The following is a 59,000-nucleotide window of genomic DNA, read 5'->3' on the forward strand; positions in this document are numbered from 1 at the left end:
GGGTTCAGTAGCCTGAGTTCATTGACGTGAAATCCACCCTAAAATATTTTCTTCCTCATTACTTCCTCAATATTGGCCTTCTGTTAATGGGACAACAGAAACGTGCACCATGAGATCAGTTCTACCCAAAAACTGACCCAAAATCACACTCACACCAGACACCATGGGACCTGCCCGGACACAGCGTTACAGTAGAGATTTTGTGTTTTCATCTGATTAAAAAAAAAAAAACTTTCTCTGTGTTTTTAAAGTTCATGCACTAAACTTGTTACGCTACAGATGCCTGCGTTTGTTTGTGTCTTGCTCAAGGACATAACATCCGCCTGCACTGGTCGCCGCTGGGATCAAAAGCCTGAATAAATCTGCCTTTTGGACTTTTAAATACTTAAAATATAATTAAAGTGCATCTCAACCCCTCTTCAGGAACTTTTTTCTGGTTAAAGAGGAGCCACATTAATGCGCTATCAATCAAAGGGTTGGACACACGTTTCCATGTATGTTCTTCTTTATTTCTATGATTATTTACATTGTAGTTTCTCACTAAAGGCATCAAAACTATAAACGGACAAATATGGAATGTAGTAACTCAGAATAACTCAGAATTTTTTAAATAATATCCACCCTTTGCTTTGAACTCGGTTTGCACTTTTGGTATTCCTTGACCCTGAAGCACAGCTGTGAAGTGAAAACCATTTCAGGAGACTTTATCATGAAGCTCACTGAGAGAAGGTCAGGGGTTTGCAGCTGTCGGATTAAACCAGGACTGAACCAGAAATAAACCAGGACTGAACCAGGAACTAAACCAGGTCTAAACCAGGACTGAACCAGGACTGAACCAGGTCTAAACCAGGTCTAAACCAGGTCTAAACCAGGACTGAACCAGGACTGAACCAGGACTGAACCAGGACTAAACCAGGTCTAAACTCAGGACTGAACCAGGTCTAAATCAGGACTGAACCAGGTAAACCAGGACTAAACCAGATCTAAACCAGGACTGAACCAGGACTGAACCAGGTCTAAACCAGGACTCAACCAGGTCTAAACCAGGACTGAACTAAGACTGAACCAGGTCTAAACCAGGACCAAAGGAAAACGTAAAAAATACATTTAAAAAAAATGTTGTTTAGTGACCTAATTTTTTTCCTTTTCTACTTCATTCCATATATCTTGCATCATATCTTTCTATAATATAAAAAGTAAAATAAAAAACATGAGATGGTGTGTCCAAACCTTTGACTGGTAGTGTGTCCTTGTAGTTTGAGCATCAGATCTGAGTTTGATTTTGATACTTTTGTACAAATGTTTTTAATGTTTACAATAAAAATCAGAATCTCTGTCTGAGCTTCCTTCTGGAAACACAAAAACAGGACGTGACCTTTAAGTGGAGAATGTGAGGTCAAAGGGACGGTTTTCTGAGCGGAAACGTGGAATTTGACCTGCATTTTTTATAGGCTTTTTCTGTTGTACTTTTCATGTTACAATGTTGTTACCTCACCACAAACACTTTTGTTTCATTCACACATGTTTGAGTAATCCTTTATTATTATTTACACCTCCAAAGTTCAAAATGCTCTGTTCCACCTTGTGATGTCATGAAGCGGTAGTTGTGAAGTTAACAGTTACCTTTTATCTTAAGTTCAGTAGAGATCAGCAGTTCCAAATCTGAAATGATCTGAATGATTCTAGTGAAGGTGTATGGAGTTTAAAAACAGTAGTGCAATGACACATGACATCACAAGGTAGAGCAGAGTATTTTCAGTGAAAAAATCAGCCTAAATATGCAGGATTTGGTTGTTAAATGTGTGAATGAAACAAAACTCAACTCCAGGTCTGTTTGTGACAAGGAAACATTACAGAAAAGTGTATTATTGCCTTTATTGTTTAATTAATGTTATTCCAATGAACTAAACTAAAGTAACTCAAGTGTGGCAGTGCTGCTCTCTGCTTTTCCAGTCAGAGAATAAAAACATTTCAAACTCGATTTCAATATTAAAAGTGCGTTGCGCAACTTTTTTGGTGGAGGACCCGTCAAATGCTTTTCTCCACAGTTTCACAGTATGGGCTTAAACCTTTCTATCTTTAAGGAGACCAAACCAGAACAAGTTACAGGTCAGAGCTGTGGAGAAGTGACCCCGCTCACAGTCAGACTACTGTATTTTCCACACTATTGGGCGCGCTCATAAGCCTCCAACCCCATCAAAAAACGACCCCACAATCCAGAGCGCCCTATACACGAATCCACTTGGGTGTCCCAGCACGACTTCAGTAACAGACAGCGACCGCGCAACGGCAAACACCCGCAGCCACACTCATCACTACTCCATGCGGACGAGGAACGGAACGGAGGAACGAACTGAAAAAGCGAGTGCAACGTGCCACTTCTAGACGCAACTGAACAACTGAGTCACTGCGAACACGCCGACAATCCAGAGGTCCCAGACAGCACCCTCCCTACACGCCACAACGGAACAAACACGAGCATCACCGTGAACGCGCCAAACAAAGTCCCACTGACCCATCCAACTGTTGTGTTTTGTTTAAAGTTCGGTGCGGTTTATTTGTGAAAAAAGTTTGAAAATAGACCATTTAATGACAGTGCGCCTTATAGTGCAGAAAATACGGTACCTGTTTTTCTATTTATTTTTGAGCTATAAAACCACCTGTAATTGAACAAATGTAAGGTAGAGCTGTTTAATGTCACACTGTGGAACATTCCAGGCAGAGCAATGACATCTCCATGGAAACAAGCAGGTGACAGACCCCCAACCAAAAAGTTACATAGTGCACCTTTAAGAAATAGACTCGATACTGAATACGATTAAATACAAAATACGAAAATAAAATACTAATACTAGTACTAATATCAGACTTTTGGAGCTAAAAGTTTATGAAAATGAAATGTAAAAGGCATCTAAGTCATCTGTTTTGCTCTCCTTCTTTTAATTTCTCTTCTCTCTTTCTCTTTATCCTCTCATCTCCCTTTTCTTCCCCTTCACACTTCTCCCTCTATCTCTCCCATCTTTTTCTCTCCATTCTTTTTCTCTCGTCTCTCTCCTGAGGCAGATTCCTGGTTTTACTCCTCTCTTTCTCCCCCGACTACTCGACCTGTCACTCTCACCTATGACCTGCGCACTCACTCCTCACTCAGAGGTCAGGGGTCAAAGGTCAGAGTGGAGCAGAGCGTATTATTATGTCATAAATATTTGCTTTTAGTGATGAAGAATGAAGCAATGACGTGTTTTTGTTTTTTTTTTTCGTTTTTTGTACGGTTGGGTTGCCAAAAATTTGGTACTCAGACATTGATACTAAAACTAGCATCAAAACGAGAGAAGTAGGTCAGTCACGAAAAGGAACATTTGGACTTCTCCTGAATAGTTTTACAATCGTGTTTTTGATCTCAGTCAGAGGAATTTTAAAGCAGACCTATAGTGCTTGTGTCTGCTAAAACTACTTCGGTGCATTATGTAACTTTTCAGTTGGGGCTCGTCACCTGCTTGTTTCTATGGATATGTCATTGCTCAGCTTTGAGTGTTCCAGGGTGACATTAAACAGCTCTACACTGCAAATTTCTGTGGTCTGGCCAAGATTTTGAAAACTTATATCAGTTTATTCATCTTGTTTTCAGATTTATTATTTACTTACTAGTTCTGAGACTGCTTCATTCTAGTTTAGAGGTCGTTTATTTTAAGATAACTTGTGAAGTAAAATTATCTTGCTGCATGGACAGATAATGTCACTACTTTTAAGTCATTTTCTGATAGATTTAAATGTTTATATCTTAAATTAACTTAAATTAAGCTTTTTGCAGTTTACTTTACATTTATTCAGTTACAGGTGATTTTATAGCTTGCTTCAATACCTAAAAAAAAACATTCTGACTGTGAGCGGGGTCGCCTCTGCACAGATCTGACCTGTAACTTGGTCTGGATTTGTCTCCATGATGATAGAAAGGTTTAACTCACACTGTGAAAAAAATTGATAAAGCAGTAACATCTCTATAAAGAAACGCACTGACGCACCCTCCACAAGAAAAGTTACACAATACACTTTTTTTTTTTTTAAATTTCATTTGCAACATGCAACATGCAACATGCACACTGACATTAGACAGGGCAATATGGAACAATACAAATGCATACACCGCCACAGCAGACAAGGTGTAAAGTGTGTGCATGTGCATAAGAGTGTGAAATATTATATTCATCAGTAAATATAAATAAATAATTAAAGTCAATTAAAGTCAGTCAATTCAACAAATAAAAACAATTATATATATAATATATATAATATATATATATATATATATATATATATATATATATATGTGTATTTGTATATATATATATATGTGTATTTATATATATATATATATATATATATATATATATATATATATATATTTAATAAAGCTGGGGCCTTCCATTGATCTGAATCTCAGGTTTATTTTTTGGCCCCTGACTCTGCTCTCTCCAAGGGCCCCCAAACAAAATGTCCTCAGTGTTTCTCCATCGTCTCTGTGTTTATGTTCAGCGTGAGTCACTGTTCTCATGACCTCTCTTACTCCCGCTACCCACTATCCTCTCTTTCGTCCTTCACTTTCTTTCTTTGCTCTCTCGCTCTTTCCTCCTCATTTCTCTCCTCTCTTTCTTTTCATCCTCTCCTCTCCCTTTTTCTTCCCCCTCCTCTCTTTTTCCCTTTCTCTCTTCTCCCTTCTCCATCTCTTTCCCTTTCTCTCTCCTCTCTCCTCGTCTCTCGAATCCCTCTTTCTTCCCCCTCCTCTTTTTTTCTCTTTTGCTCTTTCTATGTCTCCCCTTTCTATCCATCCTCTCTCTTTCTCTCTCCTCTCTCAAAAACAAAACTAAAACCAAATTAATGAAAAAAATTAAATTTAAAATTAAAAAAAAAGGAAATATCACAAAACTTAAGAAAAAAGCTGCTGACAGAAACGTGAGTGAGGGAGGAAACGAAGGAAACAGAGACACAAATTCATTAAGTTTGGGCCAAGACACAGGAAGTGGAGAGACAGATAGAGGAGAGAGAGAGAAAGAGAGGTGGAGGAGAGAGTGGAGAGAGAAAGGAGAGAGTGGAGCAGAAAAAGAGGAGGGAGAGAGAGCAAAGAAACAGATAGAAAAAGAAAGAGAGAGTAGCCATGGGGGGTCTGAAAGAGAGAGATGGGGGAGAGATGGAGGAGGAGAGGGGGCAGAGGCAGAGGTCTGGACACTGGACACAGGAAGTGGACAGTGAATTACTCGTCTCGTGGGACACTTCCTCCAAAAATAGAAACTCAAACTTTAACTGTTTACTCACAAGACAAACGGGGCGATGTCTGACCAGCAGAGGGCGCACGGACAACAGCTGAGGAGGGGGCAGTTCAAATCGGGCTCGGACGGTAGCTGGAGGTCAGAGACGGTTAGATGTGTTAAGATGTTATGCCTTTGCGTGGGTGGTTTCGCAGTATGGCATTAATTTCATCCAAGAAAGAAAAAATAATAATAATAATCAAAACAGAACAAAAGACAAACAAAACACAAAGACAACATTCACACTGTACAATCCAGGATCCTAAGATATACATGTCTCTGATTTTATCATCACCACACCTATATTTGTAAATTTGTGAAGAAAAAAAGCAACTCTATGTACGAGAGAAAGTACATAGAACAAAAATTAATTTTTATGGAAAACAGGAGCAGGTTGTTTGTAAGTATCTGAAGACTGACTCCTTAAAATGGTGGATCGATGTGATTGATCGGGTTGAGGAGGGGAAGTTGTTCCATTTATTTGGAGCTTTGAAATTAAATGCTCTGCGGCCAATTTCTTTTTTTAATTTAGGAACATTCAAAAATAGTTGTTCAGTGTGACGTAAATTATATGATGGTCTAAATGCAGTGTTGAGAAGGTTACTTTTAAAATGTATTCCCCTACAGATTACATAAATATTGTCATGCTTTTTAAAACTACATGAATGTACCAACCACATCCTGAAAATTCTTGTTTGTTCTTTTCAAATTGTCTGTTGAGCCCAAGTCTCCATGAACAGGTAACTGTTTGTTTTATCTGCTAAAAGATGACTAAAATATTATTGATAGAGAAATGATTTCTATATGAGATCACTGCTGCTTGAAATTATGTCCACCTACTGTTAGTGTCATATTGTTTAGACCTGGTTTAGTCCTGGTTTAGTCCTAGTTTAGTCCTGGTTTAGTCCTAGTTTAGTCCTGGTTTAGTCCTGGTTTAGTCCTAGTTTAGTCCTGGTTTAGTCCTAGTTTAGTCCTGGTTTAGTCCTGGTTTTAGTCCTGGTTTAGTCCTAGTTAAGTCCTGGTTTAGTCCTAGTTTAGTCCTGGTTTAGTCCTGGTTTTAGTCCTGGTTTAGTCCTAGTTAAGTCCTGGTTTAGTCCTGGTTTAGTCCTACTTAAGTCCTAGTTTAGTCCTGGTTTTAGTCCTGGTTTAGTCCTAGTTAAGTCCTGGTTTAGTCCTAGTTAAGTCCTGGTTTAGTCCTAGTTTAGTCCTGGTTTTAGTCCTGGTTTTAGTCCTGGTTTAGCCCAAAATGTGAAAACAGGAAAATACCACCGTGTATTTCAACAAAGTAACTGTAATCCAATTACCTCTCATTGAACCAGTAACTGTAACTGAATACAGTTACTCATAATTTGTACTCTGATTACGTAACTCCGGTACATGTAATCTGTTACTCCCCAACACTGTCTAAATGGAATCAAAAACTCTTTTAGGTAGTGTGGAAACTTTGAGTAACAACATTTAAACACAAATATGCAAGATAGTTACATCTAATGCCATACTGTGCAACATTCCAGACAAAGCAATCACACAAGTATTTCAGATAACTACTGCTGCAAATAAGAGGAATCCGACCAATCACATCGATCCATCATTTTAAGGCGTCAGTTTCACTTTTGAATAGGCATGTAATTACCATATTTTTTCCACTATAAGTCGCCCATTTTTCTTGGTTTGGTTGGTCCTGCGACTTATACTCCCTTGCGACTTATATATTAAAATTTTCAGACTGACAGCCACAAGAGGGCGCTCTAAGCTTGTGTATTAGTTTTCTACACACATCTCCTGCAGAAAAAGCATTGTCCTGATGCAAATAATGAAATATGCTGCAGAAAACGGTAATCGAACAGCAGAGAGAAAGTTTGGAGTGAGCGAGAAACTTGTGAGGGACTGGCAGAAAGCAGGGATGGAGAACACAACTTCACGGTAACAGGAAGGGTGCACCATGCAACTTTCCTGGAAGTCACTGATGACAAAGCCTGGACTTCAGTGACAACTGAAGTTATGCGGAGTTGTTCAGAAGTGAAACTGAGGATGAAGAATTCAACGGATTCAATGGATCTGGTGATTTAGAGTGAGATTGTGAGTTTGGTAAATTTATGTTCTGTTGTTTATGCTATAATTATCTGAATAACTGTTCATATGTTATGTTAACATATTGACACCTATTCAGCCTGTTGTTCTATTGTTATTACTAAAACTTGCCTTTCAAGATAAAATGTCAGTTCCTGGTTCCTGATTTTATCAAATAAATTTACACATTTTTTGGCTGGTGCGACTTATACTCCAGAGCGACTTATAGTCTGAAAAATACGGTAACCACTTTTTTGTTATTCAGCACGATGGTGTATAATTCAGAAATCCCTTGGCGAGCTACTTGGAAGGGGGTGGAGAGTTACTGGTAGCTCCTAAGCTACAGGTAGAGACCCCTGCTTTAGACTTACTCCCAGTGGGATGAGGGACCACCAGAGTACTGTTACTTCAATATTACTTCAAAATATCACTAAAGTAGGAGTAAAAGTAACAGACTGTATAAAGAAATGGACTAAGGTCACTGAGGTGAGAAGTTATAGGGGAGAATTTGGAGTTGACTGTTGCTGGTGAGACTGTTACTACACTGGAGCCTTTACACTACTGCCCTCTGCCTGTTACAACCTGACACTGCACATGGCTATTAATCACAACATATTGAACGATATGAATAAAAATACAAATAGTATGGTCAAAATGATAGTTTTTTAGATAATCTCCTGACTCTCAATCACCATGTATGCCAGATGCCCTCTCTGTGTCTCCATAGGTTCTTATTTTGTGTTAAAGCTGCTATAACCCTGTAGAGTAGACATCTATTAACATGTTCTGAAATGTGCTGTGTGCCAGATGCCCTCCCTGTATGCAAGATGCCCTCCTCGTGTTCCAGATGCTCTCCTCGTGGTCCAGATGCCCTCCCCGTGTTCCAGATGCCCTCCCCGTCTGCACACCTGACACTATTACACTATTATAAGTCTGATTTATCCCGGCTTAAAGTCCAGTGTGTGATTGGCTGTGGTTTAATGGGAGCTGACAGCGGAGCTCAGTGGAATAACTATAAGCTCAGTGTCCTGCTACAGTGAAGCCTTTTAGTTTTAACTCGTCATATTTAATTCTAACAAGTCTGCGTGATTTGGTCCAAAAGATGTGAGCTGGAGGGACTGCTCTGTCTGATCCTGATGAGGTAAGAGGACACTGGACTATTATTCCAAAATTAATTTCTTTGTGACAGTGGTGGAACAAAGTACTGTAACTGTATCTGTTTCAGTATCTGTACGTTTTTGAAGTGGATACTTTTTATTTTTGTTTCACGACATCTGAGAGCAGGTATCTGTACTTGCTACTCCACTGCATTTTTGAACAGGACTGAAAAGCAAATAGATTTTTTATTCTTGTTTAAGACCTGCTGAAAAGGCTGTGTATACAAAACATAAAAAATAATAGACTCAATTGTTTCTATTCTACAAAATTCAGCACAAATCTTTATCAAAAGTCTCTACATACTTTTACTTTTTACTCTTGAAGTACATTTTTAAACAGGTACTTTAATACTTTTACTTGAAGATTTTTTCAAAACATTTTCAAATCCAGCACAATTGTCCTTAATTTCTGTCTTTTTGAACTGCACAAGCTGTTCTCAGTTAGTATTAAATCCCCAGATATTTAGTTAAAAATAAGATAAAAATGTTAAACGTTTAATTCAGTTTTTCAATTCTATTCAATTCTTTTATTGTCATTGTCATATAAAATCACAACAAAATGATGATAGAGCATCCCCACAACTGTATAGTATAATAAAAGTGCATAATAGTGTAAAATACCCACCCTATAACACCCACTACTTAAAAACTGCTCAGCGTGCAAGCTAGTCAGCCACAAGAGCAGCCAACCACAACCATGGCAAACTGTACAGTCATTTTAACAACATTAATTTTAGCTCCTCCCATCTGTAGTGAATTATTTTGACTTATAGAATGTTGTGATGTCATCTGAAATCCACCAACAGGACCCCATGACGTTTGGACCATGTCGTTCTGAGCGTGTGTGCGGGACATGGAGATGCGCCCCCTGCTGGTCCTGCCCCTGCCTCTGCTCGCCTCTGTGCTGTGTCTGGCCCGTCCAGCAGAGGGCGCAGGGTTCCGGGTGGGCGTGGTGGGACCGTGGAGCTGCGACCCGCTGTTCGCCAAAGCTCTGCCTCACGTGGCCGCCCAGCTCGCCATCAACCGCGTCAACAGAGACCCCGCCCTCTCCCACGCACACACCTTTGAGTTCACCGTACTGCAGGTGAACAAAGACCTGGTTTAGATCTGGTTTAGCTCTGGTTTAGTCCTGGCTTAGACTGGGTTTAGTTCTGATTTAGTCCTGGTTAGTCCTACTTTAGTCCTGGTTTAGATTTAGACAAACTTTGTTCCACAAGGGAAATTATTTGGGTCTGTTTAGGCTAGGGTTAGTCCGAGTTTAGTTCTGATTTACTTCTGGTTTAGACCTGGTTTAAACCTGGTTCAGTCCGGGTTTATTCTTGCTGTAGTCCTGGTTTAGTTGACCAGCTTTAGTCCTGGATCAGTCTTAGTTCAGCACTGGTTCAGCACAGGTTCAGTCCTGGTTCAGTCCTGGTTTAGTCCTGGTTTAGTCCTGGTTTAGTCCTGGTTTAGTCCTGGTTCAATCCTGGCTCAGTCCTGGTTTAGTCCTGGTTCAGTCCTGGTTTAGTCCTGGTCAGTCCTGGTTTTAGTCCTGGTTTAGTCCTGGTTCTAGTCCTGGTTTAGTCCTGGTTTAGTCCTGGTTTAGTCCTGGTTTAAGTCCTGAGTCCAGTCCTGGTTTAGTCCTGGTTCAGTTCAGTCCTGGTTTCCTAGTCCTGTAGTCCTGGTTTAGTCCTGGTTCAGTCCTGGTTCAGTCCTGGTTCAGTCCTGGCTCAGTCCTGGTTTAGTCCTGGTTTAGTCCTGGTTCAGTCCTGGTTCAGTCCTGGTTTAGTCCTGGTTTAGTCCTGGTTTAGTCAGTCCTGGTTCAGTCCTGGTTTAGTCCTGGTTTAGTCCTGGTTCAGTCCTGGTTCAGTCCTGGTTTAGTCCTGGTTCAGTCCTGGTTCAGTCCTTCAGTCCTGGCTCAGTCCTGGTTTAGTCCTGGTTTCCTGGCTCAGTCCTGGTTTAGTCCTGGTTTAGTCCTGGTTCAGTCCTGGCTCAGTCCTGGTTTAGTCCTGGTTTAGTCCTGGTTCAGTCCTGGTTTAGTCCTGGTTCAGTCCTGGTTCAGTCCTGGTTTAGTCCTGGTTTAGTCCTGGTTTAGTCCTGGTTTCAGTCCTGGTTCAGTCCTGGTTCAGTACTGGTTTAGTCCTGGTTTAGTCCTGGTTCAGTCCTGGTTCCTGGTTCAGTCCTGGTTCAGTCCTGGTTCAGTCCTGGTTTAGTCCTGGTTCAGTCCTTTCAGTCCTGGTTTAGTCCTGGTTTAGTCCTGGTTCAGTCCTGGTTCAGTCCTGACTCAGTCCTGGTTTAGTCCTGGTTTAGTCCTGGTTTCAGTCCTGGTTTAGTCCTGGTTCAGTCAGTCCTGGTTTAGTCCTGGTTTAGTCCTGGTTTAGTCCTGGTTCAGTCCTGGTTTAGCCCTGGTCTGTGGTCTTTTTCAGGAGCCGTGTGAGTCTTCTCGGGGTCTCGAGACGTTCCTGGGGTTCCACACTAAAGCTTCAGCGTTCACTGGACCAGCCAACCCCGGAGTCTGTGACAGCGCGTCCATGATCAGCAAAGGGTGGAACAAGGTCGGGACACGAAGAGCTTCACAATCAAATTTGCAGTGGCATCATGCTGGGGGTGCTCTGCTTGTATCTCTACAGTGTTGGTGGTTGTTCAGCAGTTACCATGGTGACACACATTAGCAACCACTGACCAAAAAGTCTGAAGTCTAAAAACTAGGGATACCGTGCCACAAAATCTCATGAGACAAATTTACCACAAGATCGTGCACACAAGAGAAAAATGATCCTGTGAGACTTTTTTTCCCCCAAGTGTTTATGTTTGGACTGGACAAAAAGAACTACGTACTGGTGAGTTACATCTCTTAAAGTTCCAAAAAGCAGGACTAGAATGGAAACAAAACTATGAAAACAAATAAATAAAAAAATTGTGAGGCCAAAATTGGAAACTGAACTGTGAAATCTATATATTAAGACTTATCAGATCTTTGGCATTTTTTCCCCAAAGAACATGAAACTTTGCAGAGGAGACACCTGTACCTTTAGGATGACACCCTCCAAATTTGAGATCAGTCGGACGAGTGGTTTGAGCGTTTATGCGTGTAGAACAGACAAACAAACTTATAAACAAACCAACAAACCAACAGGAGGAGACACAAACAGATGTTCCTTGCATTAATCTCATTCTCATGGACCCAATCTCGTATCTCTTCTTGTCTTGGGGAAATTCTATCCCACTCCATCCCTACTGAAAGCCCAAGTAAAGAATAGTAAATTGATTGAAACAACACATGCTACCTTATGAGCTTAATGTTATTTAAGAGGGACTTGACAGCAAAATAGCCCCCTCTGTCCTTTGTGTTAAACTGTGAGTTGACTCTAGCCCCCTCTGTATTTTGTCTTTTTTAGACTATACTAAAACATTTTTAACAGCCATGGTAACGGCTGAACATTCCCCCAATAGAGATACATGTGGAACATCCTGAGCGTGATGTCACTGTAAAGTATCAGTAGCGTTCCCCTCTGTCTTGTATTAAACTGTGAGGTTTCTCTCAGGCGCTGTTCCCATGGGGCTGTGTGGGAGATGATCTGGATGATCTCCGGAACCACCCCACCCTCGCCCGCTCCATGCCCCGCCCCACGTGGGTGCTTCTACGGGTGCTGTCCTACTTCAGATGGGCCCACGTCGCCGTACTGTCCTCCTCTGAAGACATCTGGATTGAGACTGCCACAAAGGTTCAACATTTTTACACTTTGTTATTTTATTTGTTTCTTTGGATACTTAATGTTACTTGAAGTACAGTCTCGCTTGAATATTGTCACAATATTCAGAAAAAAATATCTGTTGATACGACAGTGACATCGCACTGGGGGGGTTCTATGCATATCTCCATTGGCGGAATGATGCTTACCACGGTGTCACATTGGCAATCATAGATCAAAGTTTTTAAGATTGTCTGAAAATGCAAAATAGATTGTCTCAAAAATAGAACAAAATAAAATATAAAATACAAAAAAGTGTGTGTGAATAATAAAAAATGTTGGCTAATGCTCGTAACTGTAATTTTATGCATGAGGGACTTGTTTATCAGCACAAATCAGCTCTCCTGTTGTAGTTCGAGCTAAGTCAGCACTTTCTGGTCAGATTGTGTTAAAACAAATCTCAGATTAAAGTCTAATTTTAGTAACAGAGCTTCAGACAGAGCAGTGTCTACAGTTAGCATCACACCCTCAGGAAATGTTGTAAAACATCAGCTGTAAAGTATCAATAAGCCATTATTTGGACACAATAAGGTATACTTTATATTTAAAACCATGCACTTCTCTGATTGGTTAATAAGCCTGTCAATCATGCCCAAAAGTGGCGAGGTCTTTGTAAAGTTTTGTAAAGTTTGATACGAGCACTGCTGTACTGCTGCAGGTGGCGGACTCCCTGAGGGGCCATGGGCTGCCCGTCAGACTGGTCAGTTTTATGGAGGACACTCCTCACAGCATCAGGAGAACTCTGGGAAAAATCAGGAAGATGAAAGAGATCCGAGGTTAGTCCAAACATGTCAGGGTTGAATTATAGTTATATTACTTCAATAGTGTTATGCTACTGTAAACCTGTTGTGAGTTTGGACTCGTGGCTACTCCACAGTACTGCAGCAAAAATGCCTCTGCAGCTCAGAAAGCATTTTTCCCATAGAGTTAACACACTCTGCATAAACACAAACTGCTGATTTCAGTCCTGACAGAGAGGACTCTGAACTTTGTGATAGAACAGACTGAACTTTGTGTTTGTTTTTGTTTCATATGGATAGGCCAAGTATTTATATATGTCAAAATGACAGGTGAAAGGTTAGACTACTGATTTTATTTTATTTTAGAATATTTCTCCCTTTGTTTACTTATTTACTTACTATTTACTTACTTACTAATCAGAAATGTCCTCTATACTTAAAGGTGACGTAATTTTTCTGGTGGAGGTTCTGTCACCTGTTTGACATTCTGACTGTGAGGGGCGCCACTTCACTGATCTGACCTGTAACTTGGCCTGGTTTGGTCTCCTTGGAGATAGAAAGGTTTAATACCATACTGTGAAAGTTACACAATGCACCTTTAAATCCTTACAATGGATCGTAAGAAAAAGGATTGGTTGAAAATCGTGACATCACACTGGGAAATGCCATAACTGTTACCTAGCAACCATATATTACACTGGGTCAAAACTCTTCTGATGTGGACTGAAATTATTATCTGACAAATACAAGTATGAGAAAACACATTTGTTGAAATCATGTTTAAAGTGTCAGAAAAAATATCTTACATGTAAAATGTGCTATATGTGCTAAATATCAGTCATTTGGACACTGTGTGTAGTGATGTCATCAGTCTATCTGAGCTCTCAACTTCCTGTAATATTTAGTATATTTAAAAATGAGAGAATTAAAAAATTTGTCATAGGCACTTTAAGCTGACTTCTTCTTCTCCTTGGTAGTGGTGCTTCTGTGCATGCACTCAGCTCTGCTCGGCGGTGACCTACAGCGGCGTGTTCTGGAAGCAACCTATGACCTCCAGATGATTGACGGGTCCCTGGTCTTCATCCCCTATGACACTTTGCTGTACAGTCTGCCGTACCAGAACGTTACCTACCCAGCGCTGAAGAAAAACGCCAAACTGCTGAGAGCCTATGATGCCGTGCTCACCATCACAGTAGACTCGCCTCGTCAGTCCTTTTACCAAGCCTACAGCGCTGCCATGGAGACGGGCGAGGTGGCTAAGACGGTCGCTCCGCACCAGGTAAGAGAAGAGACCAACCATAGAGAAGAGGAGTGGTCTTAGGGCGCAGTCACACTGCTTTTGTACTGCACCTGCACAAGCACACCTGGTACTGCTGGGTCACATGGCCAGTGGTGGAATATATCGTAGTAAAGTGCTGTACTTAAAGTCACTGCGTAACTTTTCTGGTGGAGCAACCATCATGCTTCAAATAAATGATTATTAAAAAGTGCAATTAAACAATAGAACTGAAGACTTAGACAAACATTATTGATCCACAAGGGAAATTATTTGGACACAGTATCTCACACATCACAATATAATATATTAACATAGAGTAAAAAAATATATAAATGGTAATAATACATTCTAAATAAGTAGCAAGAGATGGATGTGAAATAAGACATAATTATATAAATGTATATGTACAAGTTAAAATAAAATTGAAAAATATGTAATAAAAAATCTCAGCTATATACAAGAGGTCATAAGGAAGACATGATATGATTGACAGGACATAGGGTTATCTGTTATAAGGGTGAGTTGTTGTACAGTTGTAGGGAGTATTATCTGTTACATAAGGGTGAGTTGTTGTACAGTTGTAGGGAGTATTATCTGTTACATAAGGGTGAGTTGTTGTACAGTTGTAGGGAGTATTATCTGTTACATAAGGGTGAGTTGTTGTACAGTTGTAGGGAGTATTATCTGTTACATAAGGGTGAGTTGTTGTACAGTTGTAGGGAGTATTATCTGTTACATAAGGGTGAGTTGTTGTACAGTTGTAGGGAGTATTATCTGTTACATAAGGGTGAGTTGTTGTACAGTTGTAGGGAGTATTATCTGTTACATAAGGGTGTTGTTGTACAGTTGTAGGGAGTATTATCTGTTACATAAGGGTGAGTGTTGTACAGTTGTAGGGAGTATTATCTGTTACATAAGGGTGAGTTGTTGTACAGTTGTAGGGAGTATTATCTGTTACATAAGGGTGAGTTGTTGTACAGTTGTAGGGAGTATTATCTGTTACATAAGGGTGAGTTGTTGTACAGTTGTAGGAGTATTATCTGTTACATAAGGGTGAGTTGTTGTACAGTTGTAGGGAGTATTATCTGTTACATAAGGGTGAGTTGTTGTACAGTTGTAGGGAGTATTATCTGTTACATAAGGGTGAGTTGTTGTACAGTTGTAGGGAGTATTATCTGTTACATAAGGGTGAGTTGTTGTACAGTTGTAGGGAGTATTATCTGTTACATAAGGGTGAGTTGTACAGTTGTAGGGAGTATTATCTGTTACATAAGGGTGAGTTGTTGTACAGTTGTAGGGAGTATTATCTGTTACATAAGGTGAGTTGTTGTACAGTTGTAGGGAGTATTATCTGTTACATAAGGGTGAGTTGTTGTACAGTTGTAGGGAGTATTATCTGTTACATAAGGGTGAGTTGTTGTACAGTTGTAGGGAGTATTATCTGTTACATAAGGTGAGTTGTTGTACAGTTGTAGGGAGTATTATCTGTTACATAAGGTGAGTTGTTGTACAGTTGTAGGGAGTATTATCTGTTACATAAGGGTGAGTTGTTGTACAGTTGTAGGGAGTATTATCTGTTACATAAGGGTGAGTTGTTGTACAGTTGTAGGGAGTATTATCTGTTACATAAGGGTGAGCTGTTGTACAGTTGTATGGCATGAAGAAATTGAACAAAACTGTTGCATGATCATTCAAGTTATTCTGTATTTACAAAAATGTAAAGGAGCTCACATCTGAACTTGTCCAAGTCCAGACTTCATCTGAACCTGTCTGAGTCCAGGTCCACTCAGGTTCTTTCTTGAACATCCTCTCTGGCCCTGACCTGAAACAAAAAGACACAGCACATCCACACGTGACAAAACAAGGACCACAGACTGAAGAAGTGGACTTGAGAGAGTGTGATGTCACTCATAGCTTTCACCTAAAGCCAAATGAAGCCAATCAAAGCTAGTGTCAATGGTGCTAATTTGGAGCAAAGCTCCATCAATGGAACTGTCCATCAAACCTGTTGCTAATGCTAGCAGGAGTGATGTCGGGGGAAACGGGGCACCTGATTTGTCTGTTATTAATATTAATATCTTGATTTAGGGACCAATAGCAGAATAACAACTTCTGGCTCATCCTGACAACAGCAGGAATAGAAAGCAGCAATAGAAAGTGATATGAAAATATACCTATTTGGAATGTGGGGGCTTGCGGGTAACAGATGTCCATCTGATACAGTCTATGGCCAGGACTGAACTGAGATTAAAGTCAGGTAGGGCTATACACAAAAACATACTGATACAGCAATATATGTCATGATGGCTATTGATGCATAATGGCAATGGATGATGGAGGCTGGGCTGAAAGGGTGATTATTACAGATTGATGGATTGATCAGCCTTTTCACTTCCGACTATAGTTTTAAGTATCCATCGATCCCCAATATGAAATTGATACCAGTGCAGAGCATATATTTTATTTAAACTAGATAAACATAAAACAAAACTAAATGTATTATGTAGCTGTCATTTATTCCACAAATAACTATTGAACTGCTTAGTGTAAATAAAATTCAAACATTATGAGACTTCCTGGGCCAACTAGTAAATATTATTATATTACATCAAATTATATGTCCAACCAGGATATCGACGGAATGGATATTTGGAGGCCAGTATCGGATCATTTTTGAGTATCGCCACTGATATCGATAACCAGTATCAGATTGGTGCATTCTTAATTCTGATTTTAATAGCACAAATTAGCTCATCAGTTGTTGTGTTAAGTCAGTTTTTATGGTCAGATTGTGTTCATACAAAACCCAGATTAAAGTCTAACTTGAGTTGGAGACAGAGCAGTGCATCCAGTTATCTTATCCCCCTGCAAATCATGCAAATCTTACCAAAGATTACAGAGGTATACTCAAGGATGTTTGAGACAAAACAAGAAAGTCGACTTTTCAGAGCTTTTAAACATGTTATAGTTGTTGTTATAGTCGTCATTTATTCACAGTTCATTCATGTTTGAGTCATCTTTAATTTTCATTTTTTTTTTAAACTTCTTCCACTCCTTTCCTCCCCCATCTTCTCCTCCTCTCATCCCCTGCTCCTCCTCCTCCTCTCTCTTCTCCTCTTCCTCTGCCTCCCCTGCTCCTCCTCTCCTCTTCCTTCTGCAGGTGTCTCCACTCTTCGGGACCATCTACACCTCCGTACTGTTGGTGGCCCAGGCTCTGCACAGGCTCAGGTCTAGAAAAGAGTGGCTCTCTGGGGGGAACCTGGCCCGGCACACGGCCAACCTGCAATTTCAGGTCAGCTCACTTCACTTTAGAGGAGGCAATTTGAAACATTATCTGTACTTTCTTTTCGCTTTCATGTACACAACCAGTTTTTAATTTCATTCCATCAAAAAAAGCAAACCACCTTTTGCTTTGAACTCTGGTTTGTACTTTTAGTGAGGCACAGCTGTGAAGTAAAAAACATTTCAGGAGACTTTATCAAGAAGCTCACATTTGAAATTACAATGTTCCATATGAATCTACAAATGCAAGTTGATAACACGCGATTTACAAAACCTCAATTGTAGTTCCTGAGTTTATGTGTGTGGGTGTGTGTGTGTGTGCGTGTGTGTGTGCGCGCATATGTGTACGCTGTAGTTTTAATAAATTGTCCATTCTTTCTGCAGGGCTTCAGTTTCCCTGTTAAAACTGACGCCTCTGGATCTGTTCTCACTGACTTCCTCATCTTGGACTCAGACGGAGAGACCTGGGAGCTAAAGCCCACTCACAGGTTCAGACCTGATTTAGATCTGGTTTAGATCTGGTTTAGATCTGGTTTAGATCTGGTTTAGACACTGTGATTCCCCAGCATGAGTCAGAGTGAAATTTGCTTTAATATTTGATAAGTACACGCCCAGATGCTTGTTATTTACAGCAGATTAGTGCAGACTGAATTTAGTGTTTGTGATTAGAGCAAAACAGTTTCTTAAAGATAAACATATTAAACTGTCTTTGCGAACTCTATTTAACTCAAATTAATGGAAATGTTTTATCCGTTTTTGGTGTGGAATAATAAAAGTCAAGCTAAAGATTAGCATGATTGACACACATTTGGTAAATAACCTTGACCCTGTCACAGAATCGACCTGGAGGCCGGTCTGGTGCGCTTCCTGGGGTCAGAGATCCACTTCCCTGGAGGCTGGGGACCACAGAAAGACGCCCCCTGCTGGTTCACCCCAGGAGTGCTGTGCTCTGGAGGTGAGGGTGGGAGGGCATCTGGCACACAAGGAGAGCATTTGTCACAGAAATGGCATCTGACTGTTTGTGTTCCTCAGGTGTGGATGTGTTTTCCACTCTGATCGTGTTCCTTTGGGCTGTGGCGTGTTTTGTCTCGATGGTCGCTCTGACATACGGCGTGCGGTGAGTGAAAAATCTTTAAAACCTTTTTTCTGAATGTGGTGTGTAATTATCCTCTTGTCCTGCAGGCGGCGCATTGTCCAGTTTCAAATGGTCCGAGGTCCAAACAAAATCCGCCTGACTCTGGATGACGTCACTTTTATTAACCCATCGCTTAGCAACAAGGTCAGCTCAAGCAAAAACCAGAAATTCAACTACTTTGTTTTGGACACACTAATCTCAGTTATATAAAAACAGGAATGTACATGAATTCATTTACTGGTCAAAGATGAGTTATATTAAAAACTTTGGAAAGACCAAAAGTACAGCTAAAGTAGTTTTTATGTTTCTATATACTGAAATAGTGATTATTGTGTGAGCCACAAGGATTAAACTGTTAAAGATTTGAATTGTTACCTACTGTGATGTATTAAGTGATAGCATGGAACAACAGGAAGTCACGGGCACTATTTGAAGCCTCCTTAGTGTTAGCAGCATGAGCCTGTACAAGGCTCTGCCAACAAGCCTAATTCACCAATTCTCCCACATGGCCATTTTTCATAAATGCATGATACAAAACAATTCTACAACATCACAAACCTGATGTGACGTGCAGTAGTTTAAAGGGAACAGGAACTCCGGTAACATGGTGATCTAAATATGTTATGTGTTAGCAGCTAATACTCCAAAGAAGTGTAATACTGCCTCTTTACAGTTTATTTTTGCCTGTTTGTGTGTGTCAGAAGTTGAGCCGTGACGACAGCAAAACCAGTGGTTTAAAGAGCGTCTCCACTGTGAGTCACGCCTCAGAGTCCGTCCAGTCTCCAGCCACCTACGAGAACTCCAACGTGGTCATCTTTGAGGTGAGTCCTCTAGACCCTCACAAGCCTCAAGCAGGTTTCTTCTGGACACTCCTCAAGCCAAACCTGCACAAAGGAAAACCCTCCAGCTAAGGAGATAGGTCCCACTGCTCCTGACAGGTTTACCCCAGAGACACTGAAGGATGGGTCAAATGCAGAGGATACAGCTCAGTATTCCTGACCAGGATTTGCTTTCAGATGTAAAGTCTCATGTGATGTTTTGTTATAATTCGATGAGGCCTCAGAGTGTCCTGTCTCTTGTTTCAGGGCGACTGGGCGTGGCTGAAGAGGCTTCCTGACGGCGCCTTCAATCGAATAAACCAGAAAACCAGTGAGGTGTTTGAACTGGTATGTCCACACTCTGTCCCTGTGGGTGCTGCCATATTCTAGAAGTGGACATAGCTAAACCTCTAGTCACCACATTCCAAATAGGAAGCAAGTTTGGGTGCCATTCGATGTGATTATTTTATTTTGATATGAACATCAATAACAGACAGATCAGGTGCTAGCAACAGGTTTGATTGACAGCGTTGCTAAGTGACCAACTCCTATCATCCAGTGGTGCAGGTAAGAAAGGGTGTGTACCTACCTCTCTCCTGATTGGCTTTTTGGTTGCGCCCCTGGATTTCCAAATATGAGCCCTGGTTTCAGAAGGTCTCGATGAGCTTTATTTGACTGGAGCAGAATGCTATGGGCGACGTTACATTCCCTTAGTTTACTTCTTTATATAGTGTATGGGTGCTCTGTGGATGCTATATGGGAGCTGCTGTGGGTGCTCTGTAGGTGCTCATGTGGGTGCTGTGTAGGTGCTCTGTAGGTGCTCTGTAGATGCTGTGTGGGTGCTCTGTGGGTGCTGTAGATGCTCTGTAGGTGCTTTGTGGATGCTTGTGTATAGGTGCTCTGTGGGTGCTTGTGTAGGTGCTCCGTTGGTGCTATAGATGCTCTGTAGGTGCTCTGTGGGTGCTTGTGTAAGTGCTCTGTAGGTGCTGTGTGGGTGCTTCAGTAGGTGCTCTGTAGCTGCTGATCTCATGTCCTTTCCATGTTTTTCTTTCAGATGAAGGACATGCGTCATGAGAACGTGAACCTCTTCCTCGGGTTCTTTCACGACTGTGGCGTCTTCGCCATCGTCACAGAGTTCTGCTCCAGAGGAAGTCTGGAGGATCTGCTGCTCAACCACAACGTCAAACTGGACTGGATGTTCAAGTCCTCGCTGCTCCTGGACCTCATCAAGGTGCACCCTGTCAGCACCCTGTCAGCACCCTGTCACCCCACCAGCACCTGTCGGCCCTGACACAGGCTCACCCTGTCACTTAAAGGCCTTATATACATACTTGTATACTTTTTTTAAATACTGGAGTCAAATACAGTATATTATAAAAGCAGATCAGACCTGTGTGGACTGTCTGCATCTAAATCTTTATTTTTGTGATGAGGCTGTGGAGGTGGAGCAGATGGGGGTGTAACAGTCTGGTTTTACTGTTAGGAAACAGTCTTAGAATTAACACAAAGAATCAGGATCTTATGAATAAGTTTGGAAAGTTAGAAATCATTCAAAAGGCTAGAAGTTTAAAACAAGAGACATCAGGTTTATGACCTGTGAAGGAGCAATGTTCTGTAAACTTTTTAAATGTCAGTAAAATTTGCAATCTCCATGGAAACATAGTGATGAACCCTCTCCCAGTAAAGTTTCACTGTGCAGCTTTAATATAGTTGTGTGTTCAGGGCATGAAGTACCTGCACCACAGGGGAGTGGTCCACACACGGCTCAAGTCCAGGAACTGTGTAGTGGATGGGCGCTTTGTTCTGAAGGTCACAGACTTTGGATTCAATGAGGTCCTGGAGGCTCAGAGGTTCCCCTACAGCCAGCAGCATGCAGAAGGTGATCCTCTGCTACATCTTGTTCATCTGACCCTCCTCTTCATTCTACTCTGTGCTATCTGCTCCACCACTGACTTCTGACCCCTTCTCTGGTCCTCAGACCCTCCTCTCACCCTCCTCTACACCATCTGAGCTTCTACTCTGCTCCTCTCCTCTGCTCCTCTGACCTTCTTCTCCTCTGTCCCTCTGCTCCTCTGATAATCTTCTCTGCTCCTCTGACCCTCTTCTGTTGTTGCAGACTTGTTGTGGACAGCTCCTGAGATCCTACGCTCTGGTCAGCCTGGTCTTTACGGGACACAGCCTGGAGATGTGTTCAGTTTCGCGATCATCATGCAGGAGGTGGTGATACGAGGAGCTCCGTACTGTATGTTAGACCTGTCCCCCACAGGTGAGAACAATAGAATTAGCTTGACCTTATATATATATATATATATATATATATATATATATATATATATATATGAGTATTTATTATGTTTTGTGATTCATAATGTTACAAGGAGAAACACTTGCCGTGTCTACATGTCTACTGTATCACCAGCCTCATAGTACAACTGCCCAAAGACATGTGAAGCTAACTGTAGGCTCTGCTCTTTCTGAAGCCATGTTCATGATCACAGGCTCCTGAAAATTAGTTTGTTGTCAAAAAATGTTTTTATGAACATTCCATCATATGCATACATGTTGAACACCCCTAACGTGATGGCACTGCTGGCCACCAATGGTTATCATGATTCAAATATTCTTGTAAAATTCATGTTGCAGAGATCCTGGAGAAACTGCGGCGGCCCCCTCCTCTTTGCCGCCCCCTGGTGAGTCCAGACTATGCACCCCTGGAGTGTATCCAACTCATGAAGCAGTGCTGGACGGAGCAGCCGGACAAGAGGCCCGACTTTGAGAACATCTTCGACCAGGTTCATAAACACATTATACATCTGTGGAACAAGACATCCAAAAACAGCAATACTTTTGTTAAACTCTGAGACCCTGAAGATTTCAATCATCAGTAATAATAGACATAATAACATAAAGCATGATTTTACATTTTGTCTATTGTAAAATACAATTCAGAGCATTTCCAACTAAGATTAGATTTAAGATGTTAATATTTATCTCACCTGTGTTTGGTCCCAGTTTAAAAACATAAACAAAGGGAAGAAGACAAACATCATTGACTCCATGCTGCGGATGCTGGAGCAGTATTCATCCAACCTGGAGGAGCTGATCCGAGAGCGCACAGAGGAGCTGGAGATCGAGAAGCAGAAAACCGAGAAGCTCCTGACACAGATGCTGCCTCCGTGAGTCCAGCTGAACCTGTGCTCTGTGCTACAGACACCAGACCTCAGATTGTACAGACACCAGACCTCAGACTGTCTGTAATGTGCATTTTTCATTGGACAACATGTAGTGTGGGCCCACCAGGCTGATTTGTACTCAGCCTGATTGAGAATTTGGTGCGCGTTGAGTGCCTTGAAGCACTATATAGAAATGGGGCCATTACCATTACACCACATTAAACGTCATGCAGTTAGGCTCCTCCTGTGGATAGCTGCACATCACACCAGCCAGTAGTGCATTAAAACAAATAAAAAATGTGCCAAACTCGCAGCGCAACACTCAAACATGTACAAATAACTTGGAAAGGGTCAATGAGAAGGTAAATACCTGTAACATGGTTAAAAGCTCTGAAAAGTTGATTTTGCAGTATATGATTCCTTTAATTTGAATTAGATTTGCTTTTTACTTGTTATTCATCCCTGTCTTGTCCCTGTGCTCAGATCTGTGGCGGAGGCACTGAAGGTTGGAGGTACTGTGGTCCCAGAGTACTTTGATCATGTGTCTCTGTACTTCAGTGACATTGTGGGCTTTACCACCATCTCCGCCAACAGCGAGCCCATCGAGGTAGTCGACTTGCTCAATGACCTCTACACACTCTTCGATGCCATCATCGGCAACCACGACGTCTACAAGGTCAGAGGTCAAAGGAAGTGATTAACTAGTTTGAGTGATTTTGAGTCAGTCACTTTATTTTCATTATTTTACTCCAGAAAAGTCCAATGAGTGAAAAAGTAGTTTCCCAAAAATGTACCACAATGCACTTTTAAAAATATTGTCCAGCGAAGATCATTAGAGCGGTCATTACAGACCACAATGCACTGGGAGAGTTGAGGAAAAAAAACAACAGCTAGTGACAGGTCTTTAACTGTCTCATCTCTCTTTCCCTTTCTCCCTCTTTCTCTCTCCCCCCTTCTTCCTCAGGTGGAGACAATTGGAGATGCATACATGGTGGCGTCTGGAGTGCCCGTCCCAAATGAGAATCGTCACGCGGCAGAGATCGCCAACATGGCTCTGGACATCTTGAGTGCCGTCGGCTCCTTTAAAATGAGGCACATGCCTGACGTGCCTGTGCGCATCCGCATCGGACTGCACACGGGTACCAGCACAAACACAGGGACATATGAACATGATAAAACATAAAATATGATTATCAAGTTAGTGTTAGGACACAGTAAACATTAAGTAGTCACTAGATCTGAACTGTGTCCTATATTACTCAAAATGGAGTTGTGAGCTTTAAGCCATGTTAGAATCTTGTTACCTCACCAGAAATATACCTGGAGTTGTGTTTTCATTCAAACTTTTGCATAATCCTTCATTATTAGCATATCTACATCTCCAAAGCTCAATATGCTCTGTTCCACCTTGTGATGTCATGAAGCGGTAGTTTTCAAGTTAACACCTCCTTTTACCTTTCCATAGCGATTGAGAATTCCAGGGTTAAAAGGACCCAAATTATTCTAGTGAAGGTGTATGGAGTTGGTGGGGCACTTCCTCTATTACCACGTGACAGGTGTGTTTGAGAAAAGTACACTGTCTGCAGTGTACGTATGGTGTATGAATAAAACAACATAACTCCAAGTATGTTTGTGATGAGAAAACAACATTATAACTCTGAAAATCATGTAATATGGGCTCTTTAACAGTAGTCCTCTGCTGTCCCCTGCAGGCCCGTGTGTGGCGGGGGTGGTGGGGCTGACGATGCCGCGGTACTGTCTTTTCGGAGACACAGTGACCACAGCTTCTCGGATGGAGTCTACAGGGATGCGTACGTCTCTCCTCTGATTCAGTAGATTTAAACGAGTCCAGGAGCATTCACATCTGAGAGAGAAATCTGAACTTTAAACCCATCCAAAAATCCATGTTTGTAGAGGTCTAAACTACAGGGTTAGCAGCTTTTACACAGCATAAGACTCCATGGAGACACAGGGAGGGCACCTGACATACAACGAGAGAATATGACAAACTTAGAACTACAGTATTTAGTTCTTTCCAGAGAAACAGTCAGTATTACAAGTGTATCAGTGTTGCAGTACAGACTAATCTCTATTTCATGAATGATTCAGATCACCATGGAGACCTGCGTGCTTGCTCAATGTGTAATAAACCATGTATGAGTGGACAGTCTTGCTCTTCTCTCCCAGAGCACGTTAATAGCTATAGCTACCCCATTTTTCACAGATTTCTGACTTGTTTTTGTTCTTTCTTTCAGCGTACAGGATCCACGTTCACCAGAGCACCGTGAGGGTTCTGCAGGAACTCAGCCTCGGATACAAATTGGTGCTGAGGGGACGTACGGAAGTGAGGGTGAGATATTCAGTGAGAAACCACAAACTCCACTGTCCTAGTTAGAGCGGCTGCTTCACTGAATCTTTATATGGTTTTAAATATATTTTCTCAAGATACAATAACCATTTGATAAATTGTGTTTAAATAAAGCTCAGATTAAAGTTTAACAAAGTCTCAGACACAGCATGCCTACAGTTAGCATCACACCCCCAGGTAATGTTGATGACAACAGCTGCAGAGTGTCAATAGGACAGTCTAGGGGACAGTTTAGCTTCACTTTTTAATCTATAAAGCACATGTATTTTTGTCTGATTGTTTGTGCTCAGGGCAAAGGCATCGAGGAGACGTACTGGCTCACCGGGAGAACCGACTTCACCAAACCTCTGCCTGTCCCCCCAGAGGTCAAGACGGGGTAAGGCGCTCCCTACCGGCTGCTCTTGCTCTGTTACATGCATGTTCAAAATCTCATTATTATAGATTTTTGGAGTTATAAGATTACTTCAATCAAATGTAAAAAGGTAAATCTTCCAAAAAAAAAAAAATTCTGATCACTCATATCAGATTTTGCAGTTTACCTGTTATTAGAGAAATCTGAAAGGTCCAGAAATCAGATGATAATCAGATTTTGGTGCATGTGAACAGGGCCACTGTCTCACCCTCCTCTCTCACCCCTCCCCTCTGCCCGTCCCACTGAGCTGGTAGGTTTACAGTGGTAGGCCTTAACCTCCCACCTCCGTTTCCTCTCTCCTGCTGTAGGCTTCACTAATCTGTCCTGATTGGTTCCCACACAGATACTGATGTGTTCTGATTGGTCCACAGGCAGATACTGATGTGTTCTGATTGGTCCACAGGCAGATGGCCCACGGGCTGCAGATGGCTGAGATAGCGCAGTACAAGAAACGGAAGGAACAGGAACGACTTTTAAAGAAGAAAAACTGAGGTAGTGTTATGCATTTATACAAATGTATAACATTACTACAACTGTACTACACAGTACTACAACTGTATTACACAGTACTGCAGTAGTCCCACTCCGCAACGTGACTCTTTGACAGACACAGAAATGCAATTTAAAAACATGTTGATTTGACTCTCTATGAAACCTTTTACTCACAAATCTCAGTTCTTCTACTTTACAAGTTTTAAATGACTTTACGTTTGCAAAGCTGCTCCTTCATGAAAACCTCTGAAAAACTGAAACAACACGGAGGTGTTTATGAAAAAGTAAATGTGTGTGCTGATGTATGTTCTGATGAAGAGACTCAAACTCCTCAGAGCAAACCACAATCCCTGAGGTGATGAGAGATTTTAAAGCAAAACAGAGGTTTCCACGTGAACGCAGCCACAAGTCCAAGTGTCATGGTGCTACTGTGTCTATGGAGTACTTGTATGCAGTACTAGTACGCAGTACTTGTATGCAGCACTGGTGCTCCTGTGTTCTGTCCCATGTAAGTACATGCTCTCTCTCTCTCTCTCTCTGCAGACGGACGTGCAGCATGGCCAGCTCTCAGAGGAACATGAAGCACGTCCTTCACAAAGCCGTGAAGATGATCTCACATGTGCGAGTGGTGACGCAGCTGTACGGCCACGAGGAGGAAGCCCAACTTCATGATGACACACCACTGAACATGACCATACAAAATTAGTGTTAATAATATATTTAATTATTATTCATACTGTCCCAACAGTGGTCTTTATTCATGGGTTATATAATAAGTCTTCCACAGCAATGATTTAAAGATCCTATATTACATAAAGTTGACTTGTGAGCATTAAGCCATGTTAGAACATTGTTGCCTCCTCAAAAACATACCTGGAGTTGTGTTTTGTTTCATTCACACATTTTTGTTTGAGTAACCCTTTATTATTAGTCTTGTCTGCATCTCCAAAGCTCAAAATGCTCTGTTCCACCTTGTGGTGTCACAAAATTGTAGTTTTCTAGTTGACAGCTCCTTTTGCCTTTAGTTCAGTAGAGACTGGCAATTCTAGTGAAGGTGTATGGAGTTTAGAAACACAGTGGAGCACTTCCTGTCTTACCACATGCCGTCACAAGGTGGAACAGGGTTGCAGGGTTTGAAATCATGATGTAAAGGAGTAACAGAAATACTGCCCTCTAGTGGTCTTATTGTGTGACTCAATGGTCCTGGCATATTTCAGTGTTTCAGTGTTTCAGATGAAGTCGTCAGCATTCCCTGGGGGTATGAAGCACTGCCCTGTCTGAAGTTCTGTTAGACTTTAATATGAGTTTTATTTTAACTCTGGCTAGGAGCTGGTTTAGTTGGAACTACAACAAGTGAGTTGCTTTGTGCTGTTAAACAAGTCTCTTACTCATAAAATTACAATTTGAAGAATAAATTGTAATGATCACAAGCTTCTGAAAATTTGTTGTTTCAATTTTTTTTTTTTTTTTCAGGCAATCTTAAAACTGTTGACATGTTTACTATTTTGTGTGCATTTGGTTAACAAGGTAACTGCTGAACATTCCACCATAGAGATACAGTACATGTAGAAGTGTCAATAGTGTGTCCAATCATATTTAATACAGATGGGGGGAAACTAAAATAAATAATGTTAAAATGCAGTTGTATGTTGCAGTACAGTGAGTTCTTAGGTCTATTGATTCACTGATTGAAATGATCAGGTTCAACATTTGTCACTTTTTGTCTTTTGAATAGATCTTAAAAATAAAAATTCTGTTACCAATAGGGAAATTTGGTCCCCTTCTGGGTCTGTGACATTATAATCTGAAAAGCACCAACTCCTCCTATGTCAAAATGTTCATCTCAGATCTATATTCCATAATTAAAGATTTAGCTCAACCACAAATATCAGACTCTTATTAATATTTAAAAGTGAGTGTGTTTCTTCTACATCTCCCTTGTACATTATAAACAGGCCTCGGTCATATCAATAATATGTATGCTTGAACAATAGGATTAGTCTCAATTTAAAGAGGCATTTTTTTCTGTAGATTATTTCTGTAGATTATAAACACAAGGATTATGAGACACATCTATGGATCCACACAGATTACTGAAATGTGTCTGATGCAGATTAAAGGGCCCATATTACACTATTCTCTGTTCTTTGTTACAGACCTGGAGTTGTTTAACACACAAACCCTGCATATTTAGACTGAGCTCTTCTCAGAACAGAACAGAAAACACTTTATTCCACCTTGTGATGTCATATGGTAATACAGGAAGTGCTCCATTGAGTTTTTAAACTCCATACACCTTCACTAGAATCATTTGGATAATTTCAGCCCTGGAATTGCCCATATCTACTGAACTATTACCTTGAAAACTACTGCTTCATAACATCACAAGGTGGAACAGAGCATTTTGAGCTTTGGAAATGTAGACAAACTAATAATGCGGGGTTACTCAAACATGTGTGAATGTAACAAAACACAACTCCAGGTGTGTTTTTGAGGAGGGAACAACATTATAACATGGCTAAAAACTCACAAGAGTCCATTTTCTGTAATATAGGACCTTTAATGAATTACACAGAAAGATCCTGATCCTGAACAGATGCACTTACAAAGTACCGACCCAGGCCCAGTTGGAACGATATCTGTCTCTTTTTATAAAGAGGGAGGTCACTCTGGTCTCAACTCCCTCTGTTGCGTCTCATCCAGGCTCAAACACAGCCGTCCAATCAGATTTGTTTATTCCAGTGACATGTGAAACAAAGGAGCTCATTGATCAGTTATCATTTTGAATAAAGTGACATTTCTCTCACCTCAGATTAACAGTTTATTGCTTCACTCATTGATTCTGTTGAAATCTGTGATGTTAATTCTGTCTCTTGTTATTTTTTCCAGCCTTTTTAAGCAGCCATATTTCTTTTGGTAAGGACGGACCATACTTGTCTCTGATTGGCTAATCCATCTGTCAATCACGCCCATCTGAAAACTGTGAGATTCACCTGTGATCACACTCACATCTTCAAAAAGTATTGGGAAAGTGTGTATTATGTGTCCTGGGCAAACAGGTGCTGATGTTGTTTTGACTCATGTATATCAGCCTACAGTTTAAAGCTGCACTATGAACAGTAACTTTTTGGTTGGGGGTCTGTCACCTGCTTGTTTCTATGGAGATGTCATTGCTCTACCTGAAATGTTCCATAGTATGACTTTAAACAGCCCTATTTTACATTTATTCAATTACAATTAGTTTTATTGCTCAAAAATACCTACAAAACAGGCATTCTGGCTGTGAGCAGGGTCGCCTCTCCACAGATCTGACCTGTAACTTGGTCTGGTTTGGTCTTCATGATGATGGAAAGGCTTAATACTGTACTGTGTAACATTTCAGACAAAGCATCTCCATTGAGAAAAGCTTTAATGGACCCTCTACCTGAAAAGTTACACAGTGGACCTTTAAACGATTAACATCAACAAACGGTCAGACCCTAGAATCTAAAATAAATATGTAAAAATCAATGTATGGCAACTGGAAAGGTTTCTAAATTAATTTAATAAATAATTTTCAAATTTTAAAGATGCACTGTGTAACCTTTTGGTTGGGGGTCCGTCACTTGTTTGGTTCTATGGATACATAATTTCTCTACCTGGAATTCAGATTTAGATTCAGAAAACTTTATTGATCCCATAGGGCAGGGGTGTCAAACTCATTTTGTTCCGGGGGCCTTATCCAACCTACTTTGATCCTAAAGGTGCCGGATCAGAAAACTCATGGCATATAAACCCCAAAAATAACAATAAGTTCAAATATTTGTGCAGAGAAACACAAATCTATTACAGAAATCTTTTTTAATTGATGAACTCTTTCTTTTACAAAATATTATAATATTATGAACAACCTGAAACTTTAAGAAAAATGTGATTTCAACACAAAGTTGTAACATGAACTTGGCTGCAAATAGGAATAAGTCAATTTTTCCTTGGAAAATTCTGCACTCTGCGTCCACTTTTCTCATTTTTGACATTTTTCTGATGAGGGTGTCATGGTCAACAGTCAAAACGATCGTCCTTTAAGAGCGTTTGGAAAGAGGCAAGTCTTCATTTGTGCTGCTCTGGTGGGCGGGGCCACGTACAGAGGCGCTGAAGATGCTGCTATGCTAAGCACCACAGAAAATTACCAATACTTTAATAGAAAATATAATTAAAATATTTTAGTAGAAAATCAGCCCAGGGCCAGATTAAAGGTCTTGGAGGGCCGGATCTGGCCCCCGGGCCGTATGTTTGACACCCCTGCCTTAGGGCAATTCATTAGCAGCATCTCAGAGCAGTTCTCACTTCTCACACACACAAATACAAACACACACAATGGGTCAGTCCATTACAGTCCACCAGTGGAACTCAATGACAATCTACAAATGACCCGGAGAATTTAGTAATTTAATAGCAGAGGGCACAAAAGAATTTGAAAACTGGTTAGTCTTTTGTACCTGAGCATAAAACCAACACTCTGAAGGCATCAGGATAAAATCAGGAGCCAGAGGATGGAGGGGCTGAGCCAGGACACACTTGGCTTTGCACAGCACTTGCTCCTCCCACAAAGAGTACAGCTCCCTCAGTTTGAACCCTGTGATTTTTGAGCAGGTTTAAACAATGTTCTGCGGTTTGTTTTTGGACAAGGATTGAAACCAGCAAATAAAAGAAAAAGTAAGCAGCCTTTCGATAAAACGACAATAAAAACTGTTGAGAATCATTTTGTTCACATTAAAAGAGTTCAGCTTTCTCAACAAATATAATCTTTGCTGCCCTCGTTTGACGATGCTTTCAGTGTTTAGGTCAAATTTCAGTTTTTTGTCCATCACGGTGCCCAGATATTTGTAACTATCAACTATTTCAACATCATCACTGTGGACGACACTAACACTGTGGGAAGGTGCACGTCTAAAATCAATTACCATGTCCTTAGTTTTGGCAATGTTCAAATCCAGGTAGTTGTCCTCACACCACACAATGTTCCACAGTATGACATTAAACAGCTCTGCCTTACATTTATTCTATTACAAGTGTTTTGTTTTTTGTTTTTTGTCAGCTCAAAAATACCTAGAAAAACAGGTATTCTCACTGTGCGGGTCACCTCTCCACAGATCTGACCTGTAACTTGGTCTGGTTTGATCTTCGTGAAGATAAAAAGATTTAATTCCATACTGTGAAACATTCCAGACAAACAATAAAATCTCCATGGAGAAAAAGCATTCCACCAGAAAAGTCACACAATGCACCTTTAAGTTACATTATAGTTTCTCCAATGTTTAAAAATAATTAAAAAAAATTGTGAAAAGGTCATACTACAACACAGCTATAAGATATTAAGTATAAATAAATAAATACATAAATAAGGAAATGCATTTAAGTAATACATGTAAAATAAAATACAAATAATTTATACATTTTTTGTGTCTATTTTGTTTTTCTTTTATTTGTCTCGGATGATGTCGTGAGGCGAAATGTTGCAGCAGATTTTGAAATAGACCTGAACAAAGGGAGAAGGAGAAAGGGGGGCCCAAAGGGGGAGGTGTAATTGACGTGTAAATCTGAGGAACGACCGCTAGAGGCCGCTCTCACACGCAACCGAGAGAGAGGCACTGAAGGGCAGAGCAGAGAGCGCATAGCAACAGCAGAAAAAGAAAAGGAATAACAGAGAAAAGAGAGGAGGAGAGGGAGAGAAACATGATACAGACAGAAAGAGAGAGAGGAGGGAGGAGGAGAGAGAGAAACAGATAATACAGACAGAAAAAGGAAAGAGAAACAGAGAGGTGGGAAGAATTAAACAGATGGAGGGAGAGATAGAGATGGAGGTGTGATATGTTTTAAATAAAGGGTTGTTAATATAAAAAAATACGTGTGTGGACTTGGTAATGTTACTAAAAATACTACTATTACAATTCTAAGTAGCGTAACTGCAAATACTATTACTACTACTGCAAATACTACCAACAATCTCTCTTTTTTATGTTATAATGTTTCCGTCCATTCTGTTTTCTTCCCTCCAAACCCCAAAATACCTGGAGTTGTTTCATTCACACTCACTAACACATGTTCTTCTCAGAAACAGAAACAGAAAATCCACATTCTGCGCTGAAAAACACCAACGGGGTCAAAGGTGAGAGGTTACCCGAGTTGAGTACAGGCACGTAACGAGAGGGTGCGTGGTTCAGGTTCAGGACAAAGTGTTTGAGTGTTGCCAGGTTAAGGTGGTCCATTCTTTACTCAGAACAGCTGATGGTGACCTCCTCCGGGAGAGTGGAGTTACACAACGCTTTGTCCGGAAACCTTTGGATCAAAAAGAAGGAGAGAGGAGGAGGAGGAGAGGAAGAGAAGGAGAAGGGGTTGAGATAGGGTGAGAGGAGGAGAGAGGAGGTGAGGGAGATAAAAGCAGAGGGAGAGGAGAAGAGAGGAGGGAGTGAGAGAAGAAGAGGCACGAGGAAGGAGAGGAGAAATTAAGGGAGAGAAAGGAGGAGAGAGAGATGAAGAGGAGTGAGAGAAAGGGAGAGAGGAGGGAGGGAAGAAGAGAGTAGAAAAGGACTGAGATTGGGAGAGAGAAGAGGAGGGGGAGAGGGGGAAGAAGGGGGTTTAGAGACAGTAGAAAGACAGAAAAACATGGGGTAAGAGAGAGGGCAGAAAGAGGGGAGAAGAGAAAGAATTGGGGGAGAACAAAGATAAAAAGAGAGGGGTGAGGCACTGAAAGAAAGAAAGAAAGAAAGAAAGAACAAGAGACCTCCTCCTCCAGGGCCAGAGGAAGTTCACGGTTTCTGTCTAAACATGTTCTAAACCAAAATGAAATTATATTTGATCATTAATCAATTTGTTGGAATCACTGATACAAGAAGCTCCGTGGGGAAAAATAAAATAAAATTAATGTTTTGCGGTTCTAATTTGTTTTTACATCAGTCCCTTGTGTGTTGCATCAATATTTAACATAATTGCATAAACCACGTGCTTTCATTTTATGGCAATAACAATCAGTCATCTTACCCAGGATTACATCATCACTGTTTAGAACAAAACAAAGCAGTGACCAGTGTTATCTATACTTTATTTACGTGGGTATTTTTTATTATAATTTTTAATACACATCTCTTTTCCTAAACTTGAGATTTTTTGACAAAATGGCAATGTTCTTTAACTATTTTTTGTAATTATTATTTAAATGTATCTATAGTCACCTAAGGGATATGTAACAGCTACATAAACCAAAACTAATCCAAATGTCTTGTTTTATTTTTGTTTTAAAGATATAAATGTTAATTGAAATCTCCGGTATTGATTGATATCGGGTATCGATAGATACTTAAAACTATGGTATCGGAACTGAAAAAGTTGGATCGGTGCATCCCTAAAGTGGACCCAGGTCTGGTTGAGGTCTGGGTCTCTGGGTTTTCCCTGGTTCTGGGTCAGTTCTGGTCTGGAGTCGATTTTGGTCGGCAGTTGGTCTGGATTCGGGTCTGGTTCTGGTTTTGGTGTGGTCTGGCTCTGGGGTCTCTCGGTTTACGCTGGTCCTGGATTGGTTCTGGTCTGGACTCGGTTTTGATCTCGTCTGGTCTGGGGTCTGGTCTCGGGTCGGGTCTGGACTCTGGTTTTGGTTTGGTCTGGCTCTGGGGTCTCCGGGTTTTCGCTGGTCCTGGATCAGTTCTCTCTTTTGCTCTTGTTGCTGCAGATCCACGGCGAAGTCACCGCCTATTTTTAACTTCAATAAAACTCTTCTATACGCGATTGGTCAGAGCCATTGACGCAAAGCCGTAAATCCGACTATGATTGGCTCTGAGCGGTCCAAGAATGTGTCAATCGAAGAGACGGGCCAATCAGATGTTGTGAAAGGCCGAGTGGCCCCTCCCCCTGGGCCGTGACGCACAGGGTCATGTGTTGTTTGTGCTCCGGGCCCAGAGACGTGCACAGCGGCCGAATAGAAGCGCTGCTAACCGAGCTAAACCGAGCTAAAACCGAGCTAAACCCGAGCTAACGGTGTCCACACGGGAAACACCGCACAGAGCCAGCACCGGGGGGCCGAACGTGGCGCTAAAGACCCGAAAGGACGTGTTTTTGGGGAGGTATCTGGTCCCGCGGGGCGTGAGAGTGCGTGGAGCCGCTTCTGGAGCGAGCCGCGGCTAGCTCCCTTAGCTCCCAAACAAGAATGGGGGCTAGGTCCGCACGGATTAGCCCGCTACAAAAGTGACCTTTGACTGTACGCGCCGATGGCAAATTTTACGGATTACCACGAAGGAAAGGCGGCGATGCTGATGGTGGAGGCGCAGCAGCGGGACCTGGGGCCCGGAGCAGCCGCGAACGGAGAGGGCTCAGCCGGGGAGCCAACCGGGGAACCCCCTTCTCCGGTAATTAATATCGGCAGCAGCGGAGGAGGCGGCGGGGCTCGGTTTCATTCACATTTACCGCCCTCCAGTCACCTCCATAACCTGCACCAGGCCCCGAAAGAGCTACGGGAGCAACAGCAGCATGTGTCCGGGGACAGCACACCGACGCACGGGCAGGCGCAAGAGGAGCCCCCCCGGTCCCCCGCAGCCGCCTCCAGTAGCAGTCATGTTTTCCCCCCTGTGGGTTCCGACGCCGTGGATGATATTCGTAAATGTGGATATCTACGGAAGCAGAAACACGGACATAAGCGGTTCTTTGTGCTGCGAGCCGCCAGTCACTCCGGACCGAGCCGTTTGGAGTATTATGATAGTGAGAAGAAGTTTCGGAGCAGCCTGCGCGCCTCCTCCGCCGCCACTGTAGCCCCCTCCTCCCCCAAAAGAGTCATCTACCTGTACCAGTGTTTCACCGTGAACAAGAGGGCGGACTCCAAGAACAAGCACCTCATCGCTCTCTACACTAAGGATGAGTATTTCGCGATCGTGGCGGAGAACGAGGCGGAGCAGGAGGACTGGTACGTGGCCGTGAGCGCGCTCATGAACGAGGGCAAGAAGGGGCACGTGGATTCGGACGATCTGGATGACGGGTACGGGACCGTGACGCCGGGGACTGTGTTTAAGGAGGTATGGCAGGTGAATGTGAAACCTAAAGGACTGGGACAGACGAAGAACCTCACCGGAGTTTACCGCTTGTGTTTGTCCAGTAAAACTCTTCACCTGGTTAAGTTGAACTCTGAGACTCCATGTGTGAACCTGCAGCTCATGAACATCCGGCGCTGTGGACACTCTGAGAGCTTTTTCTTCATTGAGGTGGGACGCTCGTCTTCGATTGGACCTGGGGAGATCTGGATGCAGGTGGATGACTCTGTGGTGGCTCAGAACATGCATGAAACGATTCTGGAGACCATGAAAGCCTTAAAAGCCTTTGCAGAGTTTCGACCCAGAAGTAAAAGTCAGTCCTCTGGCTCAAACCCGATGCCCTTCATCACAACGCGTCGCCATCTTGGAAACCTACCTCCGAGTCAGACGGGATTACAGCGGCGGTCGAGGACAGAGTCTGTGGTTGGGACACCGCCCTCCAGTAAAAGCTCCGGAGCAAGTGGATATCGCTTCCGGACGTCCAGCGAAGGAGAGGGGACGATGAACCGGCCTTTCCGCTCCGCCACAGGAAGCCTGGTGCATCTGAACTCAACGCGAGCACAACACAGCAGACAGGAAGTGGGCGGGGCAGTGGCTACAGGCAGCACAGGTACGAATACAGCAGGTGCACGCTTCGCCAGGGCTGTTCCAGGCACGTCAACTTACCACGCTCGCTCCGCCTCTCTGCCCGTGTCACACTTCCCCTCCACCACCAGCCCCGTGAGTGTGTCCTCCAGCAGCGGGCACGGCTCCGTCTCAGACACTCTAACAAGACCATCCAGCGCCTCCATCTGCGGCTCACCATCCGACGGCGGATTCAACTCCTCAGACGAGTACGGCTCCAGCCCCGGAGACTTCAGGTACTTCAGAGTCCGCAGCAACACACCGGACTCGCTCGGAAACACGCCACCGATCCGAGAGGAAAACTGTTTGAACGACTACATGGCGATGGGCTGGAGCCGCGATGTGTTTGGGCCCAGTGCAGCAGACAGTTTACGAGATGAGGGCACATCCACTGAAGACGAGCGCTTCTCCTCTTCGTCGTTGCGCAGAAGGACGCACTCATGCTCACGGCCTACAGGGGGTGCCACAGGTGGGTCTGGTGTGGCAATGTATCAGAAAACCACACAGACGAACTTCTCCCTGGATGAGAGCTCAGACACGCCTCCGTTTGGAGGTGGGCTGCTCCGTGGGGGTCCCTCCTCTTCGTCCTCGTCTCTGCGCTCAGACTATAGCTCCTGCTCCGAACACAGCCAAAGCCGCCCGTCCACTCTGCCTCGCCACGACTCGACCAGTGAGCGCCCTTCCCTTTCTTCCTCCGCCAAAGAGGACAGCGGCTACGTGCCCATGATGTGCGGCGTGGCGGCGTCTTCCCGGGACACGCCCCCGGACTATATGCCCATGCTACCCTCTCATTCGCCGCTCTTCTCTCGTGTGGCTCCTCCCCCTCCTCAGCCGCAGTCATTCACGGACTCCCATGGATACATGATGATGCTGCCAGGAAGTGGCAGCGGCGGCTCTCCCTCCCCGGTGCAAGCGTCGCCTCAGGCCAGAGAACGAGAAGCAGAACGGCCAGAAAACGGCGAGTACATGGACATGTCGTACAGCGGTGGAGCGAGGAGCCAAGCCCCCTCCACCCCAGAGGCTACACCCAAACCTCACAACCCGTACTTTTCTCTGCCACGCTCATACAAGACACCCACAAGAGAACGAGATGAGAGGGATTACAGTGAGTATGTGCCCATGAGCTCGCCTGCCAAACCTGGCCACACCCCCTCACACCCGCCTCCCCCTTACTCTGCCCACCACACTACCGCCGCCATGTTAGACCGCCGCACTCGACCCAACCGCCTTCCCCTGGGCCGGAGGAGCTTCCACGGGCCAATCAGAGTGAGCGAACCGGCCACCTCCTCTACAGGCGTGTCCACCTCAGCGCCGTCTCACTCTGATGACCCCTCCAGCCCCGGGGAGTATATCAACATCGAGTTTGGAGAACACTTTCCACATCAGCAGCAGCCCCCGGCGTATCCCTTCCCTGATGCCTCTGAGCAGCGCACTTCCCCGGCCCCACACCAGGACTACATGTGTCTGGAGGTGGGACCGGAGAAGAGCCAGTCCCCTCGGCCCAGCCTGGTGGCCCCCTGGAACCCCCCAAGCTACATCCGGCCTGCAGCGGCTAGTGGGGGGCGCTGGGGTAAGGGGGACGACTACACGGACATGACGTTTATGAGTGGAGACAGGACCAGTCCCACCGCCATGCTCCAGCACCTGTGCCTCCTGGAGGGGCGCTACAACCCTCCCGGACCTGCCACCCTCCCTCCCATTAGCCCTGGGGCAGCCGCAACTGAGCCCAAAGTGGTGCGAGCAGATCCACAGGGCAGGAGACGCCACAGCTCTGAGACCTTCTCCACCAACGCTCCGGCGGGAGGGGCCTCGACCCACGCCACAGCTACCAATCAGGGAGCAGCCAACGGGTCCTACCTGCCGGACGGTCAGACGTCCAGGTGAGTCAGCACAAATGTAACAGTCTGTAACTAACTGGAGAGGTGCACTTTGAACTGACATTTGGTCTCAATTTGGGAGTATTAAGCTTAAAATCTAAAAGCTCAGAGATAACCAAACAACTTTTTTGTAATGCACATTTAAACCTGTCATGATAATCACTATAGCAACTTATTGTTCAAGCTGGGATAATATTTTTGGGGCGCATGTACATTTTCTTTGTGCTAGTGGGGATTTTTTGGGGGGTTATTTTTTTATAGTACCATAAAACTGGAACACTTGAAGGTTGAACAAGTAACTGAATTCTTCTTTATTTATGTTTTTACAATATTGTACATATAGAATATTTTTTGAGGGATTATCCTGCTTTAAAGTTATTGTGTCAGTAGCATTAATTTGTTTCCGTATTACTGTTTATTGTTTACATTTTTTTTTTTTTCAGAAATCTATCATACTTTAAAATGTGTTATCTTAACAAGCCTATACCCATTAATAGCTAATATACTGTAATATACAACATACTAACGATCTGTGAATAAGCAAATTTAAGCATGTTTTTAGAGGTTTGATGCAGTATTGGTATTTGTTTAAATATTGTTTGTTAAAGAAAATGCAACTGCCTTATTGCAGCTAAAATGTTAGTGTTTAATAGTTAATGGTTGTATTATTGTTTGTTCAGGTGGAGCAGCTCTGCCTCCTTCGACAGCGTGTGGATGTCTGTGGAGGGGCTGGGAGCAGAGTCTCACCTATCCCAGCCTCGGGGCTTCGATTCGGGCTTGTCTCCAGTGACGTCGGCCTCCTCTTCCTCCTCGGGGTCGTCTGGGAGCCGGATCAGTCGGAACGCCGGATATCAGAATGGACTGAACTACATCGCTCTGGAGCTGAGGGACGACGGCAGCACCGCAACAACAGTGACTTCCGGCAGCGACACCGGAAGCTCGTCCACGCCCACCGGAGCCCCACCCCTGCCTGCTGCTGCCATGGCGACAGGAGCCACGCCCACCGGAGCCCTGCCCCTCCCTGAGAACGCCGCCTATGCCAGTATAGACTTCAGCCGCTCGGACCGGGTCTCCTCCACACAGGGTGAGTCCAGAGGCACACAGGGAGGGCACCTGACATGCTGGAAGGGCATCTGACACACAGGGATATTTTTGTTACTCTGCAGCCCTAGTGTAGTGTCTAAAGATGCACTATGTAACTTTTCTGGTGGATGGTTCGCTACCTGCTTGTCATTATGGAGATACTGTTGATGCCCGACTGTATGGTGACAAGCACATGATGCTACTTGGCCAAATGAATGATCAGATACATCTCCATGGAGACAAGCAGGTGGCAGACCCTACACTAGTAAAGTTTAAGCCATATTGCAGCTTAAACCTGTTGAATGTGCTGGATTTTGTGCTGTTTCTGGTTTGAATTGAATGTTTTGGTATAGTCCTGGTGAAGTGTGTGAGGCACGGAGACAGTGGAGAGTGCACTGTGGTCTCAGACTTAGATCTGTCACAGTTATTCTTATGTCGATTTATTGTTCAATATTTGACTTTGTATTGATCTTGTGTACAGTTTCGTCTCAATAATGGGGAGATTTTTTGCTTTTTTTCTGTATATGATGAGATTTGAGCTCTCGAGGGTAGAGTAAATAACATCTATGACAAAATATTGGTTTATTCTGCTGTTTATTTGTTGCAGCTCAGGCCTTTATGATAATGTATATTGAAAATAGGTTTACTGGGACTGTCCTGCTTTGTGTCAATGGCATAAACTACTGGGCAAATCACAAAAGTTGCAAGTTTTTGAAGTACTTATTTCCTCCACAAACAACCAAATCCCCTGTCTTATTCAGCATAAAAACCGCTAACCCTGTAGTAGAGCTAGGCCGATATTCGTACTTTTTAGAGTATCTACTACTTGCCTTAAAACTCTTGCAGAGGCAGTGTTTTGTTTGGCCAACCAGCTACCTCCATATGAATAAAGAGTATGCATACACCTTTATTTGAACACTTAAGTCCAAAGAGCATACTACAAAAATGTGTCTACACTGCTCTTTTATACAGTTTATTGTGAAATAATGCGGCAGACTATTTAGGTTACCGAAATGGTCCAAGAGCTGATCGGTCACTGGTTTCTCTGGATCCTAAATAATTGATGTCTGCATCGGACATGAAAAAAAAAAACATTGGTTGATTCATACCCTGATCTGTACATACATGTTCGGAAAAGTGATTCTTCTATTAATTTGTCAGTTCAAATGGACCAATATAGGACTGTGCCAAAATCAAAAGATCGATAGATTGCGATTTCTACTTTGGTCAATGTCGATGGTAAGGCATGCGCATTTTAATCTGAGGGTCTTCATCATAGTAAGAGCGCAGTAAGAGAGCGTGGTGCTGACGAGGATTTACGTTGTCTTGTTTAGGAAAAGGCCTGAGCCACAGCGTGTCCCTTTTTCTCCTCACGTGTTCACAAGTTTTGACTTAAATCTGCACAATTTGACTAAAAGTTCAGTGTCTCTCCCTCTGTCTCTAAGTGTACATCTGCCATATCGACCCCTTAAACCAATATATCAGGCCGATATTTGGACTTTTTAGCATATCACTATCGGCCTTAGATCTTTCTCTCTTATGAGTTTGTAGTAAATTGATGAAATTTGTGGAAACTAGTCAAGTCATCCCCACGTATCGGCTCAAAACATCGTCCGTCGCATTCTCTGAGCTCTAAACTATCTGTATGTGCATCGGCCATGAAAAAACTCGAGTTGGTCTATCTCTTTTCTTCAGAACACGTGTAAAATGTGAACTTTTTAAACAGAATCTTCTTACTAAAACATAAATCGCAGCTCTAATCGAAATCACATTATTTGTCAGAAAAATCACAATTACATAGATTTCCTGTGCAGACCTGGTTTAACCCTTTTCCCGTCTCTTGTGTTAAACGAATGATGGGAGTCTCCACTTGTAGGAGGAAGTGCCCATCTCCTCCTCTAAATTGTATCCTGTTTCAGACACAAGTGCATCGTGGGTAGAGTAGTTTCTAGTAAATGAAATCATGTGTTTTTATAAATTCTTTGGAGCAGAGTGAGTCAGCGAGGATGAGTCAACACTAAAGAGCATTGGTTTATGGGACAAAGCAAAGTGCAAAGTCTAGAGTACAACTACTCTTAAAACTACTACTACTACTACATTTGCTGCTGTTACTACTACTGCGACTGCTAATACTACAACTGCTGCTGTTACTGCTACTACTACTACTACTACTACTACTACTACTGTTACTACTACTGTTACTACTGTTAATACTGTTAATACTGTTACTACTACTACTGTTACTACTACCACTAGTACTACTGATGCTACTGATGCTACTGCTATCACTGTGACTGCTAATATTACTACTACTACTACTACTGTTACTACTACTACTAGTAGTGCTACTGATGCTACTGCTATTACTGTGACTGCTAATATTACTACTACTACTGTTACTACTACTACTACTACTACTACTACTGCTTCTACTACTACTGCTACTACTGCTATTACTGTGACTGCTAATACTACTACGACTGCGATTGCTAATATTACTTCTACTATATTTCTGCTACCAGCTGCTGCTACTACTGCTATTACTTGCTACTAGTACTGCTACTGCTACAGCTAGTACTACGTCCTACTACTACTTTATGGATATAACTAAAGTGCAAGTCTAGACAATAAGGACTGTACAGCCACTGCTAATACTAATACAGTTACTACTACTACTACTACTGCTTCTACTAAATAATGTATCAACACAATTTCTTTCGTATATTGATCAATCCATGATTTTCAATTCATTTTTGTCCGTTTGAAGTAAATATGGCTTTTGATCTCAATTCTAAACAATGGAGACTTTGAATCAGTGCCTTTTAACGCAGACAGATCCGATCAGGACGTGTTTGTACAGATCTAAACTACAGGGTGAGTGGTTTTTACACAGAATAAGACAGACGGAGGTTTTGTCGTTTGTGGAGGAAATTATGGAACTTCAAAACCTGCCCCCTTTGTGATTCACTAATTGAGTCCATTCTAATATTGATTTTTACGTCCAGCATTACCCAGCAGCGGGTCTGTAGTTGTGCGTGTTTTGGCTTATCTCTCTCCTCCTCTCCCTCCATCCCTTCTCCCTCATCCTCCCCTCCTCCCTCCATCCCTCCCTCCATTGCCTCGGGGCAGATCGTCGCGTCTGCCGCCAGCCCTTTGATGTGGCGTCGTAATTGCGGTCGCGGCGTGTCCAGGCGGCCCGGCAGGAAGCGCATCATCACGGCTCTGGAATGCGCTTCCCGTTGGCTGCGGCGTCACACCTGGATGTGTCCCCCTGAAACACGCTCCATTTTTTTTTTCTCCTATTGTAAATTGTGTTTGTTAGACATTTTTACCAGATAACAAAATGTGGCATTACCTTTTTTCCGTGTTTGTACATTTGGGTTAGACTAAACAGGGTTGAGTTTTGGTGAGTCACTTTTGAGAAGCTGCAGATACAAAAAGCAGAGCAACAATGTGAGAAATATATTCCATAAAGTCAATCAAAAATGTTGAGGTCAGATCTGTAACCTGGACAGTTTACTTCTGAAATCTCATCTTGTCTTGTGTCTTGTTCCATCTTTAACTGTCTTTGTTTATGGAACTCAACAGTGACTGCATGTCCCTGGTTCCTTTAAGTACATTTCTTCTTATTTTTTCCCATAGATTTTCTGAATAAATGCGTCTATGCATCGTAATTTATGGAGATGCAGATCTCTAACTAATGACCACAGGACCTATCATTTAATTTCAGATCTGTTTCTGAAACTTTTTAAACATCATCTCCATGGAGAATGTTTCTGTGTAATCCCTCAGCTGTCAGGTGTGATCCATAACAAAAGAAAAATTCAGTTCTGTCAGCTAGGGTTGTAAAGATATCAAAGTCCCTTGATACAATATTTTCACGATGTGCATCTCACTGTTCAGTGTTTATTGCCATATTTTGTAGAGGCTTACAAAATTGTGAATATGCTACGTTGTCCTTTTAAAACCTTGGGAAAGCCTTTGGTACTGCTATAATATGAAGAATTAAGATTTAAAAGTGCTTCATAATAGGGCTGCTCGATTATATAAAAAAAAAAAAATTATCATGATTATTTTGGTCAATATTGAAATCACAATTATTTAAACAATTATGTTTTAGTTACACTGTGCATTTATTCAGCAATTTATGTGAAACTTTCAAATTGAAAATAAATATAAGCTACAATTACGTACCTTTCAGAGCAGTTTTGTGATGAATAAAATATGGTTTAAATGTGAAATAGGGCATAGAAAACCATAAATGTTTCCAGAAATGTCTATTAAATAGTGTGACAGATATGCGTCCTGCTGCGATCCGCGCTTCTCTGAGTTTATGGATATAATCGGTACTGTAGCTACCCATTACACACATTACGCACAGAGCATAGGGCTCCAAGTGCTTGCGGGTGCACCACGTGAATCCTTGCAAAACTACGGTCATCACGCCCTGGTCCTCACTTTTGCCAGCACGTAAATCGTTTCAACTCAATTATGAGTTTGGAGATTGTCCATCCATCCATTTTCTTCTGCTTACCTGGGGTCGGGTCGCAGGGCAGCAGTCTAAGCAGAGATTCTCAGACTTCCTTCACCCCAGACACTTCCTCCAGCTCATCCGGGGGGAGCTCTGAGGCGTTCGCAGGCCAGCTGAGAGACATAGTCCCTTCAGCGTGGGTCTTCCCCAGGGCATCCATGCCTGAAATCCTCCCGAGGAAAACGCCCAGCTGCCAGAGCCACCTCAACTGGCTCCTCTCAACGTGGAGAAGCAGTGGCTCTACTCTGAACTCCTCCTGTGTGACTGAGCTCCTCAACCTATCTCTAAGGGAACGCCCAGCCGCCCTGCGGAGGAAACTCATTTCGACCGCTTGTATCCACGATCTCGTCCTTTCAGTCATTACCCAGAGCTCATGACCATAGATAAGGGTAGGAGCAAAGACTGATGGTAAATTGAGAGCTTTGCCTTTCGGTTCAGCTCCCTCTTCACCACAACGGTTCGATACAGTGACTGCATCACTGCCGACGCTGCACCGATCCACCTGTCAATCTCACACTCCATCCTCCCCTGATTTGTGAACAAGACCCCGAGATACCTGAACTCCGCCACTTGAGGCAGGGCCTCTCCACCCACCTGGAGAGGGCAAGCCACCTTTTCCCGGTCGAGAGCCATGGTCTCGGACTGGGAAGAGCTAATCCTCATCCCAGCTTCACACTTGGCTGCAAACCGCCCCAGTGCACATTGCAGGTCCTGGCTTCATCAGGACAACATCATCTGCAAACAGCAGAGATGAGATCCTGTGGTCCCAAACCGGACCCCCTCCAGCCCCTGACTGCACCTAGAAATTCTCTCCATAAATACAATGAACAGAACCGGTGACAAAGGGCAGCTCTGGCAGAGTCCAACATGCACTGAGAACAGGTCTGACTTACTGCCGGCAATGCGAACACAGCTCCTGCTCCAGTCATACAGGGACCGGACAGCCCTTAGCAAAATGCCCCGAACCCCATACTCCCAGAGCACCCCCCACAGGACACCACGAGAGACATGGTTGAATCAAAATCGAAATCATGATCAAAATTCATTTAATTACACAGCCTTACTTCATTTTATTCAAGTTATTTCTTCGTGTAGTCTGCACCGGCAACACCAAAGGATCATGGTCTATGTAGTTCCCTCTGTTTTTTGAGGTTTTGCTGCAGTATGGCAAGGCAAATTCAGTATTTACTACCATACCATACCATATTTTCCGTACTATAAGTTGCTTGTAGTTAGAGTATCCTTCGCTTTTTTTCAGTCCCTCACAAGTTTCTTGCTCACTCCAAACTTTCTTTCTGCTGCTCAATCACCGTTTTCAGCTGCATATTTCATTACTTGCAGCTTGTAATCTGCAGAATATGATTAACAGTTTATCACCATGTGATAAAATAAGTTATGTTGCTAAATTAACATTAGTGAGTGGGATACGTTTTAATGATCCGTATGCATTAAATGCAGGTGAGTGCCTGAATGACGAGAAGAAAGCCTGAAATCTGCTGAAATCCTACAAGACACTGATATGATACCAGACAGGACAGCGGCTCTTTCTGCAGGAGACATGCAGAGTAGTAGCGCCAAGTGACAGTGGTAAAAGAGTAATAGGAGCAGCAGTTATTGGCACACAAGCCTCGAGTGGCCTCTTGCGGCTCTGTGTGAAAATAATGAACATGTGATATTATACTCAGGAATTATACGCAGGACCACCCAAACCATGAAAAAATGTGCAACTAATAGTCTGAAAAATATGATAATTCAAAGTGCTTTACAGAATAAGAAAGACATTAAAATCACCATAACTATTAATTTAAGCAAAGAGCCTTGCAATTTGAGATATTGTGGTGGTCCATGATTTGAGACTTTGGACGATACAGTATCTCCATATTTCAGTCTCTATATTATTTGGCATAACTAGGGATTTATTTAACTTACCTATCTCCATGGAGACAAAAAAGGGACACCACCAAGCCAAGTTACACGTCAGATCCGTATATAGGTGACCATGCTCATGTTTAAAGCACTAAAAACACCTTAAAAATTAGAACAAAAAATGCGAGATGGAGGAGTTTAAAGCTACTGTGTGAAGTTACACAATGCACCTTTAAGGCAGTGGCCACCAGCAATCTGACCAGAACTGAAGAAGCGACTTGGATGAGTACGCAAAATGTCCAGCTGACATATTTGATTTTTTTCTTTTTTTCTTTTGCAATCTCCATGGAGACAATACAATTTGGGACCCTTCACCAGAAAAGTTCCACAGTGCAGCTTTAAGTCCTGTGGTCTCTGCAGGTCAGGACTCAAAATGGCCGTGTGGCGTGTCTCTGATCTGTCTGACATCTGTGAAGCTTCTCTCTCCCCTTACCTCTCTCTGCCTCTCCTCTTACTCCTCTGCTCTCCCTCTCTCTCTCACTCTCTCTCATCTTTCCTCCATTCCTTTCCTCTCCGCTTTCTCTCCGTAATTCACTCTTTCCTCTCCACCCTTTATCTCTCATTGTCTATCCTTGCGCTCCTTCTCCCTCACTCCATCTCTCCTCCCTCTCTCCTCCTCATCTGTCTCTCCGCCTGTCTCCTCCCTCTCCTTTCCTTGTCTCCCCCTCTCTCCCCTCTCTCCTCCGCTTCCGTTCTCTCAGGTCTGGTTTTGACCCTGGTTCCTTATCGCCTCCTCCTCTTTCTCTCCCCCTGTCTCCCCCTCCTTCCCTCTCTCTCTCAGGTCCGGTTTCGTCCCTGGTTCCTGATGCCAGTCTGTATTTAGCCTGTAAACGAAGCCTCAGCTCCTCTCGGCCCCAAACGGAAAGAATCTATTAGCTCCCTGTCAGAGCTCACCACACGCTTAGCATTTATTAAACCGTTTTAAAGCTGCACTCCGGAACTTTTCTGCAAAGCAATAACATGGAGACCAGCAGGTGGAAGACTACTTCACAAAACTATCATGCAGCCTTTAGCCCCTCACGCTTGGAGTGAACCATTTGGAAAAATATTCTCATGGTCGGCACAACGTTTTTGGTCGCCATATTTAGGGGAGGGGGCAAAAGTAATGGGCAGCTTCACTCAATTCATCACATTTTCTCAAAATAATTGCACAAATGACTTCAAATTGCACATAATAATAGATCAAAACAGCAGGAAGGACCACAAGGCTAAAGGTCACTAACCTGGCCGTGAGACAGGTCCATATTCCACTCTCCTCAAGTGTTGTATCATATGACCAAGACTAGTATTATATGACCATAGACTGTATATATAAATGCACCTGATATGGACCTAAGATGGAGCACGGCCCAAATTTTCCTGATAACTGCTAGCCTTGGTGAGTTTCATTTGACTGGAGCTGAACACTGCCGGTGACGTCACACTCCTTCAGTCCACTTCTTTATACAGTCTGTGTTTAGGATCAGATCTATTTTCTCCGCACTGACCACACTGCTGGATGTGGGAAAGCCGTCCACAGGGATGAGGGTGAGGGGGCGGGTCATGTTTGTGACTGTGGCACCTGTGACTAATATGACTCCATTTAGTTTAGCGTTTACTTTAGTGCGCAGTTATTATTTATCTTAGCATTTAATTTTGTGTTTTGTTTATTGTATAGTGTTTAGTTTAGTGCGCAGTTGAGAATTTAGTTTAGCATTTAATTTTGCGTTTAGTTTGGCATTTAGTTTAGTATTTAGTGTTTAGTGTTTAGTTTGGCATTTAGTGTTTAGATTAGTGTTAAGTGTAGTGTTTAGTGTTTAGGTTAGGGTTTAGTTTAGCGTTTAGTGTTTAGTTTATCGTTTAGTGTTTACTTAAGTTTAGTGTTTCATGTAGTGTTTAGTTTAGCGTTTAGTGTTTACTTAAGTTTAGTGTTTACTTAAGTTTAGTGTTTACTTAAGTTTAGTGTTTACTTAAGTTTAGTGTTTACCTTAGTGTTTAGTTTAGCTTCTTAGTTTAGCTTTTGGTGTTTACTTAAGTAAACACTAAACTAAACATTAAACTTAAGTTTAGTGTTTCGTTTAGTGTTTCGTTTAGTGTTTCGTTTAGTGTTTCGTTTAGTGTTTAATTTAGTGTTTAGTTTAGTGTTTACTTAAGTAAACACTAAACTAAACATTAAACTTAAGTTTAGTGTTTCGTTTAGTGTTTCGTTTAGTGTTTAATTTAGTGTTTAGTTTAGTGTTTACTTAAGTAAACACTAAACTAAACATTAAACTTAAGTTTAGTGTTTCGTTTAGTGTTTAATTTAGTGTTTAGTTTAGTGTTTACTTAAGTTTAGTGTTTAGTTTAGTGTTTACTTTAGTTTAGTGTTTAGTTTAGTGTTTAGTTTTGTGTTTTGTTTAGTGTTTAGTTTAGTGTTTCGTTTAGTGTTTAACGTTTAGTGTTTCGTTTAGTGTTTACTTAAGTTTAGTGTTTAGTTTAGTGTTTACTTAAGTTTAGCGTTTAGTTTAGCGTTTAGTGTTTCGTGTTTACTTAAGTTTAGCGTTTAGTTTAGCGTTTAGTGTTTAGTTTAGCGTTTAGTGTTTAGTTTAGCGTTTAGTGTTTAGTTTATCGTTTAGTTTTTACTTAAGTTTAGTGTTTACTTAAGTTTAGTGTTTAGCTTTTAGTTTAGCTTTTGGTGTTTACTTAAGTAAACACTAAACTAAACATTAAACTTAAGTTTAGTGTTTCGTTTAGTGTTTCGTTTAGTGTTTCGCTTAGTGTTTAGTTTAGTGTTTTTTTTAGTGTTTAGTTTAGCGTTTAGTGTTTAGTTTATCGTTTAGTGTTTACTTAAGTTTAGTGTTTCGTGCAGTGTTTAGTGTAGCGTTTAGTGTTTACTTAAGTTTAGTGTTTACTTAAGTTTAGTGTTTACCTTAGTGTTTAGTTTAGCTTTTGGTGTTTACTTAAGTAAACACTAAACTAAACATTAAACTTAAGTTTAGTGTTTCGTTTAGTGTTTCGTTTAGTGTCTCGCTTAGTGTTTCGTTTAGTGTTTCGTTTAGTGTTTCGTTTAGTGTTTCGCTTAGTGTTTCGTTTAGTGTTTAGTGTTTCGTTTAGTGTTTAGTGTTTCGTTTAGTGTTTACTTAAGTTTAGTGTTTCGTTTAGTGTTTACTTAAGTTTAGCGTTTAGTTTAGCGTTTAGTGTTTAGTTTAGTGTTTCGTGTTTACTTAAGCTTAGCGTTTATTTTAGCGTTTAGTTTAGCGTTTAGTGTTTAATTAAGTTTAGTGTTTAATTAAGTTTAGCATTTAGTTTAGTTTAGTGTTTAGTTTAGTGTTTCGTGTTTATTTAAGTTTAGCGTTTATTTTAGCGTTAAGTTTAGTGTTTACTTAAGTTTAGTGTTTACCTTAGTGTTTAGTTTAGCGTTTAGTTTAGCTTTTGGTGTTTACTTAAGTTTAATGTTTAGTTTAGCGTTTGGTGTTTAGTTTAGTGTTCAATTTAGCATTTAGTGTTTACCTTAGTGTTTAGTTTAGCATTAACTTAAGTTTATTGTTTAGTTTAGCGTTTACTTAAGTTTAGCGTTTAGTTTAGCGTTTAGTTTACAGCAATGATTCTCAACCATGGACCGGGGCCCAAAGTAGGGCCACGATTGCTCTCTTGAGGGTCACAAGAGGATAGTACATTTAATATGAGACTGGGCACAAATAATGGGCCCTGAGAAAAAAAAAAAAGTGAAGATCCTCTGGTTTTGCTCACAGACGCAAAAAATGGTTCTAGTTGTATTGTGTCGCTATCAAGTGTTTTCACTGTTGGAATATAAGAAATACACAACCATTTAATTTACCTGTGAGTCTTACTGGGAGAGCTGGGCAAAGTCTTTTCTTGCTTTTGTGTCACTCATTTGTATTAAATCTAGCTTCAGATGGAGTTACAGTGCCTTTATATATTTAACACATGCATTTCTTCAAACGTCAGTATTTGAGCATATCCTCCAGTCGTCCCATGCTCGCCTGTGGGCTGCTGTCGTTTTCCCCTTTGCCATGATTGAAAGTGTTTGAAACCCTGGATGCCCTACCGTGAGAATCCAGTTATATTTCTGACTAGCACTGAGCATTCATGTTTTATAAGTTTCTGTTCAAAGTTCACATTTGAAACGCGTCCAAAAGAATTGACAAAAAGACTGAAATCTGAACTGACATACGAATACAAGAATCACACTTGAGAACATGTTCGTGCAGATCTAACGGGTTAGACGTTTTTATGCAGAATAAGACAGACAGATTTTAATTTTGATGTAGGGAGAGAAACACACAGACAGAGTGAGCGAGGGAGAAACAAAGAGAGACAGAGCGAAAGAGAGAGAGAGGTCCCGGGGTTCAAAACAAGTCCGATCCTGACCTGATCTGACCTGGCTCACACCTGCGTTAGCTTTAGCGTTAGCCGCCGCCGTGCCGCTGAGCAACGCCACAACAGGGGTCAAACTACAGACTGCAAAATAAGAGGAAAACATGGGACAACTGTACTGAGGTCAACAATAAGAATACGAAGCCTGAGCATGTGACTTTAAAGCTACACCAAGTAACTTCTTTGGGGGAGGGTCCGTCACGTGCCAGTCTCCACGGTGATGTTACCGCTTTTTCTGGAATATTCCACAGTATTGCATTAAAAGTCCCGCGTTAACAGCTGCATTTTTACATTTGGTTCAGTAGAGATTTGCAGTTCCAAGGTTGAAATTATCCAAATGATTCTAGTGAAGTTGTGTGGAGTTTTAAAAAAAAAAGAAAAGTAGTCTAAATGTGCGGGGTTTTGTGTGTTAAACGTGTGAATGAAACAAAACACAACCCCAGGTCTGTTTGTGATGAGGAAACATTAGAACACAGATGAGGAGATACGTGTGGATGGTGTGATACGGAGCACATTCCAGGGGAGTCACGTGTTTTTAGCGTGTTTCTGTGTTTCTGTGTTTTTTGTGGCGTGAACAAAAGTGACGGGCTGTGAGGTATTTCGACACAGGAATAAAGCCAAAGACTGGATCAGAGGGAGGGAGAGAAGAGGAGAGGTGAGGGGGAGGGCAGAGAGGAAAGAGAAAAGAGGAGAGATGGGAAGTGGAGAGGAAAGAGGGGACGAGGAGAGGAAAGAGGACAGGAGAGAGGAAAGAGGAGTGGAGCGAGGAAGTGGAGAAGGAAGAGGAGAGGGAGGGCAAAGAAGAGAGGAAAGAGGAGAGGTGATACAAAAGAGGAGAGGAGAGAGGGGAAGTGGAGAGGAGAGTGGGAGGGAGAAGAGGAAAGAGAGGAGAGGAAAGGGGAGATGAAAGAGGGGAGGAGAAGAGAGGAGATACAAAAGAGAGGAGAGATGGGAAGTGGAGAGGAAAGAGGGGGCGAGGAGAGAGGAAAGAGGAGAGGAGAAGTGGGGAGGGAAGAGGAGAGGAGATACAAAAGAAAGGAGAGGAAAGAGGGAGAGAGGAGAAAGGAGCGAGGAAGTGGAGAAGGAAGAGGAGAGGGAGGGCAAAGAGGAGAGGTGAGACAAAAGAGAAGAGGAAAGGAGAGATGAAAGAGGGGAAGGAGAGAGGAGAGGAGATACAAATGAGAGGAGAGAGGGGAAGTGGAGAGAAAAGAGTGGAGGTGGAGAGGAAAGAGCAGAGGAGAGGGGGAGGAGAAGGAGAGGGGAAGAGGAGAGGGAGGAAGGGCAGGAGGGAGAGAGAAGAGGAGGTGGGGAGAGTGAGACAGGTGAGAGGGAGAGAGGATGGAGAGAGGAAGAGACAAAAGGAGAGGAGTGGGGAGAAAGAGAGAGAAAGAAGGAGATGAGAGGGACAGAGAGAAGATGAAGAGAGCCAGAGGGAAGGAAGCGAGACCAAAGGAGAGGAGGATGGGGAGAGAGAGACAGAAAAGGACTGGGCAGAGAAATAAAAGGAGGAGACAGGTGAAGGGGAGAGGGAGAGAGAGTTAGATTAGAAAAGAAGGATGGGACGGAGAAGAGGGGAGAGCAAGAGTTTATTCCTTGTACTTCATGTTACACGGACTAAACCGAGGACTGAACCAAGACTAAACCAAGTCTCCTCTTCTTCTCTTCCAGACTGAGGGCCAGGACCTTCTTCTTCTTGAAGTGGACGCTGCACCGGCGCCCTCCAAACTGCTGCTCCCTCCTGGACAACGCCTGTCACTACAACTCTAACCTTCATTTGATTTTTGATTTTTTGATTTTTTGATTTTTTTTTTTTAAACATATCTCCTCTTTTGTTTTCTAATAATAATAATATTGATACAACCCCTGTCCCTTCTCCATTGCGGGCTGCTTTCCCAAAACGATGAACTGTGAAATAAAAAAAAAAAAAAAAGGGAGATTGGACTCTTCAGCCAATATGGTACTGACAAAAGCACCAATGTTGATTACTTCTATCACAATTTTTGCCCCTAAACCTGTTTACCATGTGGCATTTACTTGTGTCCCCCTTCCTTAAAATCGGTACAGGGCAGCGGAAATGAAATCTTGTTAAAATGGCTTCCAAAGTAATTTAAAATGAAAGTGAGCTTTTGTTCAAATATTTCAGATTTCGATTCATTTCAAACCAAGGTGAGTTTTTTGTGAGAATATTTGTCTTCAAAAATATTCACGACAAAATTGAACAAAATAATCTGACATATTTCAAGATTTTAAAATTCTCATTTCACTTTTGAAGGAAAAAATTAACCCTGGGCTTGACTAAATATGTAAATTCTAAAAACAGCTGAGCGAGACACACGGGAGGGCATCTGACGCAGCGACATTCAAAACACTGCAGGATTTTCACACATTTTAAATTTGAAGCCATTTTAACAGACGTGCTTTATTTTTCGCTGTGAAGTTTGTGGCTGGGTCCATTCAAGCTTCAGGAGCGGTACAAAACTCTACAGCGCCCCCTACGCTTCGATGAGGGGGACGTTTTTTCACAGTTTACCAGTGCAGTTTCCTCTAGTCTTGACATTTCTGGTACTAAAATGGCCCATCAAATACAAAACGATACAAGCAGTATTTTTTGCAGTTTTCTATCATAATTTATTCAGATTTTTACCTCATGAGGAGCGCAGTTCAAAATTCAAAAAAGCGTTAAAGAGTTAATTTTGGATTTTGTTTGTGTTCACATATATAATTGTTTTCAAAATTGTTTGACGAGTCATTTCGACATTTCTATTTCAAAAAGTTTACATTGATTTGCTCAGACAATGTGCTGTAAAAATGAAATATGGCCATTTGGGAAAGTTTGTTCAGATAAACCCAAATGTTGCTTTGTGTGAATAAAAATATTCCTGGTTTAATTCATTACAGGAAGAATTTGAGATTTCAGTATTTTTATTATGAGAAGAGTTTAATTACAATTTCATGTTTTTTTTGGTTTTTTTTTTACTATTATTGACTCACAATCAAGCAGCAGTTTAAGGACTGGACCAGGACGAAATCCGGACTAAACCAGGACTGGACCAGGACGTAATCCGGACTAAACCAGGACTGGACCGGGACGAAATCTGGACTAAACCAGGACTGGACCGGGACGAAATCCGGACTAAACCAGGACTGGACCGGGACGAAATCCGGACTAAACCAGGACTGGACCGGGACGAAATCCGGACTAAACCACAGGACTGGACCGGGACGAAATCCGGACTAAACCAGGACTGGACCGGGACGAAATCCGGACTAAACCACAACTGGACCGGGTCGAAATCCGGACTAAACCAGGACTGGACTGGACCGGGACGAAATCCGGACTAAACCAGGACTGGACCGGGATGAAATCTGGACTAAACCAGGACTGGACCGGGACGAAATCCGGACTAAACCACAACTGGACCGGGTCGAAATCCGGACTAAACCAGGACTGGACCAGGACGTAATCTGGCCTAAACCACGACTGGACCAGGATGAAATCTGGACTAAACCAGGACTGGACCAGGATGAAATCTGGACTAATCCAGGACTGGATCAGGACCAGGAAATTCTTCATTCACTTTGATTCATACTGTCTAAGGACTAAACCAAGACTGGACGAGGACTATACCCGGAGTCAGCTGGGACAATCAGGACTGAACCAGGACTCAGCTGAGATTGAACCAGGACTAAACCAAGGGTTCAACTGGGACTAAACCAGGAAACCAAGGACTCGGCTAGGACTGAACCAGAACTGAACCAGGAGTCAACTGATACTGATCCAGGACTAAAGCCAGACTCAGCTGGGACTGAACCAGGACTGAACCAGGACTCAGCTGGAACTGAACCTGATTAAATTGGAAATATATCTGGATAAGTCTGTGGCACGTCTCTCCTCCATCAAACCTGCATCATTTCAGATTTCAGTTAAATACAAGTTCATATAATTTACTCTTCGTCTTTAACTCTCACTTTTATTTAATCATATTTTTGGTGCAATATTTTAGAGTGGCATTATAAGACGATAGGAACTTATGACTTTTATTTGTGGGCATTTATTAAATCCCATATTACAAGACTATTTTAATACAGTAAACACACGACTTAACTGAACCTTTTGAGCAAAATTAAATGTAGAAATATGTATGAAAATCTGCTCACCAAATATTTACATTTTTATTCTTTTTGAAGTTACCAAAGTGAAGTTAAATTATTTTTGTATGATTCACTAAAGAAAGAGTACGGTACATTTCCTCTTTCAAATGTTTATTCCAACCATATACAACTGTTTCATTCTTAAATTTTTGCAGATATTGGCCCAATATTAAACAAATTATATAAAATTATTCTGTAAAAAAATCGTGAAATATTTTCAAAATTTTTGCAACTGTGGCGAGACAAATGTCCAATTATAAAATTCTTTGCGTGTTTACAAAAAGGCATTTTTACTGTGAAAAGGCTTGCAACTCCCTCCTGTTTGTTTCTATGGAAATTTTGTTCATGAAAATCCTATCTCCGTGGAGAATGTTCCAAAGTATGGCTTTTTTCTATTTCCATGGAATCATACAAGTGTGGCATGAGTCCTTCAGAAATTTACATACTGTGGCTTTAATAAATAATATGAAATTATTCAGCAGATTTGCAATGTTTAAAAAAAGTAAAATAATAAAAATAAAAAGGTTTCTCAATTTTTTTTTTCTTTTTTATTTAATTTTAATTTATTCATTTTATTTTGAATATTTAAATTTTTTGTGAGCAAACTGCACTGGTAAACCTAACTCTATACCTCTAAAAGATGTTTGACTGAAAACCCCCAAAAATCCCCCAAACCTGATTGGTATTTTCGTGCTTGGTTTGAATGTGGTACCAGCGCCCCCTGGAGGTGCACTGGCGCTAAACCAACTTAAAGAAAATATTTTAAAATGTGACAAAAATGTCTTATCTGTACATTATGAACAATTTGAGCTATTTTTGTCTGATCCTATATTTCCCCGAAAAACTCTCGAACAAAGAATGAAAAGTATTTAAAGGGCCCATATTACGCTGTTTTGTGCTCTGTGTTCTAATGTTTCCTCATCATCAACAGACCTGGAGTTATGTCAAAACACGGTTCCACCTTGTGATGTCATGTGGTAATACAGGAAGTGCTCGATTGTGTTTTTAAATTCCACATACTTTCACTAGAATCACTATGATTTCTGCTTGAGAATTCCGGATCTCTGCTGAATTAAACACAAAAAATAACTGTTAACTTGAAAACTACCACTTCATGACATCACAAGTTGGAACGGAGCATTTTGCGTTTTGGAGATGTAGACAGACTCGTAATAGAGCTACTCAAACATGTGTGAATGAAACAAAACGCAACTCCCGGTCTGTTTTTGATGGAGGAAACAACATTATAACTAGGGATGTGATGATATCCAAATTTCTCGATACGATAATTTCACAATGTGCATCGATATCTTTTCCGATATTTTGTGGAGGCTTACAAAAGTGTGAACTTGCTACTTTTTCCTTCTAAAAAGTCTTGACAAGCCTTTGGTCCTGTTATAATACAAAGAAGTAACATTTAAAAGTGCAGTACAGTCGTTTCTTCATGTAGTCTGCACTGAAACCGCAAAGCATCATGGTCTATGTAGTTCCCTTTGTTTTTTTAGCCATCCCTGCACCAAAACAATGAATTTAACCAAAGAGGCTTGTAATTCTATATATTACGACGACCCACGATATTATTGTGAGACTTTTGACGATACCGTATCACGATTTCGGTTATTATTACGTCCCTAATTATAACACGACTAAAAGTTCATAAGAGTCAATTTTGCGTAACGTAGGACCCTGTATTGCCCTGTATTAATAATTATCATATTAATATCTGTTGTGTACCTGATGTTTTGAATTTCTTTGACAAAAACTGTAGATTTTCGGGGGGGTAGTTGAGAAAAAAGATATACATTTTTGGAATTCTATGTCATGATATCTAAAATTGTCCTGTTACAATCATTTGAAATTTTGGGAATTTGAAAATAACTAATATATATATTTAAATCTCTATTGTGGCCCTTTGTGAAGAGTAGGGTTTACGGTACATTTTTATGCAAAGTTCTGATTTAATTTTTGTATCTAGTTTACAGATAAAATCATCATTAGTTTCTTGTATGAGCGCCCCCTGTCTGTCGATGGGAGGCGCGTTAGTATTGGCATTTTTGCAGTTATTTGTATAAAGAAAATTGGTTACAACTTTTGCCTATATAATGTTATTTTTTGTAACTATAAAACACCTTATTTGCTGCTGTGTAGTAAAAGTTTTGCTGTTGAAGCCAGTTTTTCCTTCAAAGTTTAGTTGAGAAAAGGCTTGTATTTTTTCCTATGCTCCCTAATGTCTTTGAATGCGTCTCTGAATGCGTCCCACTCATGTACATATGTGAGATGTGGTGGTACTGCCCCCTAGCTTTGCTCTGTGGCTCTGCTCCTTCCCGGTGAGAAAAAATAAATAAAAAACTACGAGTACGGGAAGCCGGAGGGACAACTGCAGCGGCGCAAAGTGTTTTTATTTATCACAAGTTTTGCTTTTGGAGATAGAGCTACTGCAATAAACTGTGTCCATGTAAAGGCAATCGAGCTGTGGTTTCATATGAGTGCAATAAAAAAACAGGACTAGACCAAGACTAAACCAGGACTAAACCAGCTCTAAACCAGGACTAGACTGGGATTGAACCAGGTTTAAACCAGGACTGAAGCAGGACTGAACCAGAAGTAAACCAGGTCTAGACTGGGACTGAACCAGGACTGACTCAGGGACTAAACCAGGGCTAAACCAGAACTGAGCCAGAAGTAAACCAGGTCTAAACCAACTCTAAACCAGGACTAGACTGGGATTGAACCAGGTTTAAACCAGGACTGAAGCAGGACTAAACCAGGAGTAAACCAGAACTGAGCCAGAAGTAAACCAGAACTGAACCAGGGACTAAACCAGAAGTAAACCAGGGCTAAACCAGAACTGAACCAGAAGTAAACCAGGTCTAGACTGGAACTGAACCAGGACTGAACCAGGGACTAAACCAGAAGTAAACCAGGGCTAAACCAGAACTGAACCAGAAGTAAACCAGGTCTAGACTGGGACTGAACCAGGACTGAACCAGGGACTAAACCAGGGCTAAACCAGAACTGAGCCAGAAGTAAACCAGGTCTAAACCAACTCTAAACCAGGATTAGACCAGGACTAAACCAGAAATAAACCAGAACTGAGCCAGAAGTAAACCAAGACTAAACCCGGGACTAAATCAGAACTGAACCAAAACTGAACCAGAATTAAATCAGAACTAAACCAGGACTGAACAGAACTAAACCAGGACTAGGTCTGAACCAAGACTAAAACAGGACTGAACCAGGTCTAAACCAGGACTGAATCAGAAGTAAACAAAGACTAAACTTGGGGCTAAACCAGGACTGAACTAGGATGAACTAGAACTAAAGCAGGACTACATTAGGTCTGAATCAGGTCTAAACAGGTCTGGCCCCTGTGTGTCTTTGTTACATATTACAGTTTGTGGACTTTCTCAATTTTGACGTCAAGATTTGGAAATTCTTCTTACGAAATCAAACATTTTTATTCATAAATCCATGACTTCAACAAAGGAAAAAACACAAAACTCAAACAAAATAGTTTAGTTTCACTCACAGTTTTGTGAAATACATTAAAATCTGAAACTGTGAAGGGTTCATATAAACCAGGTCTAAAACAGGACTGAAGAGAACTAAACCAGGACTAGGCCTAAACCAGGACTAAACCAAAACTGAACCAGGACTGAACAGAACTAAACCAGGACTAGGCCTAAACCAGGACTAAACCAAAACTGAACCAGGACTGAACAGAACTAAACCAGGACTAGGCCTAAACCAGGACTAAACCGGAACTGAACCAGGTCTGAACTAGAACTAAACCTGAACTGAACAGAACTGAAGCAGGACTGAACTGGGACTGAACCAGGTCTGAACCAAAACTGAACCTGAATTAAATCAGAACTAAACCAGGACTGAACAGAAATAAACCAGGACTAGGCCTAAACCAGAACTGAACCAGGACTAAACCAGGACTAAACCAGAAGTGAACAAAACTGTAACTAAACTACAGCTAAATCATTACTGAACTAGGACTAAGCTTGGACTATATCAGGACTAAACCAGGTTTTATGTGTGACTGCTAGACTCTCTCAACCCTGAGTGCTCCACAGATTTATGGGAGGGCATCTGTGTGTTTGAGAACTGAGCTGCTCTCTACTGACCTCTGCTGGTCATTCGAATAGTTTCTGAAGAAAACCAGCAGAGAAACTTGGTAAGTACAAAAGATCTATTCTGCTAAATCGATTTTTCAGGGCTTTTAATCATGTTATAGATGTTTCACCATTTACTCAGCTGAAGTTGTATTTGCAGTGCATGTTTGAGTCATCTTTAGTCACTTATTTTCAAGATGCCATATTGATATACAATTATACATGCATCACGAATTTCGGACTTCCAGTCACTGCGCAATGCATACTGGGAAGGATATTCCAAAAAAGTGAGCATCAAACCACCATGTTTGTTTTCCCAGTGGGATGCGTCTATTGACAAAGTCAGTCTTTTCTAGTCTTTTGAACCATATTACTTTTGTTTCTGGTTCTGATATTGTCATATTTTAGTTTTGGGATTTGGACATTGTAATTGTGTGGTTGTTGGATGTCCTAACACTGGAAAACATCTTGAGTTTTGTTTGCGATCTTCATAACTGCAAAAGTGAATCAGATGTGTGTGACTGCAAACCTCTGTTCAAACTGTTTCCCTTCCCAACGGAACTGAAAAATAGTGAACATTTTGTATGTGGAGCATCATCAAAGTAAAATCCCGATCCCTCGCTCCACCTTGGTTACCAAAGCGCCAAAGCGAAAGGCACCAACTGTTCACCAAGAAACACCTTCCACTGCAAAGTGACCAAGACGTGATGTTGCAGTAAAACCACAAGAACAAGAAAGTCTGAGCTCAGTCTGTTTGTCTTCTGCACCTCTCACTTAACAAACTGGATCCCACTTTGTTGGTGCTCCACATACAAAATGTTCACTGCAAACTTGGGATGATTTAGGCAGTCAGAGGTTTCCTTTTTTGTCTTTCCTGTGGATCAATCCTGCCCATTGTCTTCACCTTTCACTATTTTTCAATTCCGTTGGGAAGGGAAACAGTTTGAACGGAGGTTTGCAGTCACACACATCTGATTCCCTTTAGCAGTTATGAAGTTCGCAAACAAATTTCTCAACCCATTTTCTAGTGTTAAGACATCCAACAACCACACAATTACAATGTCCTAATCCCAAAACTAAAATATGACAATATCAGAACCAGAAACAAAAGTGATATGGTTCAAAAGACTAGAAAAAATCTGCTTTGTCAATAGACGGATCCCACTGGGAAAATAAACATGGTGGTTTGATGTTCACTTTTTCGGAAAATCCTTCCCAGTATGTATTGCGCAATGACCGGAAGTCCGAAATTCGTGATGCATGTATTGCAGCTCAACTCCTACTTTCACTTCAAATCCAAACAGTTTTTGGAGCTATCCATCG

General features: G+C 41.9%; 2 protein-coding genes across 2 annotated transcripts; both read left to right on the forward strand.

Annotated features, from left to right (window-relative positions):
• The first annotated feature begins 9,380 nt into the window (after positions 1 to 9,380).
• On the forward strand, positions 9,381 to 26,604 carry gc2 (guanylyl cyclase 2). The gene is made up of 24 exons (XM_055156201.1): positions 9,381 to 9,611; positions 10,933 to 11,061; positions 12,052 to 12,231; positions 12,917 to 13,034; positions 13,976 to 14,277; positions 17,438 to 17,569; positions 17,944 to 18,047; positions 18,396 to 18,514; positions 18,592 to 18,676; positions 18,742 to 18,838; positions 19,399 to 19,515; positions 19,780 to 19,860; positions 20,567 to 20,743; positions 21,235 to 21,391; positions 21,629 to 21,778; positions 22,156 to 22,304; positions 22,525 to 22,688; positions 23,169 to 23,361; positions 23,650 to 23,824; positions 24,398 to 24,496; positions 24,941 to 25,035; positions 25,344 to 25,429; positions 25,869 to 25,957; positions 26,501 to 26,604. Exons 1-23 carry the CDS (start codon positions 9,381 to 9,383, stop codon positions 25,954 to 25,956), a joined length of 3,228 nt encoding a protein of 1,075 aa, XP_055012176.1. The 3' UTR covers position 25,957; positions 26,501 to 26,604.
• A 7,277-nt stretch (positions 26,605 to 33,881) lies between these two features.
• On the forward strand, positions 33,882 to 52,313 carry LOC110153857 (insulin receptor substrate 2-B). Its single transcript, XM_020917782.2, has 3 exons — positions 33,882 to 37,511; positions 38,189 to 38,592; positions 51,073 to 52,313. The coding sequence occupies exons 1-3, from the start codon at positions 34,195 to 34,197 to the stop codon at positions 51,075 to 51,077; spliced, it is 3,726 nt and encodes a 1,241-aa protein (XP_020773441.1). The 5' UTR covers positions 33,882 to 34,194; the 3' UTR covers positions 51,078 to 52,313.
• The last annotated feature ends 6,687 nt before the right edge of the window (positions 52,314 to 59,000 follow it).

The sequence above is a fragment of the Boleophthalmus pectinirostris genome, unplaced genomic scaffold, assembly GCF_026225935.1.
Source record: "Boleophthalmus pectinirostris isolate CB_2022bp ecotype Guang Dong unplaced genomic scaffold, ASM2622593v1 HiC_scaffold_20, whole genome shotgun sequence".
NCBI lineage: Eukaryota > Metazoa > Chordata > Actinopteri > Gobiiformes > Gobiidae > Boleophthalmus > Boleophthalmus pectinirostris.

Bases quoted from the DNA above. Each gene is read 5' to 3' on its own strand.
- LOC110153857 (XM_020917782.2), top strand. From the start codon at position 34,195: ATGGCAAATTTTACGGATTACCACGAAGGAAAGGCGGCGATGCTGATG. The intron at 37,512-38,188 runs GTGAGTCAGCAC...TTGTTTGTTCAG, and splicing joins CCGGACGGTCAGACGTCCAG to GTGGAGCAGCTCTGCCTCCT.
- gc2 (XM_055156201.1), top strand. From the start codon at position 9,381: ATGGAGATGCGCCCCCTGCTGGTCCTGCCCCTGCCTCTGCTCGCCTCT. The intron at 19,516-19,779 runs GTGAGTCCTCTA...CTCTTGTTTCAG, and splicing joins CCAACGTGGTCATCTTTGAG to GGCGACTGGGCGTGGCTGAA. The intron at 19,861-20,566 runs GTATGTCCACAC...TTTTTCTTTCAG, and splicing joins CCAGTGAGGTGTTTGAACTG to ATGAAGGACATGCGTCATGA.